Below are 64,558 nucleotides of genomic sequence, written 5' to 3'. Positions count from 1 at the left end.
GAGCGGGCCTTCCTCACCAGCTTGTTCAGCCTGTTTGCCTCACCAGTCTTGATACCACCCCACCAGCACGCTACAGCAAAGAGGGCACTGGCCACCACAGACTGGTAGAAGGTCTTCAGGAGTCTGTTGCAGACACTGAACGATCTGAGTCTCCTCAGGAAGAACATCCTGCTCTGTCCCTTCCTGAAGAGGGCGTCAGAGTTGTGAGACCAGTCCAGTTTATTGTTGATGTGGACCCCAAGGTACTTGTATGAGTCTACCCTCTCCACTTCCTCCCCCTGGATGATGACTGGGGCAGGGGGCCTCTTCTTCTTCCGGTAGTCCACTACCCCCTCTTTTGTTTTGCTGATGTTGAGCTTCAGGTGGTTGCTTTCACACCATGTGACGAAGCTCTCTAAGAGTCCTCTGTACTCCTTCTCGTCATCATCAGTGATGCACCCAACAATGGAGGAGTCGTCTGAAAACTTTTGGAGGTGGCAGGAACCAGAGTTAAACCTGAAGTCTGATGTGAAGAGAGTGAAGAGAAAAGGCGGCAGAACAGTTCCTTGAGGTACTCCTGTGTTGCCCGTCACTACATCAGAGACACAGCCATCGACTCTGACATACTGTGGCCGGCCCGTGAGGTAGTTGAAGATCCAGGCTGAGATGTCAGGGCGCAGCTGCATATCCAGCAGTTTGGTCCCTCAGGAGGCAGGGCTGGATGGTATTGAAAGCACTGGAGAAGTCAAAGACTTAACATGACTCTCACAGTGCTTCCCTTCGTCTCCAGGTGTGACAGGGCTTTGTGGGTCAGGAAGATGATAGCATCCTCCACACCAATGTGCCTCTGGTATGCAAATTGCAATTTGGATGTATTTGTTGTCATTGCCAGACAGAAAACAATTATCCCCTTTTCTGATTCATGTTAAACTCTCAACTGTGGGAGCTGGCTCCCTCTGCAGGCACCAAGGAGTTAAACAGAACACTCAGTCCTATGATGATGAAGTCCTGTTTGTTGTTGAGTGGGAGTAGGATTCACATTTTAATTGAATTTACTTTGATTGCTCTGAAATGACACATCATACTTTCCATAGTGGTAATGCTTTGAGCTGATTTTCAGAAAACTGACCAACAAGATCATTTGGGAGCATATGAGGGGAGAGTGAAACAGTGACAAAGGACACATTTACATCCTTTACTGATCAAGACATCTGGGTAAAAAACATCATGTTCTACAAGTAGAAAAAATACTTTTTTTTAGCGGTTAGCATGCAACCGTAGAGATGGAGACTCATCTCCATTCTGATACGCAACCCAAAGATTCAGTTCTTATTTCTTTGACTTTTTTCGACTAGAGATAGGACCGATACGATCTTATACGTGTACCGGATCCGATATTGTACTGACGTCGTCGATCCATGTCGGCGATCAATAAAGATAGTTGGGCTAGTGGTGGGCGATATAACGATCTTAGATCGTGAAGGATTTTAATGTGCTGACGATCTGCCAAAGCAGAAAGATCGTAGAACCGGGCTAATGTGTATATTCTATCATGCTGCAGTTTATTCTCTCTGACACAGACGCATCTCCCCCTCCCTTTCTGCTCCGCAGCGGTGAAAACGAAAACTTAAAAGTAGCCTAAAGTCCGCAAAAACAACTCCATCTTGGTTATATGCAACTGTTGTGATACTTTTCCAAACCGACACGGCGTGAGCAACAGTTAACTTATCTACATAGTTTGCACAGTTAAGTTTACATCTCGGATAGCGACACAAGAAACCATTTAACGAGCTGTAGAGACGTTCACAGTCTGCAGAGAGTCAGACAGAGAGGACCTCAGACAGACAGTGATGAGAGATTATAACCCCGTGTTTAAAATGTTGCTGGCGGTGTTTTCTGCTCTTGCTCAGTTTTTAAAAGTTACTAACAAGCCTCTCCACCCGAAGCTCACCTATTGTGATAACGGAACCTATAGGGATTAGGCTAAACGACGTTACAAAGCAGCAGCCAGGTGAGAGTGAGTAACCATGGTGACTGTCTGTCTGTCAGTCAACAATGTCCCGCCCCCTCTATGAATTAAACTCTTCTGTCAGTAAAACTTACTTTGATCATGTGTCACAGAATGAACACATTCTGTATTATGTTTGATTATATATAAACTAAACTAAAGTTAGTCCAATGATGTCATAAAAAAACAACAAAGCTACAGAGCCTGTATGAAGCTCCAGCTGTAGGAACTCTGCAGGGCTAAATAAAACAGAAACACTTGAAGTCTACATGTTTTTAAATAAATGCATCACTGCGTGAAAATGTTCCTGATGAACATAAAAAGAGGACACATAACTAAATCATAATTTCAAAGTGGTGAGTAAAACCTTCAAATTGTTCATAAATATTGATTAAATTGAGGGAAAGACATTTCTGTTGCTAAAGATGTTCTGGGTGTGAGACCTCCAGACCTCCTACAAAGATGTTTTTCAAATAGATTAAACTTGTCTGCACAGTTTTTGTGCATTTATAAACATCATACAGAGAAATAAGTTTGGTTGAACTGGTCAGTAACTTGCAAATTTGTCTTAAGATCAGTATGAAAAAAATTGTGATAAAATTGTGATCGGGATTTTGCCCCAAAAAAAAAATTGAATGATATTTTTCCCATACCGCCCACCTCTAAGTTGGGCACTTCTCAGCTCCCACGGTCTCTCTTAGAAATGCCCACAAATCATCTCCATCATGACTATCCTCGACTGCTCCTTCTTTCTTCTTCCACTTCAGTTTAAAACATTTAAATTGAAAACCTGACAGCTGTTGCTGCTTCCTGCTCACACATAAAACTAACAAAAACAACAACACTATTAGTTATGATATTAAATTATCAGTATCGTATTCATATGGTATGTATCGGATCGGAACTGAAAAAAAGTGGAACAGTGCATCTCTATTTTTACCAGTTTTGTTTCTTAGGTTTTGGGAAGTCCGATGGCTCACCTTGAGTTGCACTCTGCGACGACACTCTGCCATTGTGCCTCTGCCAACATTGATGAGTGGCCGGCGGCGCAACTCTTCCTCCTCCAAATGGTGGCAGGGCTAATGGTTAGAGAGGGAGAGGTTCACATGAAACATGTTTGAGCATCTGAGTGACTCTTAAACAGCTGAAGGAATCCCCACCCGTCAGTGTGAACTCAGAGCTCAGGACCACAAACCCAGGAGGAGTTTGACTTCACTCTCGTTTTTAGAAAGTCATTACTCCACAATGATGGTAGGATTTATTTGATTTCTGCTACATCAATGTTAAAAATATTGCTAATATACCTTCAACAGGACAAACCATGTTGGTAAAATGTCACCCTATGCTATATTTCATATAGAAATTATACATCCTGTTAGGTTTATACAACAGTTAGTGACCATGTAATCTGACTATTTTCAGACTGAATCACAGCAGAGCTCACATTCAGAACATCATCGCTCACTCTCTTGGGATTTTACTTTAATGAAGATAGACAGAGAATTCAAGGTGGACTGCCCTCCTTGTTTCAAAAAGAAGTCATGATTGTATAAAAGTCTGTAAGATGTTTCCTCAGCAAACATTTCCCTGATGGGTTTAAGTCTTAATCACTGTTTTTGTGTTCTTGTGTACTTGTTTGCCACTCAGCCTAATAACCTTAGGTGTAGCGGTGATGTTGGCTTACCCGTCTTCTGGGGGTTAGCCATGGCCCCCCCGTTGTACCCAGATGCTCCTGGAGGAGGCTGTGCTGTTTGTGTCAAGGCCATCCACTGCAGGTCTTGTGTCCCAACACGACCTCCTGGAGGTAATAAAGCTGGGCAGGTGAAAATGGTAGATGTAGCATGTTTGTTTTTTTACAGCCTGTCATGGCCCTCTCACTCTGGCTCCCTCCTGATTGGGGTTCATTCCTTTCACCTGTTCTAACCTGCACACCAGCTCTCCATCTCCTCATCAACTCAGCAGTATATATACCCCGGCTCTCCATCCCCTCATCGCCAGATCGTTGTTTCAACTACTGCGGTAGACTATGGTGCTGGCAAAATTAAGCTTGTGAAAAGAACCTTTGGAATTAATCTTTTTGTGCTTGTTTTGGTTTTTTGAGTCTCACCCTGTTTGTTTTTCCCTTTGCTTCAGGATCACAAATCACCCACCTGCCTTCCTGCTCAGCCATCTGCCTCAACCTGCTCTCTGGACTCAGAACTGCTCAGCCACACTCACACCCCTACTTAGGTCTGGTCAGCCTTCGTCCCCTTCACTCTGCTAACTTCCGGAATCTTCAACCCATCTTCATCTCCATTTGCCGCAATAAACCTCATTACCAATCAACCCCTCTGTTTATGTGTCCTGCATCTGGGTCCGAAACTCACTGGTCGTAACACAGCCTGGTTGTGATTATCACAATAGTTATATTTCTTATGTTTTTTAATGCACATAGTGAATGTATCAGTAATAGTATGATACAGCTGGAACAGTATTACTAAAGTCTTCTTATTATTACTCAGTGTTACCTGTCACAAGCTGTGACACTTGTGTGCCAGTCAGGTCCACAGACAGCATGTTCTGTGTCCCCCATGATGACAGGAAGTTAACAGGACTTCCATGAAAAGACTCCACTAATACAAACGACAGCACAAAACAAAAAGCCAAGTAAAAGATCAAAGGTTGGGCAGTCAAATAAAAAAAAGTAATACTGGCACATGGTAGTAACTCAGAGGTGTCTCAATATAACAAGTGATTCATGTGTCAGGTCAAATGTTTTCAAATACACAAATAAATCAGAGTTTGTACATTATGTTTTTATAGTCTTTTGGAGTTGGGACTGCTGTGCCTCTCAGCCAGGGATTGTGTGTTGTCTTTTAAAGTTTGAGTTGATCTTTGTTTAATCATTTAGTCTGTCTGTTCATAAATCCATTGGTTTGGACTTTGGTAAGGTGTACAATGTGTTTTATTGGGTCTATTTGTGGGTTGTTGTTAGTCCCATAGGGCCACCTTATTGTGGGGTGTAACACCAAGCTTCAATTTAAGTGACTTATTCCACATGTGAAAGTATCTGTGGTTATGACAATGAGTGTAGAAGTTGTTGCAGAAGTTTTTAGATAAGATAAACATTTGTCGACCATATCGGGGACATTTTTAGTGTTAGAAATTTAAGAACATTAAAGAAAAGGTGAAAAAAATATGTCAGTCATAGGTACTGACTATGATTAGCACTATTATTATTACTACTACAAACATGTATTACTTTGACTTCAATTAGAGAATGTTGACTTATAAATTTGAACTAAATATCTAATTATTTCCTGTCACTGCTAACATTGTCAGGTGGCACAAAGGATAATCATCGTGCGATCAGGTCATTTTCAGCAGTGACTTAAAGGTGAAGGTGAACAAATGGTTACCTATAGCAATATGAAAAAATATTGCACTGCATGCATTTATTTGTATCCCCCTATCCCATTTTTCTTAACAATGAGAATGGTAATTTACCAGCTCTTTTGTGAAGCGCCTCGAGATGACACTTTTTATGAACTGGTGCTATACAAACAACGGTTTGATTGATTGAAACCCACAAAGAAGGTAAAGGGCTGATGTTGTATCGTAACCCCCCTGGTTCTCTGCTTCACATGGATTGTTGTTCCTTTATGTTTGTACCTTGTTGGTTTATTATTTGTTTGTTTGGTTTTCTAGTTTTCCTCTAAAAAAAAAGCTGCATTGCAAAGCTATTGTAAAATGCCATAGTTGATATTTAACTGAAATAAAAAGAAACAAAGAAGAAGTTGTGGGTGTAGTGGGAGAAACAGGTGAATCAATCGTGAAAGTAAAAGTTGCTTGTCAGACATGCTTACGAGATGCTTGTTGGCTGAGGCTGCTCTGCTGGTGAACAGGTGTAGGACATGTTGGCACAGGTACGTGTGGCTGATACTGCTTTTCTGAGTTCATCTGATACATTCTGTTGGTGCTGCTGTTCAAGGCAAGCCCGGAGTTCTCCTTTGGGATGAGAGAGGATTAGTCTGCATGGAAAGCAATGTTCACTACAGCAAGACAACAAATGAGAGTTACTCCTGACCTGTTGTTGTTTGCTTTACCACCCATGACGCCTGTAAGTGGTTGATACTTTACCTCTTAGACCTTTTAAATGTCCCTCATGTGACCCACACAATCACCGGGGGGTAGAGCTTTCTGTTTTTAAACCCATAATCTGTGTACCTCACATCCTCTGGATGTTAAAATGGCGAGCTCTCTGGGTGCTTTTAAAAGTCAACCATTGTTTTTACATTTGATAGTTCATCTCTGGTATTTATTTTGTCTCATCCAACTTTCACTGACTGAAATGTATTGATTCCTACTCACCGTCCCTGATCACCATCTTTCCTGTCTTGGCTGATTTTATCTAATGTTGTCAATTTCTGTTGTTGTTTCTTGTCTGAAGGCTTTTAGTGCTATATAAATAAAGTTGAGCTGAAACGAATCATAGATTGACTTGATAAATTATAAACTGAATGAGTCAGTCAGGCCTGATGACTCAACCTATTCCTTGACTTTGTCAAGAACAAGAAGTTCTCTATTTCCACGTATTTCTCTACTTTGACTTACTGAGTAAAGGAGGAGTGGGTGAGGTTTGTTTACAATCAGGCACGAGTGCTGCTTTGTGTGAACTTCCTTTTAAGGAAAATGTATCATAGGCTATCATTGTTTTTCTTGTTATCCACCACCCTCCTTGGATAACTCAATCAACAGGTGTCGATTACTGCTGCCCATCGAGATTTCCTATACCATGCGGCTCTGTGCAGTTAACATTAAATGATAGGGGCTTTTTATCTATCAAGGAAATGCCTCCTCTTATAAAATCTTAAAATGTTTTATTAAATAGTATCAAAACATGCTTCCCATTTCATTACAGTGCCATTGTAGCGAGTAGAGGTGTTTTAAAGTTATTATACTGCATTATTTGAGAGAGATTATTAAGATAGGCTTCCCCTGAAATCTTCAATAATAGAGAACAAAAACGTGCTCCCCATACTCCGACAATGCATGTGGAGTGAGTAGTGGTATAATATGAGTTTATTTTTGTTTTGATAGCGTTATTTGATAGGGGATACGGATAGCCTCTGCTATCGTTGGATGGAAGCATTTTTCGACAAGGCACCACATCTCGACATAACACCGGTCTGTACCATAGACTGTAAATATTAAGGTCTGCACAGCACCTCTCGATGGGTACCAATAATAACATCTTGACAGAACACCTGTATGCACAATAGACTGTAAATATTGAAGTTTGCGCAGCACATCTCGATCATAGACAGTTTACATTATTTACAGTCTACGATCTCGATGGGTAGCAATATTCTATATAACACCGGTCAAGTCAGAAAAGCGAAGATAACTTTTTGTTAGATAAAAAAAATACTATTTTGACTCGTGTCAACTACTTACATACCATTCTTATTACAGCATATTAAAATATTTTCAGGAAAACCGATCAATGAATGCTTTCGGTCAAAGTATCCACTATTTTAGCTAGCTAACATCCTAACATGCTAACTGTTAACTTATTAAAGTATTCTTAATAAGCAGTTAGCTTCCTAACTAGCCTTGTTTTTTTATACCGCAACTTGTTTAATTATGTTTTACCTGTTGTTGGACGTGAAGATGTTCACGGTAATTACAGTAAATTCAGCTGATAATAAAATATTAAAATAAACGTGTAACGTGCGCGTTATTCAAATACAAGCTGACGTCACGAACGTTAGGCAGGAGGATTCTCATTGGTTGTTTTTTTTTCAATTCTAACTGCAACATTTTAGAATTTTTATTTATTTTATTTATTTAATAAAATGGAATATAAAAAACGAGAAAGGGAAACCCATACAGATATTTATTTTACTATCATTTATTTATTTAAGTTTTTTTTTTAACTTTATTTGATCAAAATTCAGTAACAAAAACACGTAAAAAAAAAAATACAAATTGTGAATAACAACACTTTACAACAAATATCAATATGAAATAACAATAAAGAACTGAGTAAAACAACGGGGACGGTCAGCTATTTTGGGGGGTACAAATTAAAATGTCTTATTGTTTTTGCCAATTTATTATTTGTGAGGTTCAAATTTTGATTAGTGGTTAAACATTTTATTTATGTAAGATATAATGATTAAGAGAGTAACAGTGGAATGAAGAAAACAATTAAAATATAATCCGAATGATACACAAAAAAAGGATTTCTAACCTTAATAGTTACAGTCTATCTATGTTTGTAACCAACCATTCATGGATTCTATCCAAAAAAAAAAGCTTCATAGGTTCATAACAACCACAGAGAATATGTTCCTGATATTATATCTACATGACTAAATGTTCATTCACTTCTATCTGAAATAAACCTCGTACTTAAGAGTTCACTGCGTGGATAAATGTCGTTCATTGTTTTGAAACGTCCTTTCATTTTCGTCTTCTTGCGGTTATTTTTTAATGATCAATTCCTCAGAGGTTTCCGTAGTTTTAAGGCGATACCATTGATATAAGGATATGCCTTTGAATTAGGTCCGTGTGCTTTCTGTGCTCATTTCACAAGGATATAGAGCTATATAATATATTGTTTAAAATATAATACAACTCAAAAACACTTTACAAGTGTATAAAGCGAACGAACATAACGACCACTATAACGACCTGTTTATAACACACCCCCGCGGAGTACAGTGGTATGATCCGAGAGGTAGGAAAAGACCTGTAAGTGAGACAAATCAAGCCTGTGACAGCGGAGAAACTTGAGTTTTATAACAAATAAACACCGAACAGAGGTGAGTACTCCTTCTGAGCGTACACTTGCCCTCAGTGACACTTTGTGATGAACCGCAGCGCCATGTTTTACCGAGCTGTCAGTACTATTGTGCGGAAATTGCAAAGAAGATGACCACTTGCTAGCGCTATCGTTAGCTTCCTGCTAGCATGCTAGCCGCTGCCTCTGAACTAGTGGGACTCGGATCAGGAAGAAGTAGCATGCTAGCTACAAGCTGGCTAGCATATTTTAGCCAGCCATCCTATTTTGGGATTGGCATTCCGCTAGCTGGTAACCTTAACTTAGCTGCCTTTATCATAAGTGTAAGCAGGCTGTTTATGTACATACACTTTCGCTGTGCGTTACAAGACAAGCTTCGGAATATGTGATTTGGTTTGTAAGAAAATCCTGCATGATGATGATGATGATGATGATGATGTTGCAATGTTTCCCTGACGTGAGATCAACTGGTATAAATGACGAGAAACACGGGGCCCAGTTTCTCCTGTACTTGCAGGTAACCTGTGAGTCTTGTAACACAGATATGAAAGTTTACATGATAGTGTATGGAGCAGACTCGATAAGTGCCCATCTGATCTCCTCTGAGCACAGTGTTTATCTCCTCTGTTGCTAACATATGAGGCTTTGAGGCACACTTATATCTGTGTGTGGACACTTTTGACTTTGCCCTTTCTGCAGAAATCTTTCCAAATCGGCTTCATTACATTTGTTCCGACACATTTCCAGAAACTCAAAATCTTAAAACTTAATCTATATTTGAATCACACTAATTCATAACAAATGTTTTATCGAGACACTTCACAACAAGGGTAAGTCAAGACTGTACTCGTTGTTCTATTATTTATAAAGACCCAACATTAATCCTACATGAGCACTAAGCAACATTTAAGAAAGTTTCAGTGGTAAGACAGAACTGCCTTAAACAGGCAGAAAACTGGAGCAGAACCTAGGGCTGCTCGAGTATGGCAACATACCGTATATAATCCTGATTATTTTAAGGATATTGAGATCCTGATTATTAAACACTGTGATTGATTTTACATCACCTGCATTTATCAAACCTTAAACACTCATAACACTTTAACATTCTGAACACTTTGAAAACAAGAAATTCAAAAAAATAAAGAAGTGAGAAACGTATAAATACTGTAAAATCCAGGGAATAGGAAGCACTTTCAATATCTCATTTTTCATTGAAAAGTGCGCTGCATTTTTATAGACCGTTGTGACCAGTATAAAATGCTGACACGTGCCGAGTGAAGCCCATCATCACACACTGCACATGACCTGACGCGATTGGAAATGAATCCCCATTCATTGTTTATTGCCCCATGTGCTGGGATACATAGTGTCACAGACCAGGCTGGCTGCACGTCTTTTTAACATCTTTTCTCCTTCATTAGCTCATATCGTACTGTACACACGGTGGTGTACAGTGTCCGTAAATAAATCTTGTGGAACGCACTGTTGATTGAAAGAGTCCTATATTCAATTTAACGAGTGACGGCGGAGATGGGCAGTACGACTCGCAGGCTGTGGGTCTGTAGGCTAATTCACAACTCTCCCCGTAGTCTGAGAGCTCAACTACCGTACTTTATCTCGCAGGAGTGCAAACTCCACAAAGCGAAAACAGATGGTTCAGAACGAGCAACACAGCTGTACACAAACTGCACGTTGTAGACTTCGCTGAACCCAATAGAAATCATCACGCAGGAAGACCTTTTGTCTCTCTGTGGGACCTTCCAAATCAGACTGGGACTTGTATACCAGTGCGACTTATATTCTGGATTTTGAGGTACCTATCATCAAAAAGAGCGAAACACGGCACTCAGTACAGCAATGGTTTAATCTCGATGATCTCATTTCATGATCGTGGGAAGCCTAAAACGTGACTGAAATTGAAACTCGATTAATTGTCCAGCCCTAGCAGAACCAGACTCATGTTGAACAGCCATGTGCTGGAATTGTGTTGGGGTTGTGAGGGGATAGAGGGAAATGCAGGGAGAGAAAGAACAGAAATGAGTATAATAAATGTGAAGGCCTTTAGCTGCATTGTCAGTAATAATGGTACAATGTGTTGTATTAGCAGTAACTGCTACGTATGATACTATAGTATAAAGATTGATCAGGGAAACAGGGCGGATGGATTATGTAAATTAAAGAAGTTATTACTACTACAGAAATTACTACTTTGACAAAACTACGGCTGCACGATTTAGGAGAAAGAGAACATTTTAACTTGTTTTCTTTCTGCTATAAATAGTGATAATAAAAATACAGAAAATCAATGAACAGAAAGTCAAACCAAATAAAATGTAAAAGTAAATAAACACAAGTCGAGGAGTGCATGTTGGCTATAGCTCAGTTTGTATGTCTACTTGCTGTTCTTCATGTTTACACAATACTTGTGTTTGCAACACGCCCCTCCTGAAGCCAAAAAAGCAGTGTTTGTTTGTTTATTTTTTTAAATGCTAAATTGGCACCAGTTAATCTGAAGGTAATTCATAGTTTTGTATCTTTGGCTTCATGACTGCATCAACATGTTGTGGAAGCATGATTATACCTGGGCTTCCATCAAACAGGTGAATTGGCAAAAACTGAGAGTGAGAAACAATTTCTTCTTAAATTATAAAAAAATTGTCATTGCAAATGCTCGTATTGCGATAACGATGCCATGGTGATTTTCTGTGCAGCCTTATTCAAAACTCCACAAATGTCTTGCAAAATAAAACACAGCACTCAAAATCACATTCTCTTTTCTCAAAGCGGATTCCTCCCACCAAAACATTTCAGACCGCTGTTACATGCTTCTTCTGTTTTACAGAGCATTAAATAAACAATGACCGAAGTTATACATTCAAAACACTGACATCAAGTGTTCATGTATGTTTTGGGCTTCATGACGCCCTGCCTCATACTCAAATGCAGACATGTGGAAATAACTTCCTCTTTATTTTTGTTGTGACGTGCAGTGTTTGTTTTTTTTGTGTCGAAATAGCATTTACAGTAGGGCCGGGCGATATATAGATTTTTTTCAAGATATATTAATATATTTTTAAACTCTCTCTCTATTCTTTAACTCAGTAGAATGCCAAATGGAGCAGCAAGAAATTCAGTGATTCAGTGATTAAGAATGATAATTGAGTGAGACCAATGGAGGTGTGCTTAGGAGTTTAGCTGTCTGGAGTCGTGTTGTTGATGCGTGAGCTTCAAGTTTTCAGAACTGTGTGCCTGGTTCCACTTTTTGTGGGTATGAAACGGGGAAAAAACAGCATTGCTTGTGTCATACCTTTGGGTCACATTGCCATATTTTAGCTAAGATTTTCATCTTAGGGGATTCAGCTGTGGGGAATATTATATATCTCCTGTAACTGTCCAAGTTGCAGGATGGTCAGGTTGATGAACACTGGTAATGTGTAATAAAGAAACAGAAAATAAAGAGGTCAGAATGTAACTGGTTTATGATTCAGTTTCCCTTACTCACTTCTGTTTTCCTGTGTTTTCTTGTCAGGTTGAAAGAGAAACTGTACAATGTCCTTAAAGCCGCGGGTGGTGGACTTCAACGAGACATGGAACAAGCTACTGACGACAATCAAGGCCGTTGTGATGCTCGACCATGTGGAGCGAGCCACGTGGAATGATCGGTTCTCGTATCCTGTCCAAATGTAGCTCCATGTCGAAACTATTAATCGACAGTGTAAGATGCACTCAGATCTGTAGAGCAGGGTTTATGGACAAGACGTCACACAGCTAGCTGCTCATCAGTGGTGATTCTAGACTCTGTTGGGGCCCTAGGCAAAAAATCAATAGGCAACTGCTTGGGGACAACTGCTCCCCGGCTCAAGACCATTATGGGGGCCCCTGAAAGCTCACAAACTTAAACCAAAGCAGTGGCCCAACATGTGCAAATGAAAGTAGACAACCTCCCTAAGGGGGTCCCATCTGACAGCATTCACTCTCGTTGCCCTGCTAGTTTGTCAATGAAAGAGGAGTAAGCATTGGCTGGCAGACATAATGGTGATGAACACCGATTGGAGGACCCTCTACTGGTCTTGGGCCCTCTACTGGTCTTGGGCCCCAAGCAGTTGCCTGCCTTGCCCGTTGACGAGCAGCATCTCTGCTGCTCATTACAGAAGACAGATGCTAGCTTTCACAGAGTAGAATTGATTTGACTCTATTCACCCAACATGGTCAATTTATTCTTAATAATTGCTAAGATTTACAATCTTCTAATGTTTTTATTAAACATGAGTGATGTGTTAAATATCAGTGTCAAAAAGGGAATCCTGTACATAGTATCTCATACATCCTATGTCTTAATGAACTACTTGTTTACCTCTACATAATTGAGTTCTTATTATTTCTCCTGAATTCTGACATCAGAGACATTTATGCCTTGTGTGTCGCATACCCAGAGCCTCTGGGAGAACGTTTATACACAGAGACCAAGGTGTTTCTTGAGAACCATGTTCGGCAGCTGTACAAGGTGAGCTCTCCAGCGGCTGGCGAATAAGAAGAATCTGTCGCGCACATTTTTGTTAAACTTCTCTGATATGCTTCTTCTGTACCACCGACCGACCTGCTATGCCTGTGTTTGTGTTTTACAGAAAGTCCTGGAATCAGAGGAGAAGGTTTTACTGATGTACCACAGATACTGGGACGAGTACAGCAAAGGAGCTGACTACATGGACTGCTTGTACAGGTAAAAGTGCTGCCTCACTTTTATTTATTTTTTACCTGATATACTAATGAAGTGCATACAATGTCAGTGACGCACTTCGCTGATTCATTAGCCCTTTTCAGGATGCTGTGTGCCGTAACTAAGCTCAGCCGTCATCACGTCTTTTTACATTCATGTAGATTCTGCGACGGTGTAATATTGGCGTCCCAGTCTGTGAGTTCACACTGCTGAAGCACGGCACAGCGGGAGCTCCACATACACACACAGTCAGACATGCACGCACACACAGCGCTGCACTCCTCCACTGTATCGCTACAGAGGATAAAGAGAGGGGATCACTTGATCCTCCAATTACGCTGCTGTGACATTCAGATTGAAGGTTGAAACGTATTCAGATTGAAGGTTGAAACATCACAAGGGCGTCGATTAACAGCTGGAAACAACACTCCAAATAGGGCTACGTTTTTGTTTTTTTTGTTTTTTTAAATAACCATACAGCGTTACAATGTGTCCAACAAAATAAAACTTTATGCTGCATTTAATCTGCCATATAGTCCCTCTGTTGTCTCTGGATATGATAAAGCTTTTTTGGTTTGGTTTTGCATGCTTCTTTGTTGTCAAATAACGGCCACGATTGCAGTCAGCTGTTTTCAGTGCGGTGTGTTCAAATATGACTTTGAGCCCAAGAGACGTGATCCTGAGCAGCTGTCCGTCTCTGTCAGCATCGGTCCTGTTAAGTAGGCTTGGTGTACTAATTCCATCACAAGCTGCAATATCTGCAGCTTTTACACACTTCAAATATTATTACCTTGAAAAGTGTAGTGTGAAGTGCCAGCAGGCATTTGGTGTGTCCTGATTTATTCTAAATCAATAGTCCCTTGGAGAGCTTTCAGATCTATTTTTATGTGTACTTCCCACCAGACCGTCTTTGCATACGTATGCCTTTGTAATTTATTATGTCAAGTGAGAGCGAGGGAGAAAAGGAGGCGGCTGGCTTTAGTGATGACATAGCAGTGTTCAGTTCTTAATATAGAAGCGTGTGGCGGCTTGTTCTCCTCAGCTGATGTCTCGTGTGAATGTTTGTGTCCTGTCAAACACACATCACCGTGCCGTGGAGGTCGGACTCGAGTGGACTGCTAACTGAATCAAAACAGAGTTTGTTGAAGCCTTCAATCAAAAGTCTGTTTTGAAAAGTGTTGAGTGTGATTAATACGCACAGCTGCAAATAGTAAACACCACATCAGCTTGAGGACTGGACAGCCATCCAGATAAACGGTAAATGGACTTGAGCTTCTAAATCACGCTTTTCTAGTCTTCTGACTGCTCAAAGCGCTTTTTCACTGCAGGTCACACCTACACACTCACACATTGTGGTAGAGGTTACTATGTAAAGTGACCGTCAGAAGTAACTAATCCCATTAATACACATTCATACAGACTAACTCGTTGGTTTCTTTAAAAAAATGTTGAAACAGCAGAAATGTGTTGAAACACACATTTCAGCATACGTGGTTCGACATTTGAGTTGTTCTCATGAATTTATTACCGCAGTTTGAAAAGAGAATTCCTCATTGGTGTGTGAGACAGAAACTTCTTGTCAAAGCTGCATTAACTGTTGACGGATCCCTTTTGTCCGTCTGACGTTCAGCAGTGATCAGGTAGTGTGCACTGATAATATCAGAGCTTTTGCAGGAAACTGCAGCCCATAAAGGTTTAATGAGAGCAATGAAACACAATCATAGAGTAACTGTGTGTGTGGGCTGTACAACCCAAACAACGTGCTAAAGTGCACTCGCTGTAGCTGCAGACTTACTGATATGATTCTCAGTGACCTTTTCTTCTTGGAATTCTTTTTACCCAACACATTTTTTTAAATATATTTAAAAGAAATTTACAGCTTAAGTCCTTCCAGGAATGCAGAACTTCTTAATTTCTCCTCATACTGGTTTTTTTAACCCCCCAGACCACAAAGGAGTTTCAGATAAGCCTTAAAACGTCTCTCTGACCAAACACCGACAACACTGAAGATAAACATACTCAGAGGAGGAATACATGATTAATGATCTTTTTTTTCTGTGAAGTTTGAGTCAAAGATACGTTTGTGTTTCAGTATAAAAACTTTTTTTTTCAAAGATTTGATTATACTAAAGTTTTTGGTATGAAGAAGAAAGATTCAGAAACTTCCCTTAAAGGATCAATCAGTAAGATATCTAGTGTGTTAAATGATAAAGGTATCTTACTATCTGATCAGACATTAAGGAAACATGCTATGTTGAAGTGCTGGCTTCTCTGACAACAATGCAGCAGTCAGTATGTCCTCCTTCTAACTTTAGATTCTGATCCTGAATGCTCTGGATTTGTTTGGACCAGAGAAGAGAGGCGGTTTTAAGACACCCCCCACGCGGCCGTTTTGGACACCCCTCGGCTTTCCAGATATGAGAGCAGTTATCAGGTCAACAGGTGTTGCAGTGATGGAAGCGGTCAAGAGAAGTGGTTCAGATAGAAGTGATTGTACCCGACCTAAAAAGCCTCTGCATGTTTCTAATAAGCTCCACGAGCAGAAACGTGCTCAAACTAGGATCAATATTGGAGATGCTTTTGAAAAATGGAGAGAGGTTAGAACACAGAAAGGTTTACAGACTGATGTTCAAGACATCTGCGGACGCCTTCAGCTGAAATATAACTTGATATTTCATTTAATTGTAAATAAACAGCTTAAATTATGTCTATATGTCCGCTGATGAAAAGCACACCACTCACTCTAAAAAAAAAAAAAAAAAAAAAAAGGTTTTTGAATTTCCTTTGGTGTAAAGCTATGAAATAGAATCGGCAGCTTAGTTCACAGAATCATCCGTGACTAACGCGTACAGTCTGAAGAATTTTTAACCACGTGGCTTCACACACATCCTGACTGTTGTATTCTGAGAACAGAGCTTTTCAAATTAAGAGGAACATAATAACTGTAACCGTCTAATACAGAAGTTTTTTCACCAGAACTTTTAACTTAGACATGATACTAGTGAAGTCCTTGGTACTCAATGTTGGCCAATAAGTTGTTTTTCAATTACCAAAACTTTAAGACAATCTACTGAACACTGTCTAGATTGCACAAATCCTGTCCTGTCCTGGTACGGCGGACGGGTGGCTAAAAAGTGCAGCTCCTGCTGGGTGCAGTGGGTGCAGACTCGGTCCTCTTTGGGGAGCCCAGTCTGCCTGTGGCGCCCTCTCTCCATGGCGAGGCTGTGCTCAATGAGTCTGTACATGGTCAAACATTTCCTCAGTTTTAGGTATTCTACCACTGTGTTCTCTCTATTTAGGGCCAGATAACATTCTAATTTGCTCTTTATTTTGGTTGTTTTCTCTCTCTCTCTCTCTCTCTCTTTATATGATTGAAGATCTGCAGTTATTTTCTAAAGCTTCAGCACTTTTCCATACGTTCATCATTAAAACAACTGAGATTTTATCGTTATGAAACCCATGGTATTGAAAAGTATCAAACTATTACAAATTGGTAACCTAACTTTAGACTGTGATATTTATAAATGCCACAAAAACGTCTTCTGCTTTCTCGTTAATTGGACAGAAATAAAGAGACACACGGGGCTTGAACTTGACACTCAATAGCCCCAGAGTGAGTCAGTGACGTTAGAGTAACTAAAGAGCGACCGGCTGACAAAGCTTAATGAGTCTGTGTGATTGAACTCAGCCTGCAAGTGGTCGCCCCCTCGCAGTGTTGAGGTACAATTGTCTCTTGACTTGCGCACACACACACACTTACACGAGATAATAGATGGCACACCCTTAAACTCCTCCTGATGAAGTTGATATTTTAACCACCTGCCTCTCTTTGTTCAGGTATCTCAACACTCAGTTCATCAAGAAGAACAAACTAACAGAAGCAGACCTGCAGTACGGCTACGGGGGAGTGGACATGAACGAGCCGCTCATGGAGATTGGAGAGGTATTCACTGGTTTTACCACATCATAATAAAAACATTCCCTGCATGTCAGTAGGATTAATTACTAAAAGTAGGAAGAGCATGTGCATGGACTACTAAAGACATGAGTTAGATTCAGGTTCTGGGGTCCAGTAACCACGGGTTCAAGAAGTTTTCACCCGTAAAGCTGCAGTGATTGTGATATGCTGTCATGTTTTGTCGTTCCAGTTGGCGCTCGATATGTGGAGGAGGCTAATGATCGAACCCCTTCAGGCTGTCCTCATCCGGATGTTGCTAAATGAGATCAAAAAGTAAGTTTTTTTTCACTAAAGATGAGAGGAGAAGAAATGCCTGCACACTCCCATGATTTCCCGCCAGCCTCAACTACATCTTTTGTTATTGTTTTGACTGAGAGCCCCCTGGTGGTGGAATTTACACACTGTGTCTTTAAGAGTGTTCCCACAGGACTAATCACTTTAATGCTCTGTGAAATAACACTGAACAATGACTTGTTCTTTTCTCACAGTGATCGCTGCGGCGAGAACCCCAACCAGAAGGTAATCCACGGGGTCATCAACTCCTTTGTTCATGTTGAACAGTACAAGAAGAAGTTTCCACTAAAGGTGAGAGGAGAAACACACGGCATGCTGGATTAAAATCAAAGTTTGTTTTATGTTCACAAATATTATTTTTGGGGTGTTCAGTCATTTGTAGAAAATTTAAACTGTAAGATCAAATTCTCAAGCTTAATTTTTTCGAGTTACTAAATGTCTCACCTGCCCGTGATTGACACAATGATTGACATCGTGATTTTCTTCCCTGTTATGAGTCGTCCACGAAACATTCAGCAGCCGTTCCTATCTTATGTGGTTGAATACTAAATCTAATGCGTCCTGCATCCCCTCCCTCCTGTGTTGCAGTTTTATCAGGAAAACTTTGAAGGGCCATTTCTGACAAAAACAGGAGAGTATTACAAACAGGAAGCCTCCAATCTACTGCAAGAATCCAACTGCTCACAGTATATGGAGAAGGTAGGACAGATGGACAGATAACGCCAGTATGTGCATGCCGTGTATGTCTGAGCTGCCGTGTGATCCGAGGAGCTGAAATTACAAAATCATGTTGTGGTTCCTGAACAGAAAAAAATGCTCCTGAGCAAGTTTCATTTTTGATGACTAAAACTGGGACTGTTGCTAGAGATGAGTGCGTGCGTGCGTGCGTGCGTGCGTGCGTGCGTGCGTGCGTGCGTGCGTGCGTGCGTGCGTGCGTGCGTGCGTGCGTGCGTGCGTGCGTGCGTGCGTGCGTGCGTGCGTGCGTGCGCGAATGAACTCCTGGGTCATGTCAGTGACATCTGAGTTTTAATCTGAGTATTAGCTCTACCGTTAACCTCGCTATTGGTTACATCACAGACCCCCAGACACCCCCCCCCCCCCTCCCTCTTTCTCTCTGTTTCTCTCTCTCTCTTTCTCTCCCTCTCTCTCTGTTTCTCTCTCTCTTTTTTTCTTTCATCCTGGCAATAATCGGCTCCCTCTGATAGTTTTATCCCTCCTGCCTGTAAACAGGATCATCGTAAAGGCTTTACTCAGGCATTAGGGCACTATGTGATATGACCACAACAGACTCTGTGGTAAAGTTCAGTCCCCGCCTGCCTGGACTGGCTCGGGCCCCGGGGGGCAGCTGTTTTGTTTTCTGTCTTTAGATATCCTTGTGTGCTGTGTGTCAGGTGTATATGAAAATGTAAAGGTTTTTTTTACACTAACAGATGCAGTAAATGGAGGGAGCAAACTGAAATTCGACAGCTAGATTTCTCTTAGTCGCTTTGGTCACTTTTGTACCATCCTTTATATTACAGTTTGAAGAGTTTTTACTGTGTGAAGTTTTATATGTGCGTTACCAGATGCTTTATAATCTCTGTTTGGAAGCTAAAATGATTCCAACAAACATTCAACAGCCCCGCCTCCACCAAGCGGTCCGGTTTTATTACCATCGTATATTTGGCTTCATCAAACCTGCTGATGTATTGTAATATTCGTAATAACGCTGCGCTCCTCTTTCAATCTATCTCCCGTTCCAGGTTTTAGGGAGGTTGAAAGACGAAGAGATGAGATGTCGGAAGTACCTACACCCCAGCTCCTATGCCAAAGTCATCCACGAATGCCAGCAGAGGATGGTGGCAGATCACCTGCAGTTCCTGCACGGAGAGTGCCAGAACATCATCCGGCAGGAGAAGAGAGACGGTCAGTGCCAGCACGATCCTCTGTGTCCTTTTTTTACGCTGTGATACTGCGATCAAACTGAGTGTCCTGCTGGGTTTTTTATTTTCTGTAGACATGGCCAACATGTACACCTTGTTGCGAGCGGTGGCCAGCGGGCTGCCCCACATGATCCAGGAGCTGCAGGTCCACATCCACAACGAGGGCATCCGAGGCACCAGTAACCTCTCTCAGGAAAACGTCAGTACTACAACACAGCATGCAAATGTATGGCCCCATTGCTTCAACTAATACCTGATTTACACTCCTTCACACAGGAACTCCTGACGGGTTGTAGATTATCTTTCCTTAAACTGGAAGTTTTCTTTGTCAGGGCGTTCTCTCACAGCTTAAAGTACATTTTATGGTTTGGGTGGGAGGATGCTGCGGAAGTGTTCATGTGTAAGGACCTTTCAGCAAGACAAACATTAAAAGTAGAAAACCGAAAACTGAGGTGAGCTGTGAAGAGTTGAAAGCCGAGGAACTTCACACCACCAACTAGTGTGCACTGAATGCTCCAGACTATTGCCGTTATTTTACACAGATTGAAGAGGTGTGCTTTGACACGGTACAGTTGCTCATGCATGAGCGGGCACGCAACACTGACATACAGTATAATTGATCTCCGCCTTTTATTATCAAGAAATCTCAGAGCTGTCATGTTCTCTGCGTTGTTTATTAATGTGCGTCAAGAACTCGACTGCTCGTCCCTTTTTTTAGTCCCCCTGTCTTGTAAACTAATCAGGCCTCATCATCGTGCTCGGGCCCGGTTAGTCCTCGAGCAGGGTGAGTGCAGACCAGTGGGGAGTGGGGAGAAATCGTGCTTTAGCATGGGAGGGTGTGAGTGCGCCCTGAATCCCCCTTTAAGTGTTGGCTCTGCTCAAGCAGAGGTTAAACCAAACAGGTTTGAAGTAATGTCTCAAAGATCAAAAGAGAATGTGACCAGGTAAATCAAGTGGAGTCAGGCTGAATACAGAAAAGGGTGAATGAGGCAACAGCCCCCTCACAGAGATTGATTATTTGAGCTGCTGTAAAAATGTTTTATTTGTCAGCAAACCTCGGCTGTTAAACTGTCTCTCCCTCCTCTCCAGATGCCAACCCTGTTTGTGGAGTCAGTGCTGGAGGTTCACAGTAAATTTGTTCAGCTCATAAACACAGTTTTAAACGGAGATCAGCACTTCATGAGCGCACTCGATAAGGTAATCAACCCCCACACTCCAACAGATGATGGACATGTGCTTCTAGGACATTCCTGTTTTATTTTCTGTGAATGCATTACAACAGTCATACATTTGTAGTTAAAGTTTGTAATCTGTGTTTGACTGAATTTGTGGCATTTTGGTTTCTTGTTTCTCAGGCTTTGACGTCAGTGGTGAACTTCAGGGAGCCTAAGTCCATCTGTAAAGCCCCTGAACTTGTGAGTACACACACACACACACACACACACACACACACACACACACACACACACACACACACACACACACACACACACACACAGTTTCATGTACAGTGCCCTGAGTGTCCCTCCTGGTGTCTCTCCATCCAGCTGGCTAAATACTGTGACAATCTGCTGAAAAAGTCTGCAAAGGGAATGACGGAGAACGAGGTGGAGGACAAGCTGACAAGCTTCATCACAGTGTTCAAGTACATAGACGACAAGGACATCTTTCAAAAGGTGACACGAGTTCTTCTTTTTGTGCCGCTAAATCGTGGGATATTCAGATATGCAAAACTGGTGTTGAGCTTAAAATAGTTCATGGCGCGTGGTGTGTCCATTTTTAGTTCCATCATCATCCTTAAAATAAACTCTTTGAATAAGAAGTCCTGATTTTCTTTGTTTTCCAGTTTTATGCCAGAATGTTAGCAAAGCGGTTAATACACGGTTTATCATTGTCGATGGACTCGGAAGAAGCCATGATCAACAAACTAAAGGTAAACTCCGAGCTGGACGTTCATATGGTCTGCTTGTCTGTGACACGATCGTTGAATTTCCCCCCGTGTGTCTCTTATCCTTGCTCTTTCTTTTCTACAGCAAGCCTGTGGCTACGAATTCACAAGCAAACTCCACAGAATGTACACAGACATGAGCGTGAGCGCCGACCTCAACAACAAGTTCAACAACTTCATCAAGACACAGGAGACGGTGGTGGACCTGGGCATCAGCTTCCAGATCTATGTATTACAGGTGAGGAGGCCTCGCAAGGACTCCAGGATTTAACGCTAGGTTTTTTTTTTTTAGATTAGGATTCTCTCAGTGATTGTCTACAGATGTCTCTATTCTACTAACACCACAAGCGTCAACAACCAAAAGCAGCTTCTGTGAAAACTAAAAAAAGATGCATGATGCAGACATGACCTAAAATTGTGACGCTGAGAAAGATATCTGCTGAAAATGTTTAGATTTGCATCCTGCAGCCAGCTCTCTGATAACTCTGAAAATATGCCCAATACCCAAATACAGTCAAAACGGAAGATAAGGCTTTGTCTCATCATGGCCTTTTAAGTGTTCAGTTTAGCTTGAAACAGAGGAGACACACTGGCTCTGCCTTTTGAGAAGAACGAGCGGGTCAGAGTGTATCATTTCCTGATTAAAGGCTCTGTTTAACTTCTTTCTCTTTAACCACACCGGGGAATTACTTTACTCTGACTCACTTCTTCTGCTGCAGCCTCTTTCTCTAATGTGTTGGTATCTCACTTGCACACTTTAGCTGCAATGTATCAAGATTTACTGACTGAAATGGTTTAGCTTTAACAATTTATCTGTGAGTGAGGCTGCTCGCTCTGTGTTTGTGAAGCAGGTTTGGTTCTACCAACCGCAGCTTTAGTCGCCATGTTTTCAGTTCTTTTGTGTAATGTTGTGATAATCGTCATGTGGTTGCAGGCCGGAGCCTGGCCCCTCACACACGTCCCCTCCTCCACATTCGCCATCCCTCAAGAACTAGAGAAGAGCGTGCAGATGGTGAGTCGAGCCCCCTGTGGAGCACAGCTGTAATGTCAGTCGTTGTTTGTTGATGTTTAGTTAAAGGAGCACGTTGTAAAAATAAAAAGTCTGTCTCCTCTTTCTGCAGTTTGAGTTGTTCTATAATCAGCACTTCAGTGGGAGGAAGTTGACCTGGCTCCACTATCTCTGCACAGGTAGAAAAAACACACAGACACTTCAGCTTCTTTTTTTCAGAGTTAAAATGTTGAAATAAATCATTTTGAGCTTAAAGGAGCAATATGTATTTCTGACACCTAGTGTTTAAAATGGGTACTGCAGTCCATATTAAAAACATTGTAGAGAGCTGTCTCCCCTAACTCTAACCCTACCCAGAAACATGCAGAGGCTTTTTAGGTCGGGTACAATCACTTCTATCTGAACCACTTCTCTTGCCCGCTTCCATCACTGCAACACCTGTTGACCTGATAACTGCTCTCATATCTGACAAACTGAGGGGCGTCCAAAACGGCCGTGTGGGGGCGCCTTAAAACCGCCTACCTTCTCTGGTCCAAACAAATCCAGAGCATTCAGGAGCAGAATCTAAAGTTAGAAGAAGGACATACTGGCTGCTGCATTGTTGTCAGAGAAGCCAGCACTTCAACATAGCATGTTTCCTTAATGTCTGATCAGATAGTAAGATACCTTTATCATTTCATTCAGTAGATATCTTGCAGATTTCTCCTTTAAAATAAACAGTGTGACTTGTTGCATCACAATAATCATCATAATAAAAGCACACCCAGAAAAAAAAAGATGTCGAGGGAATAAAAAGAGAGTAAAGAGGTTATTAGCTGGTTAATTTTTTGTAACCTGCTCGTCTCAAACCAGGTGAAGTGAAGATGAACTACCTATCCAAGCCCTACGTTGCCATGGTGACCACCTACCAAATGGCTGTGCTGTTGGCCTTCAACAACAGCCAGACGGTGACGTACAAGGAGCTGCAGGACGGCACCCAGATGAACGAGAAGGAGCTTCAGAAGACCATCAGGTCCCTGCTGGACGTCAAGATGCTCAACCACGACTCAGAAAAGGTTTGAACAACTTTTATGTACAACTTGAGGAAGTAGATCCAAAAACTGCAAATGATAAGAAGCTCTGTTAGCATGGTGGTTTGTCAAGCGATTAAAATAAAATCAATCAGTGTGTGCCCCCCTTCCCTCCCTGCCTGCACAAACATTTAATGAATGGTATGTTTCCCTCTGCTCTCAGGAGGACATTGAAGTCGAGTCCACGTTTTCACTAAATATGAGTTTCACCAGTAAAAGGACAAAGTTCAAGATCACAACGTCCATGCAGAAAGACACGCCACAGGTTGGACTGATGGTTATCCTTCTATCAAAGTCTCGTCATGCTGTTTGCCTTCCAAACACGTGGATATTAAACGCTTTCTGTGTGATCTTTAGGAGATGGAGCAGACGAGGAGCGCCGTAGACGAGGACCGCAAAATGTATTTACAAGCTGCTATAGTGAGAATCATGAAGGCCCGCAAGGTGCTCCGACACAACGCCCTCATTCAGGAGGTGAGTGAGAGTCCATTCAACACCTTTTCTTTTTTTGTTATATGTTTGCCTTTTTTAGAGGACAGCTGAAGAGAGACGGGAAATGTTAGGAGTTGAGAGAGTAGGCGACGCTGCGTGTAAAGGGTCAAGGTCAGATTTGAACCCACGACCACTACCATGAGGGCAAGAGCCTGTGTACATGGGGTGTGCGACATTAACGCTAGGCTATTCAGCGCCCCTCAAAACATTTTCAATTAAAGTAGCTATCAAAGGGATTAAGTTTGGGCGCTGGTTAGTGCGTGCTCCCCGTGTATGGAGGCTGTAGTCCTCCAAGCAGGCGGCCCAGGTTAGAATCCAACGTGTCTCTTTTCCCGCACGTCATTCCCCTTTCCCTGATTTCCAACCCTATCCACTGTCCTATCTCTACAATAAAGGCACAAAAAGCCCAAACACAAACCTTAAAAAAAAACGTATCTTATAAATATGTTGTTATAATTAATAATATTCTAATTATATATGTATGTTGCCGATATAGATTGAAGAGGCTGTACATTGTATGAACAGTGAAATAAGTGTCTTTCTAACGTCCCTGTGTGCAGGTCATCAATCAATCCAAAGCCAGGTTCAACCCAAGTATCAGCATGATCAAGAAGTGCATCGAGGTGCTCATCGACAAGCAGTACATCGAGCGGAGCCAGACCTCTGCGGACGAGTACAGCTACGTGGCGTAGGCAGGAGAGCCGAGCGAGGGAGCGCTCACACTCAAAACACTCGCCTGTGTGACTGACCGGCAGAAGCAGGTTTAAAATACGTAACAAAACAGACTCATTCATCCTTTTAGGTTTTGGACTGTCGCTGTCTGCTGAGATTTTTCTCCAGTGACTTAAAGCAGGACTGGTGCCTCCCATCTCTGAAAAACAAAACAAAAAGGTAATCGTGTCACGTCAGACAGCCAGCTAACACCTCCACACACAAGACCCTCCTCCCGACCCCCCCAGACCCCCGACCCACCTTCTGATTTTTAAGCTGTTTACAACATCACCAGTGCCACGCACACGTGCGTCAAACGACAAAAAGAAAATGCCTATAGCCGTTGGAGAGAAAAGAGCCGACAAACATACGACCCGACCGGAAATAATGGAAAACGACCCCCGGGGCGAAGAGTTAGTGGTGACATCAATGACACATTGGTGGAAACACCTTTAAAAAAAAAACAAAAAAAAACATGCTTTCTTTTCTCACGTTTGCAGTTGTTGTGTGTTTATTTTTCTTTCTTTGTTAAATGTACTGAAGTTAGGAAAAAAATATTGTAATAAAACTGGTATACTGACTATTGTATCTACTTTCAAATGTAAAGAAAAAAATGAGGTGACAAACATGATCCTGCTGCTTGTCAAATAAATAAATAAAAACACTGAAAGGTTTTATGTAAACATTCGTCTGGAGATTTCATCTTTTGTTGTTGTTGTTGTTTACTAATCAGTTTCGTCCTGAAATGTTACGATGATGGTTCAGTCTCATGCTCCTCCTCGTGCTGTTGTATCGCCATAAACCAGTGGTCCTCAACTGGTCTAGCCTCAGGACCCACCACCAACTCCTTAATAAGAAATCCAAATTGTGTTTTTTCTTTCAACCAATGAGATTTGTTTTTTTGGGGCTTTTTGGGCCTTTATAAATGGAGAGATAGGACAGTGGATAGAGTTAGAAATCAGGCGGAGAGTGTAGGGTATGACATGCGGGAAAGGAGCCACAGGTGGGATTCGAACCTGTGCCGCCCTCCTGGAGGACTCCAGGCTCCATGCACGGACACTAACCACAACGAGATTTGTTTTATGAAAAATAGTGCAGTTTGTACCTCAGACGGTGCAAAACATATAACAGAATAAAAAATTAATAAAAGTGATTTTTAGGCTTTTCAACACTTTCAACAGGCACCCTTACGCGACCCACTAAAAACAACTCCACGACCCACTTTTGCGTCCCAACCCACCTATGGGGCACCGATTGTAAAGTTGCGCACACTACAAATAACAACATTTTTCACATTTAGCCCTAAAAAAACACTTTTTATTCACATTTAGAGAAATATTTGTGAACTTTGTCATATTTACTTTTGTGAATAAAAATGTAAGATAATTTCATTGGCAAATATAAATGTTAAATATTATATCTAAATGTTGAATGTTTTATCTAAATGTTAAATGTTATATATAAATGTTAAAAATACATGTCCTGATGTCTAAATATTTAGTTACGTTTCTAAACATTTAGTTTACATTCTAAATATTTAGCTTTGATCCTATATATTTAGCTAAGATTGTAAATATTTATGATCAAAGCTAAATATATAGAATATAAACTAAATATTTAGCAATGACTTCTAAATATTTAGCTAAGACTCTAAATATTTAGCTAAGACTCTAAATATTTAGCAATGACTTCTAAATATTTAGCTAAGACTCTAAATATTTAGCAACGACTTCTAAATATTTAGCTAAGACTCTAAATATTTAGCTAAGACTCTAAATATTTAGTTAAGACTAAATATTTAGCAACGATTTCTAAATATTAAGCTAAGACTCTAAATATTTAGCAAAGACTCTAAATATTTAGCAACGACTTCTAAATATTTAGCTAAGACTCTAAATATTTAGTTAAGATTTCTAAATATTTAGCTAAGACTCTAAATATTTAGCAACGACTTCTAAATATTTAGCTAAGATTTCTAAATATTTAGTTAAGATTTCTAAATATTTAGCTAAGACTCTAAATATTTAGCAACAATTTCTAAATATTAAGCTAAGACTCTAAATATTTAGTTAAGATTTCTAAATATTTAGCTAAGACTCTAAATATTTAGCAACGATTTCTAAATATTAAGCTAAGACTCTAAATATTTAGTTAAGATTTCTAAATATTTAGCAACGACTTCTAAATATTTAGCTAAGACTCTAAATATTTAGCAACAATTTCTAAATATTAAGCTAAGACTCTAAATATTTAGTTAAGATTTCTAAATATTTAGCAACGACTTCTAAATATTTAGCTAATATGCAAAGTCACTCTACCGCCCACCGGAAGTACCAAAATAAAAGTTTGAGGAAGCGATCCAACCATTGTCTCCCTACAGGAGACTGGCTGGATTTTGAAAATGTCGAATGATGGAATAGCTAGATATGACTGTAAGTCAAAGCCGGGTGAAATACAGCAAAGTCAAATCTGTATCAAACTACGGCAACAAAAGAAAAACTTTGTAGCACTTCTAATGTGACAAATATTTTTCAAGTAAACAAATTGATTTTTCCACCTTCCAGACCAAGAACAATTTCAGAAACACTGACGCTCGGCTCTAAGAACAGGAACATGGGAGCATACTGAAACTGATCACCTACACTCCTGTCTGAGTTTCAACATGACACCAGTCCTACTCAGTAGCTGTCTCAGGAAAGTCCAGAGATAAAATGAGTCAGTTAAGTGAACATCATAACATGACATGTTCATTTTAAACAGGAGTTACTGGTCTACTGTTGCAGATGTGGTCATCGTATAGCTGTTTCATTTTACCAAAATGTAAAAATAGAAATATTTAGGAGCCAGTTTTTTCAACTTCTAAAACTCCAGTTAACAATAAGTCTGACTAGTGAATCTCAATAACCCGCTCTAGTGTGATTTCATAATAACCATAATTAGGATAACATCACCCTGTTACTGAAGCAGCTTATGGAAAATTAGATTTGATTGCCTTCACTAGTAGAAGTACTTAATATACCTGTAAACTTTCATTTAAAAATTGTGCCATTAATTAAGATTATTCATGCATGCCTGAGTGTGTATGGTAAAGAAAAAATGTATCAAATATTTAGTTAGTAGCTTTTAAAGGGGCGATCAGAGTGGATGAATGGATGGATGAACATGTGACAACAGAAAGACGCGCATGCGCATTCAGTAGGCCTACGCGAGGTGAGCCAGCTGCGGTGTCGACAGCTGTCCATGGTGCTGACGCAGACAAAACATGAACCCTGTTTAATGTAGAAATTGAACCTCAACACGGTGGCTATGTTAAAAAAACATACACAGCTTTTGTTCCGTTATTCACGAGGAGGCGTTTAGATGTTTACATGTTATTGTCACTAATTATCGCCTCAAACGGGGAAAAACAGTCAGCATACAAAAACCTTCCACGATATACCACAGACTGTGATGGATTAACTAATCCTGTTGTGTTGTATATATAAGGCACAGGACCTCGTGGCGCAACGGTAGCGCGTCTGACTCCAGATCAGAAGGTTGCGTGTTCAAATCACGTCGGGGTCAAATCTTTTCCTCGCTCATATGTTGGGGAGAAAACTGACCACTGAGATGTAATGTATGGAGTACGTATATCTTGAAACATGAACACACATTCTCTCATTGTAATGATGCTACATTGACATACTGAAGGCGTGTCGTCTTTCCATTTTTCCCAAAATACAAAAACACAGTTCTGACAATCAACAAAAATAACAAATAACAGACAAACTCCCAAGTTGCAATAACATATTCAACTTTTATTGTGCATGATTGTTTTTTTGTAATCCTGTGAATGTTCAAACTACAAGTTCAACAACTGTAGCTCTGCTCCTGTATCCTTGCTCTTTCTTGATCTCACAGCTCGTCCAGGCATTATCAAGTCAACATCACTCTGTCAGATACTCTCGTATTAGGGAACAACTTGTACCTCCAATGACATGTTTAACCATCAGGAACTTATTCCATTGTGCAAGCTTGGTTTCTTATAATAATAATAAAAAAGAATAATAATGAAGTGGAATTTGTCTTTTTGATTTATTATTTCATATTCATAACACACATCTTTCTCTAGGAAGTGCGCTCTAGTTCTTCAATAAATATACTTCCACTTTTGACCCATGACATGATTTGAACGTGCATCCTTCTAATCTGGACGTGGACGTGCTTTTGTTACACCACAAGGTCACAAGTTCAGGTCTCTGTGGTTTCCTGTGAGACCAACATTCGTGCAAAGAGGACATTATATCCCAGTGCCCTATGACTCTTTAGACACAGAGTGTTTGTCTAAATAAGGACAAGGTCAAAATCCTTAACCCTCTAAAGGTTTAGTTCATGAGTCACATACAGGTGGTTTCTCTGTGCAGGAGTCAGACCACTGCTGTCCTCTGTGTCAATCCCATGCGAGAGTTGAGTGTTCCTTCCTGGTCTTTTCCAGTGCTGCTGGTTTATTGAGAGACTGAGCGTCACAGTTCCTGAATGATGTGAAAAATAGAGAGTATAGCTTGCATGGCTTTCCAGCAAGAATTCCTATTTCTTATATTGGATACAGAAAGTGTTTATTTAAAATGTTGTTTATTGGAGTGCGTGGAGATCAAAATACATCAACGCATTTTATAAAACTGCAGCTCTTGGCTTTAGCAAATCCATGAAATCAGAGCGCTATAAAGCTGCAGTAAAACCATTTTCAGTTTCCACGGGACAAACCGAGCCCAATCCCCAACAAACACAGCAATTAAAGGCTCTGGGCTTAATCCTGACAAAGACGATTCCTGGAGAGAAGACAGAGTGCAGGTCTCTCTGAAGGCCTGCAGGTGGAGTCCTTCGGCTGTCAGGAATACTGAGGGGATCATTGATACAAGGTGTTTGTCTTTAGTGTTTTTATGAATTACAAACACAGATATTTAGGTAAGGCAAAAACTTTTAATTAGTTCTGTGTGTCCGCTTGTTACAACAGATCATCATTATAGACACCAATATGTATTTGTGGTTTAGCAGCTTAAAGTGTCTGACACATGAATGATTGCGTATAAAAGCAACATGCTGCAGTAACAGCTGCTAATGGGTATCATTCATATTCATTCTCCATGGGTATCAACACATTTTTGTGAAAATGCACAGATTTGGCTTGAGAGAAGAAGGATATGCACGCAGGTTGCCATGTGGTGGACACTGAAGCTTCTAACCTCTCCATTTTTCAAAAGCATCTGCAATATAGGTACAGGTGCCTGCCTGCATGAGTGTGTGTGTGTGTGTGTGTGTGTGTGTGTGTGTGTGTGTGTGTGTGTGTGTGTGTGTGTGTGTGTGTGTGTGTGTTAGTGTGTTAGTGTGAGTATGGAATTTTCCGGTGGTGACATACTTCTGTGATGACAGAGTGTCAGGAATGACCTCCTTCACACCTGGGACAATGTTGGAGCAAGTCTGCTATGGAGGTAACAACACACACACACTGCAGTGTTGGCACTTACACACACACACACATACACACACACACATACACATGCACACACACACATACACACACACATACACACACACACACACACACATGTGCACACACACACACACACACACACACACACACACACACACACACACACACACACACACACACACACAGGTAATGCAATAAGTCTTCCGTGTTGGGGAAGAATGTTGGATAACTTTAAGTTCAGGAACATTTTGTTTCACTATGAGTAAACATTTTCTCAGGTTTAGGCCTCGCCATGTAAACAGATTTGGACGGGAGACATGCAGCTGCATAAATCAAACTGAACATCAACACTTTGAATGTTTGGAAAAGTACTTCTGTGATGCTGAATCCTGAGTTCCAGCTCATTCCTAACCTCTAAACTCAGATAAACACAGTGAATAACTGCAACCCAGAATAGTTCTCTGGAGCACTAAACGCAACACAAGAATCATATTTAGTTTTAAAGAAATGAACTTTGTCATGACCAGCTCAAAGGCCATGGCAAATAAAAGTTAATAAAATAAAACAATAACAATAAAAACAAAAATTGTTCTGGCAGGCCGTCAACCAACGATCTTGAGGAGCCTAAGAGAGCTCAAGAGCTCTCAGGAAAGTAGGTGGTTAGTGACTGAGATTTACAGATACATACATGCAGTAATATGATGTACTGTATATGCACAGAGAGAGAGAGAGAGAGAGAGAGAGAGAGAGAGAGAGAGAAGCTCAAGGTGCCAGTTTCCCCGGTAGTCTAAGCCTATAGCAGGACAACTAGGAGCTGGTCTACACCAGCACTAACTATAAGATTTATCAAAAAGGAAAGTTTTAAGTCTATTCTTAAAAATACAGACTGTGTCTGCCTCCTGGACCCCGGCTGGAAGGCGGTTCCAGAGGAGAGGAGCCCGATAACTGAAGGCTTTACCCCCCCCATAGTACACTTGGAGACTGTAGGTACCACCAGCAGGCCTGCATTCCGGGACCGCAACGCTCTCGAGGGACAGTACGGCACTAGTAGCTCCTTCAGGTAGGATGGTGCCTGGTCATTTAGCGCTTTGTAGGTGAGAAGAAGGATCTTGAATTCTATTCTAGACTGTATAGGGAGCCAGTGCAGAGAAGCCAGGACAGGAGTGATGTGGTCCCATTTCCTGGTTCTGGTCAGTACACGAGCTGCAGCGTTCTGGACCAGTTGAAGAGTCTTTAGAGATTTGCCAGAGCACCCTGACAACAGAGAGTTACAATAATCCAGTCTGGAGGTAACAAATGCATGAACCAGTTTTTCTGCATCATTTTGCGACAGGATATTCCTAATCTTGGATATATTACGGAGGTGAAAATAGGCTGTTCTTGAAACTTGACTGATGTGAGAGCTAAAAGACATATCTTGATCAAAAATAACTCCTAGATTCCTAACAGTGGTGCTAGATGCCAGGCTGATGTCACTAAGGACAGTTAAATCACTAGAAAAAGTCTCTCTGAGGTTCTTAGGGCTTAGCACAATAACTTCAGTCTTGTCTGAGTTAAGTAGCAAAACATTTCTGGTCATCCAGGTCCTAACATCCTTAAGGCACGTTTCTAGCTGACATAACTGACTGGTGCCACCGGGCTTCATTGATACATACAGCTGAGCATCATCTGCATAACAATGAAACTGTATGGAGTGTTTCCTCATAATATTTCCCAGAGGAAGCATATATAATGTAAAGAGAATTGGTCCAAGCACTGAACCTTGTGGGACTCTATGGCAAACTTTAGTGTGCATAGAGGACTCATTATTAACATGTACAAACTGAGATCGGTCTGATAAGTAGGATTCAAACCAACTTAGAGCAGTCCCTGTAATTCCAAGCAAATGCTCCAGTCTGTACAACAGGATCCGATGGTCAATGGTGTCAAAAGCAGCACTAAGATCTAACAGGACGAGCACAGACAGAAGTCCCCTGTCTGAGGCTAGCAGTAGATCGTTTGTAACTCTAACTAGTGCAGTCTCAGTGCTATGGTGGACTCTAAATCCTGACTGAAACTCCTCAAATAAACTGTTGTCATGGAGAAAGTCACACAGCTGTTTAGCTACCACTTTCTCCAGGATCTTCGAGAAAAAAGGAAGGTTGGATATAGGCCTGTAGTTAGCCAGAGTTCCTGAGTCCAGAGTAGGCTTTTTAAGTAGAGGTTTGATTACCGCTACTTTAAATGCCTGGGGTACATAGCCTGCCATTAGAGACGAATTGATCATATCTAATATAGAGTTGCTAACTAAGGGAAAAACTTCCTTAAACAGCTTGGTTGGGATTGGGTCTAAAAAACAGGTTGACGGTTTCGACGCAGAAAAAATGGGATATAGCTCTGAAAGGTTGATTGGAGAAAAACAGTCGAGACTAATATCTGGTCCTGGAACTGTCTCTGCCGTATCAGACGTATCCGCACCAGGTAAGGGCAGGAGGTTACCAATTTTGTCTCTGATGTCTAAAACTTTGTTGTTGAAAGCGCCATATTCTTTCAAAACTCCGCGACGATTGTTTTAGAGTACGGGTTTCTGAGTTGAACCATGGAGCCACTCTCCGCCGCTTGACAACCTTCTGTTTCAGGGGAGCAATCGAATCCAGAGTAACTCTCAGCGAATCCACTGCACTATCAACAAACTGATCTAGCTGAGAGGGACTAAAGCTATCATAAGAGTTTCCAACTGGGTTGAAACACGGTACTGAATCGAAAACAGCTGAAACGGCTTCCTTAAATCTAGCAACAGCACTATCTGACAAACTTCTAGAGAGCACACCTCTTTCAGGCAGAGGTAATTCTGGTAGGACAAAATCGAATGTAATAAAAAAATGGTCTGATAGCAGAGGATTTTCTAGGAAAACTGTAAGGTTATGGATTTCAATTCCATAAGCTAAAACAAGATCCAGGGTGTGGTTAAAGCGATGAGTAGGCTCGTTTACACCCTGGGTGAAACCAATAGAGTCTAATAGTGACATGAAAGCTGTGCTCAGGCTATCATTATCAACATCCACATGGATATTGAAGTCACCAACAACAATTATTCTATCATTGTTCAGGACTGAATCTGATAAAAATTCTGCAAATTCAGAATTTGCAGAATTCTGTCTCCTCCTCTTCCTCCTCCTCCTCCTCCAGTCAGGAGTTTAATAATAAGTGACCTGGTTCTTGAGGTAACGAGCTCTCGTGCTTCTTTTCAAATATATTTTTCACAAACTCTTTTTAAACTGAACAATACTAAACTTTTCTGTATTTATGTCATTTTTGGCTTTAGTTACAAATAATTTCTATATTGATATGAAAAAATGTCAATAAATAAGAGTCTTGGATATGTTGCTGCAAAGGCAACAAGCATCCCATAAGGTCATCAAACTTCCCCATGGTTTCTCTTTATGGAAGTGTAATTTGTTGTTGTTACCTCTAGGGGGCGTATGAGACGTGGGAAAGAGGGAAACTGTTCAAGCTGAAAACCCTCAAATTTCAATTAGGTGGAGGATTATGTCTTTTTTTATTTCTAACTTCAACATAGACACAACAATGATTGAACCTGACGTGAACATGCAGCCTTCTGATCCTCTTTCATTGCTCTGCAAGGTCAACATACCTTTTTTCTGTGGCATTGAACATTCCTTTAATTTCATGTCCTGCAGAAATGGGGCTCAACATGCCAGGAGTAATGATACAATTAAATAAAAACAAAACAGAAACTGAACCAATTGGGAGGAAATATGAGAGTGGTGTTTCTGCATTCACACCAACTCGTTTTCTGCAGGGATGTACTATAGAGTTTATGTAGCAGATTTTTCTCATCTAAAAGTCTTCATTGAGTGCTTATCTTTCACTGGTGTTCACTCATTTGTAGCACATTCAATGGTAAAGAAGAAGAGCTGCAGGGAGGCAGAGAAGCTCCACAGAAAGGTTGCAGCTTTTTATCAGAAAATGAGGTCAAAGTGAAGATCCAGCCCGAGGCCCTACTTCTCATTTTACACTGCAGTTCAATAATTCAGTCACACACACACATTTACATTAATATTTGCTTTGATAGCTGTAGTGTTAAGATCGAACAGAGATCAGGCTCAGCTGCTCAGTATAAGAATATGTGTATATGACTTCTTATAGGTCACAGTGAGGAGCTCGTCTCCTTCAGTCTGACTCATGTTTCATGTTCAGATTCCACATCTGTTTACATGCTCCATGTGCTGAATCACCCAGGGTGCCAACACAAGTGTGCTAACACTCTGCGTAATCATCTCTGCAACAGGACTAAACAATGGATCAGGGTTTCTTATACCAAACTATGAGTCAGAAAACTCAACGACTGTCACCAGATTCAGTAAGATCCTACATTAAATTTTTACATTTAGTCTCAGGAAGATGCACAAAAACTAATTTCTGCATTTATTCACAGCGAGTTTTGCTATTGTAATCATGTCTTGATCTGAATGCCTGTTTAAATAATCACAAATGGTCAGTCGGCTGATCACAATAAAAAAAACCAAGAAGAGAAAGAAATGTGATAATGTCAGCTCATGAAGTGCCACAGTCTCTTTGGTATTTTCCCACATTTGACAAAAAAATGTTTTCACAAATGTATTCCATACACATCTCAATGTACTTTTTTGGGAGGCACCAGTAGCCTCGAGGTTAGTACAGAGGCGCTGCTTTTCAACAGGCATGGCAGGCAACTGCTTGGGGCCCCAGACCAGTCGGGGAGTCATTTAATCCTGGTTTCATAAATCTTCATTAAGGCCTCATCCTGAGTTTAAGAAACCTGGAAATGCTATCTGTTGTCCTCCGACACAAACCAGGTAAATTTGGCATAAAAAGCTCCTCCTCCAGGTGTTTGACCCTCTTTGTTTGAAGTGCACAACATAGAAACCTGCTGCCAGGTTTGTTTTGATCATCTCCTGGAAGAAAGAAAATCAGGATACCATTTAAAAAACATCATGAGAGTAAAGATATTATTTACGGTTTAGTTCCCACAAAGCAACATATAAATGTGAGAAAAACTTAAATCCAATGACAAGCGTAGTATTATAAACTTTTCTATGACATCTTGCTGGTGTAGAGGAGGACTAAAATCTGTATAAACATTGTGAATCCAGGTGTTACGCAACTCCTCATGATAAGAAAGAGAAGAGAAGTAAAGTGGCTTTGATTGGTTTTCCCTCAGGCATAACCTGCTCTGTACTGTTCGGTGTGTGTATATATGTGTGTGTGTGTGTGTGTGTGTGAGTGTGAGTGTGAGAAACATTCCTGCTGCCTGCTCTAACATGTGGGCGCGCGCTCTGTCAGTCCAGTTGTGCGCTCGCGCTGGAAGAGCCTTCAGTTGGGAAGTTTGTGTGTTGTGTGAGTGTGTGTGTGTGTGTGTGTGTTGTGTGAGTGAACAGTGCTCACAGGGAGGACGCCACCCAGCCCCGCCGCTGGATCTCAGGCTGGGAGTCTCTCTGAGGACGCGGGACGAAAAAACCCAAACTACTCTTCGACTTCTTCGCAACTAAAGTGGATTTAGTTTTGTTAAAGCTTCACACACCCGGGATGGTTATTGCGCTTTTTACGCGGCTTTTACCTCACTGGGATTAACGCTGCGCAAGAGAAATGAAAGTGACGGTGTGTTTCGGGAGGACCCGGGTGGTCGTTCCGTGTGGAGATGGGAATTTAAGAGTGCAGGACCTGATCGAACAGGCGGCCATGAGGTACCGGAAGGCGATCGCAAAGGTAAGCCGGCCCTGCCAAGGTGTGTGTGTGTGTGTGTGTGTGTGTGTGTGTGTGTGTGTGTGTGTGTGTGTGTGTGTGTGTGTGTGTGTGTGTGTGATCGCTTTTACAACGTGTCGCTCTGGAGCAGCTGCACCGTGCTGCCTTAACATGGCGCTCCTCCCGGGCTGAGACGGAGCGGAGAGTCGGGCAGAGGAGAGCCGGGAGCTGCCCCGAGAACCAGAGGGGTCAGAGGGGTCCTGCAGTTGGGGCTTCTGATGGAGTGGGCTCAGGGGAAAGGAGTTCCTTAAGGGTGATTACTTTGAGCAATTTAGTTGTCCACTTCCACCACAAGTGGTCTGGAAAGATTTCGAAGCAATTTTGTGTTAGATTGTCCTGAGAAAAGTAGGATATACAACAAACTCTATTTGTGTTGTATTTACAGAAAAGTGCCCAATGTTTCTCCAGTGAGTGTGTGGAGCAATGAGGATAAATGAGGACACACTAACCCGCTCTTTGAGTCCGTGTGTGTGTGTGTGTGTGTGTGTGTGTGTGTGTGTGTGTGTGTGTGTGTGTGTGTCTAAGTGTCAACACTGCAGTTTAACATGACACAGTAAAAAACATTAAACATAAGCGGCATTAACAGGCACAAGTTGGACTTTTACTCATTCCTTAGTTGCACTTTCAATGCTTTAATCATTGTTTATGACTCTGGATCACAACAGAGGTCACCAGGTAAATGCAGCAGTATCAAGCCAATAAAAATGTGTACTTTGTCTTTTGATGGGGGACTCCTGCCCTGCACTCATTGCACTTCTGCAGCTACATCTTCACCAACGTTTTTAAGTTCATCCTAGTCCCATGTAATAAATGATGGAACACATGACTGTGTGAAACCTCTGTGCCAAATGTGAACGCGGCCCAACCAGGCCAGGACAATGATTGCTTTCCCCTTTGTGGGTTGAAAGTGGCTGTGCTCTAAGGCTCATTAAATGACTTAAGAATGAATTCTACTTTAATGCCGTTTCCATGGTAAGAAACAGCACTTTCTCCTGTGTGCCAGTGCATGGTGGTATCACCGTCTGAGTCACGTTGATGCTGCACTTTTTTCTTGAATGGTCGGGAATACCTCAGAGAGCACAGGCTGGGTTTTGCCAAGTTATTTCTTTTATGTGGCTTAGCTTTGGAAACCTACAATCTTCTGTGTTTTAGAGGGCAGGACCTGCAGAAAGATTAAGACTAAATAAACTTTACCTGTAGTTGAATGGCTTCTTGGAATACCTTCAACTTCCTGAAAAAGCTGAATATTCTCTGCTGCACCTCAGTTGTATTTTTTTTTTTTTTTTTTTACCACTGAAGGTAAACAGAGACGACTGGGTCAACATTAACACTCATTCTTGAAGAGCACTTCCTCCTGAGATACACACACACACACACACACACACACACACACACACACACACACATTCTCTCCTCTGTTTACCAGTGCTTACCGGTTTTCCATGCTTCAGCAGAAAGGAGGCGACTGGTCCATTGATCTCTGCAGTGGCTCTGTAAATGTAGAAGTGTAGACTCCCCCCTTGTCGAGAACACTTGGCGCTGGATCAACACTGACTACTGGATATCACAGCCAGCCAGGACCTTTTGGACTGCAGGATGATGTGATCACATATAAGTCATCTGAAATGTGTAATATTCCTGCAGCCAAGAGCAACACTGTGCTGCGTCAATGCTTAGTTTAAAAGTACCAAAGGTTTGAGCATTTATGAGAATCCCTCTGTTAAAGGTGTAAGATAAGTGAGGAGGGCTGCAGCTCACTGCCATCAATAATGGACAAAAGGCATCACAACTAAGAGCAGTGAGACGTCAGACAGTTATGTATACAGGATAATTGGTTCATTTTATGAATGTTCCCATGCAAGTTACTTCAAATAACACATACAGAAGTGGATGGATACCCTGTTCACATCATTGTCACTCCTTATATCTTAGTGCAGGTTATGGCAGGAAACATCATCTTGACAACAAATGACAAGATTTCCCTCACACAAGAGGGCTGAATTAGTTACAAAAACACAGCTCCGTGTGCTCTGACTATATGTACCTGTAGTTTGTTATATTTAGTCAGAACCAAGAAGTTAAAGAGTCCAGTCTGTGTTTACATTTCCTATGCAGCTACATTTTTTTAATGCAGGTAAATAATTTGGTAAGACAACTTGCTTCATGTTTTCTTGGAAACAACACATAACCATGTGGAGTCTCTTCTTCTTTACCTTTACATCAGTGGGATATCCCAACATTTGTACACCTGTGGCCTTGAAAACCTTTTGACCCCGACGTGATTTGAACACGCAACCTTCTGATCTGGAGTCAGACGCGCTACCGTTGTGCCACGAGGTCTCATATTTAGTTTTGTTCATCGACTACATTGGATCCTATAAGCTGCTTCACCCATCGGTTCAGTCTCAAACTGCAGTTTTTAAGTGATTGAACCACGTTGATTCCAAACCATAGCCCTAAATTACTCCTCAAGGAATTTTTCCCTGTAGTTTGTCAGGTTTGATTTGCTACACTGTTTATGCAACTATAAAAGTGTTTTAAAAAAGATATATATATTTTGGGCCTTTTCCTTTATTTAGACAGGACTGTGGACAGAGTAGGAAGTCAGGAGAGAGAGTGGGGACTGACATGCGGGAAAGGAACCACAGGTCGGACTTGAAACAAGGCCGGCCGCTTGCAGGACTATAGCTTCTGTACAAGGTGCGCAACCTAACATCTAGGCCTGTACACAAGTGCTTTTTAAGATATGAGCCAGATGTTTGAGTGGGCGTCTGGAACAGTTCAGAGGACACAACTTTAACACAAACATACAGCCAGTGTGGATAACAACCTGAGAGAAGTGTGAATACTAATTTCTGTCACCTCATTTTGTTATTCTTAGCATTTTGTGCACATGGCCTTATAAAACCTTTGACCCTGACGTGATTTGAACACGCAACCTTCTGATCTGGAGTCAGACGCGCTACCGTTGCGCCACAAGGTCTGGCATGTGTCAGCTTCAGGGTTCTGCTTCCACCCATTGATTTGTGGACTGAAGCTTTGAGGTTTTGCCATTTTTGAAGTGTCTACATTGGTATGTTGAGCAGGAAGTGATCATATTAAGAAGAGAGGATGAATAAGCATTGCTACACTTCAGCGCTTGTTGAAAGTTCATCATGGTGGCAACTTTTGGATCGCTCAGAACAACTTTGTGTAAATTGGGAACAAGTGGAGCGACAAAATAGAGAACGTCTACGTTAATCAATTTGTACCGTTCACAAAAGTGAATTATTGTTGATGATTGTGGAGATAAAGTGATTGCTGAGAAGCACTCTGAGAGCTGAGAAGTGTTCAACATCTACCTCACGTCCTCCTCTTCTCTTTTCTCCTCTATACTTACAGCTGAGCTCGCCTCCGCCTGCGCTCTGTCTGACTCACTTTTGATCCTCCTCTTAATTATACATGAACCATCTTGGGTTGCAAGAGTTTGTAACAAATTAATTTCTGTGATTCGTTTTTTGCTCGTGCAGCCTTTTTTTTTTACTTTAACTGGCTGATATATCACTGATCTATAAACTGGGACCTGCTCCTCTCTCTCAATCCGCTGAGCCATATGCCACAGAGGCACACGCTGTGCCTGTCTACCCCATCTCCTCTGGGGACTCTTGAGTATTTGTTACAGTCTCTTTGGGGACCAGGAAGTACACATCAATCGCCCACTCAAGCACCATTAACTCGATCTGGTCCACAGTGTGCACAGTCTGGGTAAGCTTCACATCCTGCCTTCCTGTTGCCAAGCCTGCTGTCTTTAGCACTTTGGTCGGTCAAGTAATCACTGAGTGTTCACCACACTTCAGTCATGTCATGAAGAGGTTATTTTGTGGCTCTTCTGTCGGCATACAGAACATCACATGGACGTGACTGGGAAGTTTACTCATCATCTTACACTCTAGTGTCTGCTGTCAAAGACAGAAAAGTGTTCAGAGATTCACCAACTGAATGTTTTCATTTCCCGCTGACTCTTTACAGAGCTGCATCTCTGGTCTCCTACGTTCCCATAGTTTCCCTCGATAAATGCAGGCTTAAACTCTAAGCCCATAATTGCTGTTTTCCCTCTTGAAGTTCCACCAATGCAGCCCTGCAAACATTTTCACAGCAAGTCAGGTTGTTGAAATACGCACATGCAGATATCCGTAGGCGACAATACTGTTCATCAAAAACACAGTCCCAAATTTCTGCAGCATGTGATGAACAGACGTCTGCAGGCTCCAGGATGTCTGAAGGAAAAGTCCATGACGTGAGGATTTACTATAGCAACGACAGAAACATGACTCAGCAATCATTGCACAGAGTTGATTAACTTTAACAGTGACTGGGGAAATAATCAAGTAATCACTTTGAATTAAAGTTATACAGTACATTTGTTAAAAGTAACGTATTACTTAATAATCTCCACATGTTTCGGCCTGGATTACACTGACGCCTTCAGTTGATATCGATGCTTCCTGAAGTTCGACGCTTTCACATTTTCATCACAGTAGCGGAGAAGAACTTACTGGTGAACTGAAAACGCGATGACACCATTTAATTCATTCTGTCCATGGTCGTGTGCCACCTGCAGGATATGAAAATCACCATCCCATCCAACATGCTCAGGGTGAATTTGCCTTCATATTTCCCGCTGCGTTCTCACATCAACTCACCCCGACTTCACAAATCTACTAGGGGGATAAACCAGGAAGTGTGAAAGTACTACTTGTCTCTTTTTTACATTTAGCTTCCTGCTATTCCTAGTTGGATATCTTATTTCATAAGCAACATAAAATCAGGTGTTTTTGATGATTTAAAGTTTCTTTTCTTTACAAAGAAGTAAAAGTTACAAAGGTGAGGCAACATGAAGCAGTAGGGGCCTGTGGGTGCTGATGAAATCAGTGACAAAATCTAACACAAACTGGAGTTGTAAAACACTTATCTTCCTGAGACGACACAAATAAAATAAAACCTGACAAACTTCTTTAATTCCAAAATCACAAGTAACTTATTTCTGTTACACAATGTGGGGAAACTGATCCTTCTGCAAAGTCAGAGGTCTCGGAGGAGACACTTCACTGCTGCAGGGCAAAGTCAGACAAGTTAGCATCTGTTTGTGACACAGTTTGAAGCAGCAAATTGATGTTTTTGTCAGAAAAGTGAAAGAAAAACCCACCTGGCAAAACACATATTTGCGGTATTTGTTTATCTCTCAACATCTTCAAATAAGGAACTAAAAGGCTGTTATTTAGGAAGATTTAGGTGCTTATTTTACAACTAAAATACTGTCAATAGTTAAACTTCAAACACCTTCACGTCTGCTCTGGGAGTCATCAGCCTCGACCAAAAGTACAACTAGTCCTTTCAATCCTCAGGTAAGAACCAAACAAGCAGAGCAGGCGAACAGAAAAACACCACAAAGAAAGAAAGAGAGAGTGGGAAGTGGAAGTGGAAAGGTTGTCAGAGCTCATTAGCTCACTACACTCAGCGACTCTCTGCTTATGTAACAGAGAGGAGCTGCTGTATGTGAGGAGGAATATCAGTGTAGTGGAAGATAATTGGGGGATTATTATGTGAGTGGATTGTAAAGGCTGAGCTGTGTAGGCCCTGTAGGATGATGGGATGTGATGTGAATGATGTTAAGAGTAGATCCAGGGTTCAGCTGTGGTCAAGCAGCAGAATTTATCTCCACCATGAGGAGAAACTCGATAACCCCCCCCACCCCCCCACTCGTTCACCTCGTGCTTGTCCAGTTTCCTGCCTCCTTTCTTGTACCTTCATCTTTCTTTTTCCTCTTTTCTTTCCTCCTTTCTTCTCCGGCTGGTCAACACAAGCGTTGTCTTCCAGCCGAGTGAGCGGCTTCCTTGCTTTCGTGCAAAACTCCTTCCAGGGGAATTGTTGCCTGCCAGTCTTTGGAGTTAAACATCACACACCCTGCAGCTTCTCAAAAGTCACGAGTTGAATTTTGACCAAGCGTACACAGAAGATGTGCAGAACCCCTGGCCTGCACCGCACTCCTTCACCGTCTTTCTGCTGAAGTCTAAGACAGTGATTTACTCAAACCGGTTATACGTGCTTTTTTTAATTTGAGAAAAGGCTACAGGTTTGTCAAGCAGTGAGACAAATCTTTAGGTAATAAAAGCATGAAAGAGATTGCACAGTGCACATCAGCCTGTCATTTCACTTGTAGCCTTGTAACAGCATGATTATTGTGGTATATAACCATGACAGTAAAGAGAGAAGCAGACTAGTTGTTAAGTACCAGTGTACAGAACGACATCAATGTAAGTATAGTTCAGTCAGTGTAGAAAAACATACAGTACAGTCTGATATGTAGCTGCATGATGACACAAGGCTTGTTATTGGCGCTCAACTCAAGCACACAGTGTGTGGAAATAAACAGTAACCAATGAGCATTGAGGGACTGATTGGGGCAGTGTCAGCAGTAATGGCGGACCATCAAGGAGATGTGGAAGCTAAGCTGAAAGGCAACATTTTTCCAACCCTCACCTGTGGTCGTGACCTTTGGGTAGTGACCGATAGAAAGATTGAGTTTCAGGATACAAGCGGCCAAAATGAGTTTCCTCCAAAGGTTTGCCAGGCTCAGCCTTAGAGAGATGGGCGAGGAGCTTAGACAGCCTGAGTGAGCTCGGAGAAGAGCTTCTGCTCCTTTGCATCGAAAGAAGCCAGTTGAGGTGGTTCAGGAATCGGATTAGGATACCTCCTGGTCGCCTGCCTTTGGAGGTCTTCAGGTCACGTCCATCTGGAAGGAGACCATAAGATCATAATGCAGAAAGCACATTTTGCAGAAGGGGATACTAAATATTGGAGGCCTTGTGGATTTCAGGGAAGCCAACCACTGGCACATTTTCTGGGAGCGCCCACTGATAAAACCTGTCTGGTTCGAGTTTCATAAAATACTAAAAATCATTCTTAACATGGACCTGCCCCTGCATTTTATCACCTTATTTCTAGGAAGTTTAGAGGCAAGAGGAACTGATAAATACAATTTACTGCTTATTAAAAGACATAACTAGGTGCTGGTTACTTCCTGAACCCCCCCCCCCCCCCCCGAGTGGATTGTTAATGATATTTATGTTATGAAGGGACCACTTTTCATTGGCATCCATTGTAAGATCTTTTTGTGTTTGAGTCCAGACCAAGTGGGTTAAATATGTAAGACGTCTGCAGACAGATGTTTGTGGATGTGACCAACCAATGGCACGCTATATCTCTCCAACGTTGTACTTAGTTCTTAAAATTCGAAATAGCTGAAGGCTGCAGAGGAAGCTCAGCTGTTTCATGTCTCAATGCTGTGTTATATTCTCTACCATCCAAAAACTGAAATAATTTCAGAGAACCACAACTAAAGAAAGGTGTCGCATTACAAAGGACTGAACTACAGACTGGTCTACGTTGGTGTGGCTTTTCATGTAGGCCACTATTATAAAGAATTGAAGAGTGTTTCTGCCTAACCTGACTCTCTGACCGACTAAATGAATGTCTGTCGAGCTTCCACACCCACGTGGACGGCACAGAGGACGTGGACGGCACAGAGGACAATGACACCACAAGCAGTCCCTTATCTTTACCAAACAGCGTTTCACTTCAGGGTCAAGCTGAGATGACTCTGGGGCTAGCATACCTCTCAGGTGGTCACACACACACACACACACACACACACACAGGTGCTGATATATGGTATGCACATGGTAGGGAGTGTGCACATGCATACATGCAAAGACTTGTGACAGATTTTTTGGGGGTTTTTCAGATAAAGCCGGGTGAATTTCTGGCAGGAGCTGCTAAACACAGAAATTCAAATGCAGGCCCATTGCTACAATAATAACTCCCTAAGTCTATATGCCATAAAAATAATATAAGAATATGCCATGGACATGCCAAACCTTTGCATGACATATATTTAGTATTTGGTTATTCAGGGAGAAGGTCAGTTCCTGTTCTCAGTGCTGATTTGGTTTTAGAAAACAATCCTGCGTTTTGTTTTTTGTGATTTGTGTTATAACCTCTACCCTTGAAGCTAAATAACAGAAATTCTTTTGGTTTTTTTATTAACAGTTTTGGTTGAACATTTGGAATATGTGGGTGTGTACCGTTACAAGCAAGGACTCGTTTTCTATGTAGGCATGTGAGTATCTCCTTCAGACATAGCTCAGTTTGACCACGCTAATAAATATGCAACATGAGCTTTAAAGCTGCAAAGCTTGTGTTTCCCACCACATCCAAAAACCCTGTGATGCTTGGGAGGGACTGTGCTTTGTTATCTTAACCCAGTGGCTCAGATAATCTAGCTAATCATTAGCCCAGACCGTTAGGAGCAGGACAATAGAAGCAATGCACTGCACTTGATCTTGCATAACTTAGACATGCGTTAGTGCTGTAAGGCTTCTCCTCAGGAATGGGAGACCTTAGAGATAGCAGAAAGGGCCTCAGAAATGCACTGATGCCACCGTGTATTCAAGAGGGGGAAAATGTTTTGTGATATAATACAGGATGAGATATCCCAAAGGATTCTTTGTTTGGCTGTGGTGATTTTGAGGTTTGTATTTGTGTACCTGATGGATCTTTTCACCATTATTGGACACGATGAAACCATAATTGATTACCTTTTTTCAAGATTTACTTTCAAGAAATAGTGTGTTAAAATCTGACCCCGATGTGATTTGAACACGCAACCTTCTGATTTGGAGTGAAACACGATACCGTTGCACCACAAGGTCATTTACTGCTGTTTTAAACTCCCGTAAGATTAGGACACTGTCCAGGAAATAGAAGTCGATGGAAGAATATGCTGTGATTGGGATTTCATAGTTGGTAGTGATTACTTTCTCCATTACTTAACTGGTTTTGGAACCTCATGGGTGAAATATGGCTTTTACTGTTAGTATTATTTGTCAAACCTTTCAGTACCTTCCATTTAATACACCAGTGTTTGTAATCACTCTACTGTTTGGTTTTTATCCCAAATACTTAAATTCACCAAATGAAAATCCATGCAGTTTGCAAGACAATTCAGATTTTAGTTTAAGTATGCAGCTTTATATCGACGCCCTAGAAACAGGATTATACTGTACAGCTAGTGTTACAGGGTTGGATCCCAAGGTTGATAGTTCAATCAAATTTGAGTCAAATGCTTTGACAAAGTTTTTTCTACAATTTTTACACATTCTGCCATGAAAACCTTTGACCCTGACATGATTTGAACATGCAACCTTCTGATCTGGAGTCAGACGCGCTACCGTTGTGCCACAGGATCTCTTTTTACTCGGTCACAACAAAAACCTATAAACCTGCCCTGAAGTCATTCCCATGACACCAGGAGACTATCCAGAAAATAAGAGAAGTACAAAAACTTGAACAAAGACCATCCGTTTTTGTGTGTTCATGTTTTGACCCTCCATCCATTTTCTACCGCTTATCCGAGGGCAGGTCGCGGCGGCAGTATACTCAGTAAGTCAACCCAGACGTCCCTCTCCCCAAGCACATTTTCCAGATCCTCCTGGGGGATTCCGAGGCGTTCCCAGACTAGACATCATATGTAATCCCTCCCGTGAACTCTGGGTCTACCCCGGGGTCTCCTCCCAGTTGGGGCGTGATCGTGACGTTCATATTTTTACAGAAAACGTTAGACCCACTGCCAACTCACGTCGCACTGTCACACACAATCTGAAGTTCTCTTCATGTAGAGAGCTTTCTATCTCCACCATGGACGCAGAAGTTCATATATAGAGCTGTGCAGAAAGACTTACAGACCATCAGTAGAAGAAAACTAATGTGACTGTCTTATCTCTATCATAAACTCTTCATATTTTCAGAGTTTTTGTCAAATCGTACATTTGCAGTTTTGAGAAGCTTTGACTCTGACATGGTTTGAACACGCAACCTTCTGATTTGGAGTCAGACGTGCTGCCGTTGCTCCACAAGGTCTTGTTCTTTAATGTCACATGAAAAGACTGTGAATCTGTCTTGAAGTCATTTCCATGACATCAGGAGACTATCCAGGATAAAGTGTGCTGTTAATATCAGAGCTGATTCCTCTCTCCATCACTTAAACTCAGGGCTTCATCGTCAGATTAAATCTGTAATAGAATTTAAAATGACTTTTTCAAATTATAACACAAACTTGTACGAGACAATCCATTGTTGTTTGTGTGTCGATGTATTGACTCTTACAATTGACCTGTTTTCATGCACTACTTTTATTTTTTAAGAAAACCCACTGTTGCTGTAATTCATGCTCCATACTGTAGACAGACATATGGGTTTCATCTACACTATAAAAATGGACATACAAGTTTATAGTAATGCACATAGCCTTGAATGAATCAGGGAAGCACAGAACATTGATGATCTCATATAACCTCAACATTTCACTTCCACAGTATCTTTGAAATTCTCATACATTCAGCTATGAAAACCACTGACCCTGACGTGATTTGAACACGCAACCTTCTGATCTGGAGTCAGACGCGCTACCATTGCGCCACAAGGTCTCTTACTTCATGGTCACAATATCTACTTTGATAATGCCCTTGGGTCACTACCATGATATGATATTGGCAGACTGTGTAATAAATACAAGCCTAACCGTATAATTCAATTCAATTCAATTCAATTTATTTTGTATAGCGTCAACTCATAACAAGTGTTATCTCAAGACACTTTACAAAAGAGCAGGTAAAAAGACCTTACTCATTGTTATGTTACAAAAAGCAGGTAAAAGACCTTACTTATTGCAGTGTTACAAAGTGCCTCATATTTTTACCCTGACATGTTTGGTGCAGAGTTCTGACCTTGAGTCAAACACGTTTTTTAAGCTACAAGGTCTTGACTCATGTAATCTGTGTATTCATAGGATTAAAGACAAATAAAGGACTCATCCCCCTTAGGGAAAAATGTGTGCAGGACAACATAACTTAATGATGTACTGATGATGTGCAAGGCTTTTAATAATGATTCATGTGTTCTGATCTGGAGTGTGATTGTAACACTTAAGAGTCTCTGTCTCGACCTCACTTCCTCTGCTCACCCCTCTCTAGATACTTCTCCTGTTTGTTATCTCAGATTAGTCATAAGAAGATAATAAGCCTGCTCTGGGCAAGGTTAGCATTAAGCTTTTTTCATGTATTTCTGTTGACCTGACGTGGCAGCCAAAGGCCATGTTTGGGAGTCAGATGGGGAATTTGTTTTTCTGGAATCAACAGAAACAAGGAAGAATATGGCAGAAGAAAACCTCCCTGCAGAGTTTGGTTTCAAAGAAGCTGAAGCTCATTAGAGGGGGGTCATTAATTATACCCTGTCTTAAATGATTTTTCTTTTGGCTTCTTCTCTTTTGCATACATGGAGATTTTATATTTTCCATTTTTCACCTGGCAAGTTGCTGCAGGTTTGATGGCTGTGGAGAGTTTGAGAAGTATAAATCGACTTGGCCCTGCTCTGTCAAAACACCCTCTGCAAGATTAAAACAAGGTTTGACTGCTGTTTGCCATGAGATCGATCAAATATGGACTGAATAACTTGTGTTTGGATTTGGGAAAATGGAAAATTGTAAGAAAGGTGACAAGCTGCTCAATTAATAAAGAAAAGGGAACTATTGTGTTAGCTAATGCTGCTAAGATAGAAAAGCACTTTTGACCTTCCCAACATGTTCTAACAGTAAATTCTGCTTTGACAGCTTCCTGTGTTGATGCTTTACACGTCTTACAAAGAGACTCCATGTTTCTACTGTTAAAATGCACACAAGCACTCATTTTGTCCATTCACTGATGGCCTAGTCTTCTGTAGCTCCACTTTTCATTCAGGAGAAGCTGCTAAATCTGACTCTGTGAAGATAGAAACTTCACCCTAAGTTTTATAGATTCCAGTTAGAGTTACACAATCGTTTCTCAGAGGCAGAGCTGCTACAGATTATGAATAAATGCACACATAGACTTGAAGATTCTCGTTCCTTTCTGCAGCGCTAGAAGAAGGGTGACCTTTTTGACTCTACATATAAGAAACTTACTCGACCACAGAGATCATATCTGCCCTCAGAGCTGCTCGCCTGGTTGCAAAACTAAAACTCCAACGTATGAGCGGTGGGACAATGTTTGATGGGTCATTTGACTCGCGATCGACTGGCTGGCTGTTTCACTGGCTGATGGAACGAGCTGAAGTCAAAGCTGACCACAGAGTCAACCGAGTCAAGTGGTCTCCATTACCAACCCGACAGCTATGGTTTGGACAGCTATATGAGCTTTAAAGATGCATAGATTTCAGTGTTGTATTACTACTTGGTCATGCTTTGGATGAAACCCAAATCAAAGCATGTTTAGTGTTGTTTTGAGTACAGTAGCTTTCTAAAGTGCATCCAGTTGTTTCCCCTTGTTTTTCTCTTCCCATATCTCCGTGAGATGACAACTCTTGCCTCCAGCTGGATCCAACTGTGAGCAAGTTGTAGCAAAGGCCAAATATGTGGTTTGCGGTGTTTCGACATGCAGGCCACGCCGGGCTCTCTTGGGTGTGATCCACTGTTTTGTCAACAGCTTATTTCTGCTGGCAGGACTGCAGCAACAGAACAGACTGTTATTGGTGCACAGGCATGGTCTGTTTGTCCAAGGATTAAGAAAAAGACCCCTGAATTAACATCTTTCAGAGGGAGCACCTGTAAGGTTATTTTCTAATCATGTATGGATGAGTGAAGGTACAGATGTTCTACAAAGATCCCTTCCTGTTGCAACAATACGTCTTTGATGCTGCTTTAATTCCTAAATTACTCTTAATTTAGGGGCTTTACATGTCTGAATAACTGTGACACCTTGAAAAAGTTAAATGAAAAGCAAAATGGATGAAAACAACTTTGATGATGACCGACAAAAAAAAAAAGTTCTGAGAAATTATAAAAAAAAGAATCATCCAATATTGTCAGAACAAAAGTAACGCTGCAATGTAGCTCATCAGTGTGGTTCCAGAAGTTAAAACCCTGTTCATTTTCTCCATAGCGGATTTAATAATTAGCCATAATGTCATAACTATCCAACGTAGACTGACCATGAGCTACCTGAATGTGAAATGATGGTTTATGCTCCTGTTGGTATGTAACCCTGCTGGTAAAAACAGGTTAAAAATAGTTATTGAAAGAGTCATAAACAACATAATTATTGGCTTAATTCACAAGTTAATGGTTTGTTTATTTTATGTAATACACTCTAGCTCTGCTTACTAAGTCAATTATTTTATTTTTGCAGTTTTGTACGACTAAAATTAACAGCAGGTTTACAGTGCAGATTGATGCGCAGTGACGTAAAAGTCCGCGATGTGAGCAAGAGATCGTCACTATGTTAAGTTTGAGAAGTTGATAAACAGCAGAACTAAGCTGACTAAAAGTCCATAATTCATCAGTTGGGAGTGGTAAGTGTTCCTGCAGAAGCCATGAAACTGTGTGAAGTGTGTGTGTCATCTTAAAATGCTGCACTCCACGTGTCTCGTTAAGCTAGCTCTCAGTTCGTTTAGCTAGTTTTTGCTGCCTGCTAGCAGCAAAGTTATTGCTGTGCAAAGTCATTCAAACGTTTTAATGTGATTTTGTGATTATCTAATTCATAAAAGTAAACATAATTCATGCTCATGATATCATTTTGTGGTAAAAAACAAACAAACATTATTTTACTAAGAGAGTATAAAAACGGGAGTTTCTTTTAGTGTGGAGTTTTAAAGCTTTTTACTCCTCATGTTGCTAGAGGTGTTTTTGAATTACTGAGAAATAATAAACTAAGGAATTTGGTTTATTATTTCTGTTAAAGACATTTTACAACATTATTGTTCACTTAACTAGTAAACAGATTATTTTCTTCAGAAAAATACATTAATGCTTTCAGCAAGGTTTTATGTCCTAAGGTTTGTGTTTATTGTTACTTGACTACTGGTTAAACTTAAACAGTTTAATACTCTATTCATTCATGATATTGGCACAATGTAAATATTGTTAAACTAGCGAGTACAACAAACAATTCTAATGTTGAGATACTTGATTCTGAACTAGAGAGTAATTTACTTCAATGTTATTATGATCTGTTATATTGTTGTACAACAGATGAGATAAACCTTAGAGAAACCTTGATTTAATATTAACATGATCAGAATAAAGGACCATAAGCACGTCTGTAAATGCAGGTCAGGCCTTTTTGTTGAGTGAGAACATAAAGTGGAGAAGATTCAGTGAGCCATACAGCTCGACGTATCCAGTGAAACCAGTCGGATGAACGATCTGCATGTGGTAGGATTGTTCCAGTCACCCAGGTTGGTACCAGCTCAAACACACAAACGTCAAGTGCACTCTGACATATCCAACTCTGACCAAACTCTGACTTAAAGCAGAGCTAGCCTCTATGAACCCGATTCACAGTTGACTTTGACTCAATCTAAAAGGACACGACAAACAAAGAAGGACAATTTATTTTCTTTTAAAGGGCCCCGTTTGTTACTTCCATGTATGTGTACACTTAATGTAAATAGCTTATTTACTGGTACACGTTTCCAGTAAACAGAGCTGCTGTTCCTTAATCCATCCGTGTGTGTGGTTATAGTTATTATGCACATGACCTAGCTCCTCCTGAACCTAGGAAGACGTGCAGGAGTGGGTTACAATATCAACCTTGTTTTAAGAAAAACATGGTTTATTCTTGATATTGGAACTACACTACCCACTAGAGCTGGGTATTGTCCACAACCTCACTATTCGATTTCAATTATTTGGGTCACGATTCGATTCGATATTAATTTGATTCAATATTGATCAATATGCTTCAACATAGATTCAATATTACATATAGATGAGAGAAATACCGAGATAACTACTCACAGTAGCTTCTTATATTTCTTAAATAATCTCGTGTTTGTATTAGTTTAAAACAAACTGATTCAAAAATGTATTTTATCGTTGCATTATTCTTTAATAAACAAAGAATAAAACATGAAAGTACAGTATGATCAAAAGTGCAAAATTGTGTCTGACCTGAATTGACAGCACCCACAGTGCCCCCAGTGGAGAGATGTGTCATCACAATAAAAATTCACACTACCCACAGTGCCCCCTAGTGGTAAGGGGTGTCATTACAAAAAAAAATCAATTGATCTCAGGATTTCCCTGAATTGATTTTTAATTTGGAAAATAATAATTGCAATGCATTGATGAATCAATTTTTTTAACCAGCCCTACTACCCACGCTCATAGAGTGTCACAGCCACGTCTCTGATTGCTGTTACCATGGCGATGTGTCCCGCCTCTCGGGGCTGTATGCGAAGGGATAGTTTTGCTAGCAGGCTAGCTGGTTAGTTCGCTGACACAAAATGTCCTCATAACTTTGTTATGCTGCAGTGAATGTAATTAAAACCCACAATGAAAACGAACGCCGAGTTGACCATCGGGAGAAACCGACCTGAGGAAGAGAATATGTTTAAAGATGAGCTAATGAAGATTCTGCTTAAACAGATATTTATCTCCGTTGACCTGCTTTCATTGGACTGCCTTTGACCTCTCTCTCAGTGGTGTTATCTCTGTGCTTTCCGCCTCATAAGGAAACATAAAAAAGGATCTCTTTTCATGAAACGTTTTCTTCCTGAAACATTTGAATACATTTAAATCACCAGTGCCAAACGCTGGCTAAATCTTATACAACAAAACATGAGTGTGTGATGAAACTGTCACTTCACAGATTGTGGACATGTCACAAGTTCACAGACTTTCTCAGGTAACAGCAGTCCTGTTCGAACAGGAGTAAAGATGTTCCTTGTAAGCTGTAATGAACATCAGTATAACATCTGTATGCCTCTCAGTAACACTCATCATGTTTTGATGTAGAAACAGAGGTTGAGTAATGACCCTCTGGCACCATGACACTCTGCAAACACACTGTATGGGAAAAAGCATTTGCAATTATGAATTGCTAATTGATTTATATGGAGGTTTATTATTTGTTTTGTAAACATCGGACTCATTTGATTGAAGCATGTAAGATTTGGAAAACTTTCAGACACGACATCAAAGTGTCCCTGTGGCTTTGTCTGTCAGCGCTTTTGATCCCACTAATGCATTCTGGGCCTTTCAACACTCGGGCGTCACACACAGTCCTTTCTTTCCATCGCTCCAGTAAATAAACATGGTCGTGTACTGTTGGAGGATGCATGGAGCTTTTATTGAAACACTTACAGTCTGTATATCATAGCAGATGAAACTGAATAATGCAACACAATAACAACTTCTATACTACTCTTGTCAGTGTTTCCTGCAGCGCTTCATAGTCGAGGCAGCCGCCTTAAGAACAGGCGCCCTCCACCTTAACGACCATTGTAGAAAACCAATTGATCAAAATCATCCTGCATCGCTGCTGTTGGATCTAGAGACCCCCCCCTCCCCCCTTTTTGGTAGCTGGCTTGTTGTTTCTTGCAGGAAACACTTCTTACTATTCTGACTGTAGCTACAGCCTCATGCCTCTTTACTGAAGCCATCATTGTGTTTCACAATCTAGGTAAAGCACATTTTTAATTTTAAACTGGCTTTGGCTTCAGGACTTTTTCAGCATCCATTATTCAGAATTCATTTCCAATGCGAGCTTCATTTTTCATGCTGTTGATACAGCCGCTCCCTGGATGCACTTTAGCCTGATTAACGCACCAAGGTGACTGGCGTCGCTTTGAGCCGCACATCTAATGATCAGCTGTAACCGTTTTCATAAAGTGTTCTCTGCTGGTCTGGAATCTATTATGTTGTCAAATTAAATCATTTTTTATTCATTTAGCGAGGGCATTTTTTCATTTCCTTCTGCCAAATTACTGAATAATCTCTCCTTCCTGTCTTAAGCATATGCTGCAAACACAACCGCTAACAAACCTGTCATAAGTGTACAGAAAAAAAACCTCACATTGTCGTAATTATTAATCTGATTTTTTATTAATTGCAATTTAGGATGAACCAATGTGTCAGGTTAACATCAGTATCAGCCCTGTTAACAAACAAAGGCCCACGGGCACATAGTGTGGTGTGCACTGATCTCAGTAACCGCTGTGAATCAGTTGTGTTGCATCATGTTTACCTTACAACAGATTTAGAGATGCCTTTTTTTATCAGGCAGAAGAAGTATCGCGGCCGTGTGGGAGTCTTAAATCGTCTCTGGGAAGGATCAGCGACATTTCAAGTGGACTAGTAACAACAATTACATCCAGTCACTCATTATAAAACAAACGACACAAAGAATGCACAAAGACACATGTATATAGGAATCTGCTCTGATTTTCACAATCGTTGCATCTCTAATAAAATTCAGTGTAGAATTTTTGTTTAAATGTCTGATTTTGCACTTCTCATACAACACAGAGCGCTGTTATCTTTCTTCTTCAAGTTGTTTGTCTGTTTTGTTTTTCAAACATCGGCCCACACAGAGACCCTCTGAAAAATCCAGACAGAGCTGTGAAATGGAAATGGCATGCTGAGGCTGACAGGAGAAGAATAAATCCCTGATGTTTGAAGGGCTTACCGTGGCTGCACCGTGGGATATTGCAGTCATTTGGAGAGATTTATTTTGAACCAAGCAGAGCAGTTTGAAGAGGAAAAAAAGTTTGCTTAAGTGGATTCTTCTCTTTGTGAAGTTAATGAACGTTGGAGAGAAAAAGGGTTCGGCAGGTTTTGTGCTCTGGAGCTTAAAGTATTTCAAATCAAAGTTAGGACTTCCCTTGCTTCATTGTTGTCTGCTCTCAAGGCTCGAGAGTTTCTGTTGTGGAAATATTCAGAGGTAGAGTTCAGAGAGTGTGGCTTAACTCTGATGAATGATCGTTTAGGAAAGTCTACACTTTTGACTTTTTATCTGCATTACTGTGTACTCTGATGTTCTTTGGCTGACAAAGGGTGTCAGGATGTTTACAAGATAACTGTTGTTATTGTTATTAAATGTTTTTTGTTATGGGTGTGCATTTTACCTTTGTATTAGTCTATATTCTATTTTAATAGGAACAGGCTTCTGACTCTGCCCTTAAAATGAGACACAAAGTTGGATAATGATTAGACATTTTGGCTAAACTTGGCGCTCCTGCCCTGCTACACAAGATTTTATGGAGTTGGGCAGCTCTTACATCCTCTACTTAGTTGTTTTCACACATTTGTCAGGATATCAAACCATGCAGGCTGATGTAGGAGTTTGTTGTTATTAACTGGAATAACTGACACTTCTTATTGAACAGCCAAGTGTGATTCAAACAGCCACAGTCTGAGATTCTCCTGACTTGCACAGATCCTAGAGCTGTTGTTTGCGGTTTCCATTCCTTGCTTGATATTTTAGGTGTAGCACCCATGAAGTCCCCTCACTCTACGCCCCCCTGGTTGTTACTGTAACACAGAGTACTGCTTCTTGACCTTGGCTGCAGCTTTGTCCTGCATGGTCTTTTCAGGACGTGAACTACTTCTTCATCGCTCTTCAACAAAGACAAATATGCGATCGCAGCCCAAGGCTACTTAGTTCTTTATGAAAAGAAAAAACATAATTCAAAGATGACTCAGTGTTTTTTCATGTCCGCTGGGATGCCTTTGGTTTGAACTGACATGCAACAAGGAGAGCAACAACACGGTGAATGGTTTGTCTTATGGATACCACTGCAGGAAAGAAGAAGACGCTGACGCTGCTCTGCTGCAAGGAAGGCCTTCGATAGAAAGGGCAAAATGTGACTTCTGTCTGCTTTGGTGCTCCGACAGAAAATATGCATCGTGCTTTTATGTTGTTTGATTGATGATGTTGATTTTGTTGTCATCGAGAGCTAGACAAAGAGCATCAGCTTCCTCTCTCTTTAGGCACATTCTTTAAAAACAATCCAATGACTCGTCTATCATGATATGAAAAAAAATGAATACTGCTGGCACACCCTTTTGTCTGTGGATTTAGTGCTGTTCTTAAGGCAAAGAGAAGACTCCCTCCCCCCCACACACACACACTGGAGGATCATCCTGTAGCACTAAGCTGTGATTTTACGAGAGCACTGGATTACTCTACCGTTTTAATTTTCAGCGTTATATGACGCTGTTCTTGTAAATTCTGTTTATCTGGTTTAGAGATTTTGCCCCGGAGACTCTCACTGATAAATATGTAAAGTTCCTGATGTATCTGTGCACAGTAATTTCCTGCCCAGACATTTTGTTTTTTCTGGTCACAGAACATGTTGTGGTATGATTAGTTGTTGCTTGGACCATGAAATTGGGTCATTTGGTGCAGACTAAGAGGACATGGGAGCTTTTTGAATGTGAAATCAGAGGCCTGTCACAGGTTTGTTCTTCAATCAAGATGCTTTTAAATTCAACTTTGAGCCCAAATTTTCCTCTTTGCTTTATAGGACCAAGTGGTCCACTGTGAAAATGGGGACCACCTAAGTCTGACAACATCATGTACAAGACATGTGCCCTCCCAAAAAGAAATCGAAAGACATTCTAGGTTTACCAAGACAGATTGGTGGGTTGGTTTTTTCCTGAAGCTGCTGGGGTTAGACTTCCAGTACATTGATAACAGATGCTTTCTGCAAGGATGCTGAGTTGTCACTGACAGGCCGACCATCTCACACCCTGTGATTAGGGATCAGTAACGCCTGAGGGCAGGAGACAGCCCACAAATGGCTTCCTGCAAATAGATCTTCACATCTGTGCAGATCTGTGCCTAAGAGATGGGGACCAGAATTCATAACTGCTGACTGAGCAGTCTCTGAGTGAAGGAATGAAAGTGAAGCTACTCAGGCGCGGAGCCTATGGCTCATTGCAGAGGGGACGGGGACCAATAGTGGGCCCTTAAACTGTCTATAGGCTATATAGCATATGCTGTAGCCTATATAGTAATATAGTATAGCATTTATGGTTTAGTATCGGCTGTATGGAGATACAAGACGGGGCGGGATGAAGAGAAATGTCGCTGCAGATTACAAAGGGTGTTATTACAGTGACAGGGACTTATCAGTGAGTGACCTGCTGATGTTTAAGCAGAACAAGTGCTGATATGTCTGTGCACATATTCCACCGATTAAACAAGTAAAGCAGACTTTATTAGCCGGACGGGAAACCAAAGATAGAAGGCCACTACAGTTTGACATTCAGTGAAGTTGGACGCTCATCCAGCCAAACAGACAATACAATAAAACCACACATTATCAACCCACGCACTACAACAAACTTTGTAAACAGTGTGACAGCAATGGCCTGCCGTTCATACAGTACGATAACCAGCAGACACAGCAGTCTACAACACATGCACCCACAAACAAAAGACCAGCATCTCAGCGTAATCTCAAATAATGAGGAAACAACTTACCAATTAAGTTTTCATCAGCACTGTTGCTTTCCTGCACGGAGCTAGCTGGGTGCTCCTCCTAACATGTTTATTTGCTTGGTTAGTTTCGTTTACGTTAGTGGAGCTAGCAACGGGAGGAGACTTGCCAGGTTGAGTTGTTGAGGGTTGAGTTGTCAATGAGAAAACATTTTTTATTTAGTTTTTTACACTTTTAATGTTACGAAAAACTGCGAGGTAAACAGAAATAAAGCAGACAGATGACTAGGTTTTTAAAACTCCAGACAGCAGCGGGGGCCCAGCAAAGGGAGTGCTAAGAGGTGGAATCAATGACATTACAAACAGGCCACAGCACCCTGCTGGTGCTGTTTGCTGCCGAAGTTGAGAACCCCCTTGGCAGTGGAGGGGGGGCCCCTCTCTGCTCTACAAAATACATTGTGTGTCTTGATTACGGCAAAAGAAAAGAGAGACTCAGACCTAGTCAAACTAACTTTATTAGAAAATTCAACTAAATAACAAAATGCATGTTAAATTTGGCTCAAAGTGGGCCCCTTGAGACAACAGTGGGCCCCTTGAGACAACAGTGGGCCCCTTGAGACAACAGTGGGCCCGGGGCGGCCGCACCTTCTGCCCCCACACTCGCTCCGCTACTGAAGCTACTGCATGTGATTCTGAATTCTCTTTACACACAAGGGAATGACTTTTGTATTTGAAGGTTAGAACATTTCTGTTTGGTAACGCTGGCTGTAGCTGTCAGGAATGTGCTTTTGTTTCTTGTGCCCTTGGTTTTGTTGCCATCCCTCGCTTTTCATGACAAGTGTTGGTTTGTAGTTCTTTTTGGACATAAACACAAAACACCAACGGTCAGACTTCGATTGATGTAAATCTGAAGATCTTTTCAAATATTCACCACGGAAAATTCCTAGAAAATGTGAGACCAGCCTGAACATTTTCAAAGTTGGTTTTCAAACGTTCCACAGCGTGAGGCTTTTCTCTGTTGGACAGAAGGAGGCGTCTCGGGAGGCCACATGAAATGAAAAGGTTTTAAAGTGTTTTGCAATTTATTCAAGATGGTGAAGCAGAGTCAGAAGATGGTGATGCAGAGGCTGTGTTTTGCCTTTTTTGTAGGCTTGAGTAATCAGCTGCCAGAGATGTGAATCAATGAAAAGTAATGTTTAGAGACAGTTCTAGAACAAGCACAATGCATTTTGTTTTTCCCCCTCTGTTTGCCCTCATTCACACTTCAGCTCACCTGGACTTCAGGAGAAAGTTTTACAAAGGGAGCTGGCAGGAGAAAGTTTATGTTCACACATGCAGAAAAGACCAAACTGTTCAAATGGTTGGGGAGACTGATTTGAGAATCGAAGGCAAAACAATGCATCATTATTATAATGCTCGAATATCTATATTCCTAGTTTACCAGGTGCAGAATGGATCTTGTGTTAGGAGCCTCTATGGTGTGTTCAGGTGAAACTTCTTGACTCAGACATTTTGTAATATGAGGTGATGCAACACTCTTCCTATCACTGGTTGTTGATATGGATAAATTAGTGAAAGAAATGTTAAATGTTATGATTTTTTGACTTTACTGTGAAGTGTCAGGTACTATCAGAGCCTGGAAGAAGAAGGTTGACTGGCAGAGGGTGTTGGGTGTCTGGGATCACATTACACCACAGAGTGTGCTGACTGGTTTATCTTTGACAAAACAAACCCTGAGAGGTCTCTGTGTGTGCAGCAACATGTGTACCAATGAATTAGAATGACTTTCCTCAAAGTGAGGCTCCACCACAACTTCCTTACAGTTTGATGTTTGTTTTTTTCTTTGGCATGTGTTAATGGCATCCCGGAGAGAAGAGAAGCATGTGTGTGTGTGTGTGTGTGTGTGTGTGTGTGTGTGTGTGTGTGTGTGTGTGTGTGTGTGTGTGTGTGTGTGTGTGTGTGTGTGTGTGTGTGTGTGTGTGTGTGTGTTTCCATGTATGAGCTCACTGTCAGGCTGAGGTGAATGGTCTGGTTGAGCCGGTTTCTTTAACCCTCTGTCTGTCAACCAAATAGATTTCCCATCCTCCCTCCTCTTTACAAACGACGGAGTGCCCCAGGGCACTTAAACCTTCATCACCTTCTTTCACGCTGTGCCTGCAGTGTTCCCAGGAAAAAAGTCCAACCTGCAAACTTCTGTCTCGACTCATCCAGGGCCAAATTTGCGGCCTTCCTTAGACATTCATTATAAGCCAAAACCACAAATCCGCTTTCTTAGCTCCACCTTGTAGTCGTAGCTTTCACCACTTATTGATCATTGTGTCAGTCAGATTGGCTGAAAGGGCTGCAAGATTAGCTTTAGCATTACATCAGTCCTGTGCAATCATCTGCTTAGTTCCATAAACAAGTCTATTCAAAGTGAACGCAGTGAGCTGGTTGAATTAGTTGAACTGTCTTGACCTTGACACTGCACTCAGAGTCTTTTCTGTTTCCCCAATGAGTCTCCCTTTTTCACATCCCTACAACTTGGAAGTGTATTTAAATTTCCCACCAATCTATGAAGGACATTGTGCTTCAAGCTAGATTGTAGCTGTTGAATTCTTGTTTGTATTTTTGAGCTTTTTGTGCCTTCATTGAAGAGACAGGACAGCGGACAGAGTCAGAAATCAGGGAGAGAGAGAGAGTTGGGAACAACGTGCAGGAAAGGAGCCACAGGCTGGACCTGAACCCGGGCCACCTGCCTGGAGGACCTCAGCCTCCACACATGGGGCGCGCGCACCAACCACTGCGCCACCAGCTCCCCGAACATGGCTGAATCTTTACTGACTTTGTGACTTAGTTTTAGTCTGTTTGGTTTGATACCACCCTCTTACATCCCTGGATTTCTTGTTTATGAAAGACAGCACTTGATTTTTTATTGTTGCGTACCTGTTCTTGTGCTTGTGAGTGAGCAAGCGTACTGTGCCAAAACACACCTCTTCCACCTGGGCCAAGGCCAAGGAAGTGTACGGAGCACTCACACTAGTCAAACTCACTGGACTTTAGGGACGAAGCGTGCTAAGGCACGGTGCGCATTGCCTAGTGTGAGTGCACACTCAGTCCTCTTTGAAGAACACTAAGAGGCTTGAGAATGCTCTTACAGTAGCAGACAAACCCCGTCATAAACTCTTGTTTTGGCAGTTTAATGGCAAAGCAATAATGACACATTGCACAAGTACTACTGCTGTCAACAGCGAAGGCCCTTAGGCTGCATTCAAGGCACAAATATAAATCAGGCTTTACAGTTACCAACAGTGCATGGATCCTTTATAGAAGTCACTGTGGAACAGGAACATTTATCCCCTCCAGTGGCTCTATACTCTCACACCAAGCTTTCAACTCCGGTGGTCCTTAAGGGAGATTGATGGCGTTCTCCTCCATCACTCCCTGACATTAATGAGTACAACCTCAGTGAAAGCACCGGACTGCGGGCGAGGAGGGACAACGGAGCAGCGGCGGGGGTTACAAGCAGTCACTCTGATACAAAGACACTTACGCCACCTTAAAGCGGAGCGATGTTGAGCTGAATATGGCGTCAAATAGAGTCATAACAACACGGTCACCATGGAGACAGAAGAAGACTTTGTGGTTCTTTTTTGAGGTGTCCGTGTTCCTCAAGCTTCATGCTGTTTTGAATCCACCCTGGAGGTTATTTTCCGCTCAGCCGGCACCCCGTCTTCATGCACAGCCAGAGGGAATGAGATGTATTGAGGTTGCTTTACGCTACAGTCTTGTTTCAAGCATCAGCAGGTCCTGGAATTACCCAGAATAGATGTGTGTGTGTGTGTGTACATGCATGTGTGCGTGAAGATTTCTACTCTCCCCGGCGTAATTGTGTCTCTAATTTACTCGTCGATAAACACTGAGCTCATTAGATTTAACCTTGCAGCACGGCCTGAGGTGTCTTCTCTCAACATCTTTTGTATTCCCTCTCAACCTCCTTCCCCTCTTGTTGTCGTCGTCTTTATTTTTAACAGCCCCTCTTTCTTTTCTTCCGTCCTCCTTTTGCACTCTCCTGTCCCGTCTGTATTTGGGTTCACCTCTCTCCTGCTTTTTCTTCCTCGTCTTCATTCTCTTTTCACTCAAACATCTTCAGCTCTCCTTTTTCTTGCTGTTCGCAGTCAACAGGTCCGTCTTTAGAGAGCCAGATGCGCCAACAATCTTGCACGATGCTTTGTGATTTAGACTCATTATCTGCTCGATGGATTTCTGAGTTAATGCTGAGAACACCTCAGAGACATTTTGAATAGCTGCTGGCAGATAAAAGCAAAGAGTATGATGATGGATCACGTTGAGACATGAAGACAAAGTGGTGCGATACATTCTGAGGTTTTGCAGGTTGTACAGTTTATCCATTAGCAGAAAGAGAGAGTTAGGCGTAGCAGCCTGGAAACATCACATGCTCTATATTGTCTCCTGTTTCACTTCTTTCTAACGTTATATGTTCCAGCTGCTGCTCCTGTGGAGAGATGATCAAACCCATGTGAACTCACTATTTCTGTGCTGTAGCAATGTTTCAAACCGAACACCTCTGTTTAGTTTGGGAGACCTTTGATGACAGCGCTTCTCTCTCTGCAGACACTTCATCAGTCATGGTAGGGTACCTTAGAAATGTTTTTAATTTGAAGTCATTATGTGGGAACACTCTGCTGCCATTTCAAGGGCATCATGGGAAAATCTGAAAATTACAAGTTAGAAGCAGAAAGAAGACACACTCTGTTTTTTTTTTTTATGTGAGGGATTTCCCATGTCGACACTTCTCAGGGAATATTTCACCATTATAAACTGGTAGCTTTGTTGCATCTTTTTGTGAAAATTGCACATTAAAGATAAAAATACAATTACTATAGAACTTACTGAAAAATGTGTAAAAAAAACCTGTTTTTAGTCGTCATGCTGCTTTTGCTGTACAAAGTTCAGTTAAAGGCAGGGTTGGAAATTATCTCCAGATAAACTTTTTAAGATGTTGGTTGAAATTGTCTTCAGGGGGGCGCTGGTGGTGCAGTGGTTAGTGCGCATGTCCCGCATGTCATTTCCTACTCTCTCTCTCTGATTTCCGACTCCATCCACTGTCCTGTCTCTCCATTAAAGACACAAAAAGCCCAAAAATAAATATATATAAAAAAAAAATTGTCTTTAGGTCTTGACAGGTCCTAGTTGGACGGTAGTCGCCCTAGTTTTTTGTGGTGTGTCCGGCTCCCTCGCTTTTTTTCAGCCTATTTGACATGTTGAATCTGCGGTCGGTGAGAGGAATCTCTCTGATTGGCTGTTTGGAGGTTTCATTTCTCTCCAGCTCTCCTCTCAGGTTCAGGAAAGCCCCTTGAGCATGTCGCTGTAGTCTCCATACTTTCACCCATTAGTGCGCTGTCTCCTTATTTGTCTCCTCCTCTTCTTTTCTTTTTCCACTAAAAGACCAAGGCGCTGACAACACCAGCGCCATTTTCAACTTTTTATCAGACATTATTCTCCATTAGTAGACTACCTATAATACGAGTGGTGAAAATGGTCTTCTCGTATCATAACAACGGACTACCGCGCCCTGCTGGCATGGAGAGTTATTTGCCCCCACGCATGAGCAGAACGTACGTGGTGGTTGTCCGTCAGCTGTAGTCTTTGTGGTGTGTTCAAGTGCAACTTTTTGGCCAAGATGTGAGGTGATGTGATTGCTTCAACTAGTTCTTTGCCGTCTACTGTGTGTGTTAGGGCCTTTAGGACACAATGTAACCCTGTAATGCTCAGAGGGGTCTGCTGTTTTCCCTCCCAGTATGTCGATGAGAGGTTTGCAGGGAGACATCACCTTTCATTCATTCGATCAGGAATTTCTCTAAGACGAGTGTTTACCTGACAGATTAGACTCAGAGACAGAGAGTGATGGGTTTATATTAAGTATAAACCCATTTATATTAAGTATATAAGTTTATATCAAGTATAAAACAGAGACTTATCTCTTTGTGTAAGAGCTGAAGCATGATGCAGGAAAACAAATATCACGTACTGTTTGTTGTTTGCACAGAGGGGAGGAGAAAGTTGGACTCTTTTGTGTCACTGCTAAATCTAAACTCCAGCGTTAAGTATACAGAATAGTGACATTAATCCTGGAAATCTTTTTCAGTTACACTTCGCAAACAAACACACGTCTGCACACAGGCTGCAGGAGTTTGGCTCACGGTGTGTGTGAGCCAGGCGTCTCTGTCAGACTTTGGCTCTGAATGCCGCTCCTGCTGCCAGATTTCAAGACAGTGAACAGAAAACAGCCGAGCCTGCGAGAGGCCATGTGTGTTTCCTCCTAACTCTGCTCTTAAGAGTTGACAAAGGGGGACACTCCACAATCTGAGTTTTCCTTACGTTACCTTCATGATTCTGAAAAAAAATGATGTCTCATATTTCTTCCTGCTCTCGATAAATCTTTGCCGTGTGCTCGTCAGCACTTTCTAACACATCACACCGACACTGACATAAATATGGACCGAACTCAGAAGCTGTGTCATAAGTCTCCACCCTGGATTGATTGAGATCTTTATGTCATAATCAAACCATTATTACTTCAGAGTTGTGACATATTTGCTTAGATGGCACAAATCACAAGTCTTTCAAACCGCCTGTGAAACCTGAGCTGAATGTTCTCGTGTGTGTGTGTCGTGCAGGCTGTGAGCCACGAGGGGGTTTCTGCAGAGCCGTTTGAGTGGAGCTGCATGCTTGGCTTTATCGATGTGCAAACATGTAGAATAATGTGAAAAAGTGCTTAAAAGGTGCTCAGAGAAACTAGGTCTGAACTAATGAAGGATTTAAATGCACTGCTTAATGTTTGCACTTTAAATAAAAGCTCATTCAACATGTAAGCTCTATCGGAGAGCAGTGGGATCACATACTTTACATACTAAGGGCCTGTGGCAAATGAACAGCGTTTTGCAGGACTGTAGCCGACTCAGAGTGTTGTCAAGGAGTTTGGTTTATATGTTTAATATCAAGAAAATTACCAGTACTTCTTGTTTCTTTTACAGTTCAGCCTCACACAAAACTCCTTCAGCAGAGTAAAGGCTGGATTCACACTGGAACGTTTTCAAATCTTTTTTCTGAAATATCTCTTTTTTAATTCCATATCATGATATACAATGAACATTAAGGACCAATTATTTTCTTGGTAACATGTCACATACCCCCTCTCCCCACCCATCCATAAACATATACACACACATACATATGCACACACATAGACACATAAATTACAATAACTTTACCTTACTAGGGGAAAAAGAAAGAAACAAGCACAAAAACAAAACAACAATGATATAACAGTGACATGTGTCCCTTCCTTCCTTCTTACAAAGTACCCTCACATTTTTATTTTTTACATTTTATTTTAGATTTTCAAATCTTAAGAGCAGACCACACATAATGACAGTTTCTCCCGATTTTTAACCATAAAATCATCCGACTGCACACACTGGACGATCCGGCCAGACTGCAAAACCTCACCCCGTGTAGTAACATATGCAGAGGCGATTCCATGGATAGGAGATCTCACAGAAACTTGTGTGATAAAATGTGACATCAGAATATAAAAAAAATATGGAGGAAGATGTCTGTGTAGGTCCTCAGTCATCCAGGTCACGGTTAAATTCAAAGCTTGATCCAAAGTTGACTGGACTGGTTGAAGATCTTGAAGATGTTTCACCTCTCCTCGTCTGAAAGGCTTCTTCAGGTCTAAACTTTCTGCCGGACAGAGCTAGAAGTGTAACCCTCTGTGGATCATTAGCATGCTAATGATAAAGGATGACTCACATCAGAGTCGTTGATAGAGTTTCACCTAGAGTCGTTACCACAACATCTTCAAGATCTTCAACCAGTCCAGTTGCCTTTGGATCAAGCTTTGAATTTATAGAGGAAGATCAATTGTCAGGTAGCTGTACTTGAATGCGTTCTGTAAAAAAGAACAAGAACAAAAGACTATGAGTGTAATCCCGGCTGAGACGACAGTACAGCTGAAAACAAAAAAAACTACACATCCCATCGTCACTTGGCACCATGTTAAAGGAGGTGGTAATGAATTAGTAATCCACCTGCTCTGCTTTTAGA

General features: G+C 41.4%; 2 protein-coding genes and 5 non-coding genes across 10 annotated transcripts in view; 3 read left to right on the top strand and 4 right to left on the bottom strand.

The window, feature by feature from the left end:
• Positions 1-8,645: 8,645 nt before the first annotated feature.
• Positions 8,646-25,581, top strand: cul2 (cullin 2). Of its 2 annotated transcripts, none has more exons than XM_020631023.3 (21): positions 8,646-8,796; positions 12,307-12,445; positions 13,179-13,281; positions 13,403-13,497; positions 17,332-17,437; positions 17,643-17,725; positions 17,941-18,037; positions 18,335-18,445; positions 19,489-19,651; positions 19,743-19,867; positions 20,758-20,865; positions 21,024-21,083; positions 21,216-21,344; positions 21,515-21,601; positions 21,702-21,854; positions 22,551-22,628; positions 22,738-22,804; positions 23,478-23,680; positions 23,859-23,960; positions 24,053-24,169; positions 24,748-25,581. In XM_020631023.3, exons 2-21 carry the CDS (start codon positions 12,327-12,329, stop codon positions 24,877-24,879), a joined length of 2,238 nt encoding a protein of 745 aa, XP_020486679.1. In that variant the 5' UTR covers positions 8,646-8,796; positions 12,307-12,326; the 3' UTR covers positions 24,880-25,581. The 2 variants fall into 2 exon arrangements, with proteins under 2 accessions (XP_020486679.1, XP_065805043.1); XM_065948971.1 differs by having other exon boundaries at positions 19,743-19,894.
• Positions 25,582-28,390: 2,809 nt separating this feature from the next.
• On the top strand, positions 28,391-28,462 carry trnaw-cca (transfer RNA tryptophan (anticodon CCA)). Its single transcript has one exon. It is a non-coding gene; the product is annotated as a tRNA-Trp (tRNA).
• Positions 28,463-35,640: 7,178 nt separating this feature from the next.
• LOC109981977 (partitioning defective 3 homolog) overlaps positions 35,641-64,558 on the top strand; it is a 377,174-nt gene continuing 348,256 nt past the window's right edge. For 2 of the 3 annotated variants that reach the window (XM_065949090.1, XM_020630999.3), the window contains exon 1: positions 35,642-36,116. In XM_065949090.1, coding sequence (XP_065805162.1) covers positions 35,997-36,116 — 120 coding nt within the window. In that variant the 5' untranslated portion in view covers positions 35,642-35,996. Of the gene's footprint in view, positions 36,117-64,558 lie in introns of all 3 variants that reach the window. The other variant, XM_065949089.1, reaches the window with a different exon arrangement.
• trnaw-cca (transfer RNA tryptophan (anticodon CCA)) lies at positions 38,421-38,492 on the bottom strand. The gene has a single exon. It is a non-coding gene; the product is annotated as a tRNA-Trp (tRNA).
• On the bottom strand, positions 39,064-39,135 carry trnaw-cca (transfer RNA tryptophan (anticodon CCA)). Its single transcript has one exon. It is a non-coding gene; the product is annotated as a tRNA-Trp (tRNA).
• On the bottom strand, positions 45,367-45,438 carry trnaw-cca (transfer RNA tryptophan (anticodon CCA)). Its single transcript has one exon. It is a non-coding gene; the product is annotated as a tRNA-Trp (tRNA).
• trnaw-cca (transfer RNA tryptophan (anticodon CCA)) lies at positions 46,604-46,675 on the bottom strand. The gene has a single exon. It is a non-coding gene; the product is annotated as a tRNA-Trp (tRNA).

This window comes from Labrus bergylta, chromosome 20 (genome assembly GCF_963930695.1).
Source record: "Labrus bergylta chromosome 20, fLabBer1.1, whole genome shotgun sequence".
NCBI classification, from domain to species: domain Eukaryota; kingdom Metazoa; phylum Chordata; class Actinopteri; order Labriformes; family Labridae; genus Labrus; species Labrus bergylta.
The sequence above is the reverse complement of the archived record's forward strand: the minus strand, read 5'-3'. Positions and strand labels throughout refer to the sequence as shown.

What these genes read in the sequence shown, in the direction of transcription:
- cul2 (XM_065948971.1), top strand. Translation starts at nt 12,327, where the DNA reads ATGTCCTTAAAGCCGCGGGTGGTGGACTTCAACGAGACATGGAACAAG. An exon ending in ACGTGGAATGATCGGTTCTC is followed by an intron (nt 12,446 to 13,178) that starts GTATCCTGTCCA and finishes TTCTGACATCAG; the next exon opens with AGACATTTATGCCTTGTGTG. An exon ending in TAGAGAAGAGCGTGCAGATG is followed by an intron (nt 22,629 to 22,737) that starts GTGAGTCGAGCC and finishes CTCTTTCTGCAG; the next exon opens with TTTGAGTTGTTCTATAATCA.